Genomic DNA, 72089 nt, shown 5'->3' on the forward strand with positions numbered 1-72089 from the left:
TCCTCCCAGCCACCTGGGCCAATAGACCTAGATCAGGGAGGGCTGGCTGGACCCCACCCATGAACGAATTTTCTCCCTCTTTTACTAGATCAATTCCTTCAGTTTAAGATGCCACTAAGTAAATATTGATATCTTTTTTAAAGCCTACAAAGACTTCTATAAGGCTTAAAAACAGTGATATGCAGATATGAACATCTGATGAATATTTAAGTGAACTTGATATCACCTTGGTTTTATAACCAGTCTCAATATATCTCATCATTTTTGGATAAAGTTGTGAACAGTATAGGGATGAAGAAAGTTCATATTTTTTTGTTTGGTTTTGTTTTAATACATTTTTTATTGATATGTAGAGAGAGGGGAAGGGAGAGGGATAGAGAGATAGAAACATTGATGAAAGAGAAACATCAATCAGCTTCTTTCTGCATACCCCTACTGGGGATCAAATCTGCAACCTGTGTATGTTCCCTGACTAGAAATAATCAGTAACCTCTTGCTTTCTGGGTTGACACTCATCCACTGAGCCATCCTGGCTCAGCAAAAGTTCATAGTTTTTGATGGTTAAAGATTGCTTCAGTATATATGAATAGCTTTGGGGAGAACTACCATAAGGAATATTTTCAAATCTCTAGCAATGCCACAAGTGAAATAATGTAGACTTCACTAAACTTCAAGGATCTTGAGGGTGAAGACAGATGCTTCTTAACCACTATATTCTATAACATATGTTTTTTTTATTTCTTTTATAACTGAAAGTTTATACCTCTTATTCTTTATCTTTTTTTACCCATTCCCAATCATCCCTCCTCTGTGGCAACCATCAGTTTGTTCTCTGTATCTATAAGTCTATTTTTGTATTGTATTGATCTAGATTCCACATATATAAGAGAAATAATATAGTATTTGTCTTTCTCTGTCTGACTTATTTCACTTAGCATAATATTCACTAAGTTTATCCATGTTGTCACAAATGGCAATATTTATTTATTTTCTATTGTTGACTAATATTCTGAATATATATACTGAGTTGTCAGATTATTATGATCTCTGAAAGCATAATAGTCTGGCCACTCAGTGTATATCCTATACAATAAAAGGCTAATATGCAAATTGTTCCCTTGACTAGGAGTTTGACCAGCAAGCAGGCTGGCCAACCACCCATGTCCCCCTTGCCAGACCCCTTGCCAGACTGGCTGGACCCCACCCATGCATGATGCATGAATTCATGAACCAGGCCTCTAATGTATATATATATATATATATATATATATATATATATATATATATATATATATACTGATATACTGAGTGGCCAGATTATTATGTGTTCAGAGACCATAATAATCTGGCCACTCAGTGTGTGTGTGTGTATATATATATATATCACATCTTCATTATCCACTCATCTATTGATGGGCACATGGGTTGCTTCTATATCTTAGCTATTGTAAACAATGCTACAATGAACTTAGGTATACATATATCTTTTCAAATTAGTGTTTTTCTTTTCTTCCAAAAAATCCACAGAAGAGTAATTGCTGGATCATATGGTAGTTCTATTTTTAATTCTTTAGGGGTCTCCATATTATTTTATGTTTTCCTTAGTGGCTGCACCAATTTATAATGCCACCAATAGTGCACAAGGGTTCTATTTCTCCACATCTTTGCCAACACTTGTTATTTGTGAATTTACTGATGATAGCCTTTCTGATAGGTATGAGATGCTATCTCATTGGGTTTGATTTGCATTTCCCTGATCCCTCCCCATCTTGATTTCTTATCTTTTAGTCAAAATTTTATTTCCCCCATAAAATTTTCTTCTGAAAGCTGAGTCCACTTAGTACTTTTTGTTCCTGCACATTGCTAGACAAAATATTGAATTTAAATAGCTAAGTATATAATCGTGTAACATTTCTTATTGAAAATTCTATAGGTCTTGTTTTCCAGTGTGAATAGGAGTCAATTACTAGTTGCCAGTGGCCATAAATGCAAATATGTTAATAGTGTACTTTGGGTTTCTCCAGGATGCCTCTAAAAATTATTGCTCTGTGATGCCAAGTACCATGGATGAAGAACCTGAAGACCAGGGTATTAATCTGATGAGTAGTTTGGCCTTAGGGAAAATAATTTGATATCTTAGTGCCTCATCTCTAAAAGGAAGAAGTTAGATGAGGTGAATATTCAGATTCCTTTGCAGTTACAGTCAAACCTCAGTTTTTGAACTTTTCCCATTTCAAACAATTCATTTCTCAACCAATCTGTTCAGGGAAAGCATTTCTCATTTGTCTACCAAAATTCCATAGATGGACCAGGAGAATATTATGCTAAGTTAAATAAGCCAGTCATAGAAAGAAAAATATCACATGATCTTACATTTGTGGAATCCAATGAACAAAATAAACTGAGGAACACAATAGTCTAGGGAAGGGGCAAAGGGGTCAATGTGTTGTTTTGGATTTTAATATTGTACATATTTATTTTTTCTGTCTATTATCTTTTGCATCTGTGATAACATTACTTTTGAGTGTCAGGGTAACTCCTTTTTCCTGACCTCTTTGGGCACAACCAATGCATCTGGGTGGAGCTCATAAGTCCTCTCACTATTGTTGTTATAATGTTAATTGTTGATAGTTAACTATCCTGTAACCACCTATGAAAAGATGCAAGTGTTTATCATTTTACTTTGCATCCAATCCAAGAGGTTTCCCCTCTTTGTTTTCTAACACCTCCTTAATCCATAGTCAATGGATTTCATGTAACCAGTTGCTTCTTCTGTTTTAATTATAAAATAAAATAATTTGTAGACAATTTAAAATATTTTATTAAAAAAATGTGCCAAACTGCCAATCTCTGGAGCATTACCTTAATGCATTGAGATTTTTCTTACTGGAAATTGTGACAGTTAGGCTCACATAAACTCACAAAAATTCTTCATAGGTTTAAATGTTTCTTATGTTGACAAAGGTTATAGAAACAAAAACAAGAAGAATATGTGAGCCATATGTTACACAAAGTCTAAAATATTTAACATCTGGCCACTTACAGTAAAAGCTTACTCACCCCTGACATAAGGGACTACAGACCTGGTGCCTGAAATTCGTGCAAGGGGGGAGGTGGTGTCCTTCAGCCCAGCCTGCACCCTCTACAATCTGGGACCCCTTGAGGGATGTCCTACTACTCACAGGGATCAAGCCTAAATGGACAGTCGAACATCCCTCTCACAATCCAGGACTGCTGGCTCCCAACTATTCTCCTGCCTGCCTGCCTGCCTGATTGCCCCTAACCGCTTCTGCCTGCCATCCTGATTATCTCGTAACCACTACCCTGCCAGTCTGATTGATGCCTAACTGCTCCCCTGACAGCCTGTTTGCCCCTAATTGCTATCCTCTGCCAACCTGCTCACCCCCAACTGCTCTCCCCTGCAGGCCTGGATCCCTCTCAACTGCCCTCCCCTGCTGGCCATCTTGTGGTGGCCATCTTGTGTCCAAATGGGGTCAGGATCTTTGACCACATGGGGGCAGCCATCTTGTGTGTTAGAGTGATGGTCAATCTGTATATTACTTTTATTAGATAGGATAGAGGCCTGGTGCATGGGTGGGGACCAGCTGGTTTACCCTGAAGGATGTCCCAAATTAGGGTGGGGGACCCCTTGGGGCTTGGGGTGGCCTGGGAGAGGGGCCTGTGGCCTGTGGAGGTTTGCAGGCCAGCAACGCCCCGTGGCAACCCAAGCAGAGGCCCTGGTATCTGGGATTTATTTATCTTCTACAATTGAAACTTTGTAGCCTAGAGCAGAGCCAAACTTTCTGCTTGCTCTGTGGCAGAAGCCATTTCTGTTGGGACTTATGTATCTTCTATAATTGGAACTTTGTAGCCTTAAGCAGAGGACTGGGCCAACCAGGGTGTGCAGAAAGCTTGGCTTCCTCCAATGCCAGAAGAAACCCTAGCCTCCTGCTCTTTCCAGCTCCTTGGCTGTCACCATTTCTGGTTGGATTAATGTATCATTGAAACATTGTAGCTTGAGTGGAGTCCTAGGTTGGCAAGGGCAGGCCAAAAGCTTAGCTTTCTCCATTGTTGTGGAAACCAAAGTCTCTCTCCCTCTCTCTGTGGCCACAGCCATCTTGGTTGGGTTTATTTGCATATTTGCTCCTGATTGGCTGGTGGGAGTGGCTAGTAGACATGGTTTGTGAAAGTAGTGGAGTGATGGTTAATTAGCATATTACTCTTTTACCGTGTTTCCCTGGAAATAACACATCCTCTAAAAATAAGACCTACTTACAGGTTTCCTTCTGAGTGAAATATAAGGCATCCCCTCAAAAATAAGGTGCCCCCCCCAGGCTAAACATGAGAGATTTGGTCCACTGATTCTGAAAGAAATGGAGTCACAAGAAATTCACCAGGAAATTCAGAAATTGGTTGTTATGATGATGTTCCAGAAGATGATGATATGATTGTCATTGAATAAAAGTAAATTCTTGATACTGTAGGATTCACAGTTTGTCTGGTTTGTGTTGACAACTACCATACTACCATACTGTATACAGGTAATAAATTTCCTTTATTTTCATTTAACAATAAATGTGTATCGTATTCTTCTTCATGGAAAAATAAGACCTAGCACATCTTTGGGAGCAAAACTTAATATAAGACACTGTCTTATTTTCGGGGAAACAGGGTATTATATAGAATGTGAGCATGACCTCTGGTCTCAACTCTGTCCACTAATTGTATCACCAAAGCTATATTTTGTCATTTTCTGTGTTTCAGGATTTTATTTTTTTCTACAAAAATGAGGACGATACCAGTATTCATCAATATGGTTCTTGTGAAGTTTATCCTATATAATAAAAAGCTAATATGCAAATTGTTCCCTCAAGCGTTTTACTGACTATGAGTTCTATTGTTCACTATGATGTGTGCTCGGCGGTGTGGAATGATGGAAGCCCTGACTGGCAGCAGGCAGCCAGTTGAAGGAAGGCCCCAATTGACTCTGATCACCAGCCAGGCCAGGGACCCTACCCATGTACAAATTTTGTATACTAGGCCTTTAGTATTTTATAAAACCTATAAGTTAATATTTTTAAAAAAATTAGAAAGGTTCCTGCCACATAATTCTTACTTAATAAATATTAACTGATATATCATTTCTGTATTTCCTTGTAAGAGGTAATCACCCATTGAAAGGAAGAAATTATGGAGAGCAAATGAGAGTACCTTAAACCGTGACATTTCAGAATTGGAAAGGGATTTAAACACCATCTAATTAGCTTATGTTTATAGCTGTAACTAAGACTCAGGGAAATCCAGTGGTTAGTTCACAGCCACACAATTTGTTATAGGCTAAATCTGTACATTTTTCTTCCCCCCTCCCCTTTTTATTGTATTTGTTGGGGTGACATTGATGAATAAAATTATATAGTTTTCAGGTGTATAGTTCTATAACACAAAAGGACAACTTCAGGCAACAAATTAAATTTAAGAGACTATTTATAGTCAGTTTGCCTAATATCCTATTACTAAAAGCCTATGTGGTCATGAGTCCCTCACACCATAAGGAGCAATCACAAGGAGGCTGTGTGCACAGTAGGGGCACATGCGAGTGGGCTGGGCTACATGCAAGTGTGGGTGGGCAGAGGCTTGATGCTGTGTGCACAATGCAGGGGTGGGTCCCATGGCTCTGTGCATTGAGGTCAGGGGTCCTGTGGCTCCATGCAGTGTGGAGGCAAGTCTTGGGGCTCTGGCCTATGTCTTTGGGGCAATCCATTGAAGAGCCCTGGATGGGTGGGTAGGGCCTACTTCTTTGGGGTGGTAAATCACGGGGCTTCTGCACTGTAAGAAGGCACAGGCCAGTCTGGGGGATCCCAACTCCCAGTGTACGAATTTCATGCACCAGGCCTCTAGTTTGTATCATAAACTAAATCCCTTAACTCAGAAAAATGAAGCAAATTGTGAAAATAAACAAATAACCTTTTCTGTCAAAGAACATTTTAGATAGCCACCATTTTGGATTGCATTACTTGGCAGCCATCATTTTGGCTCACTTGATTTGGTAGCCACCATTTTGGCCACGCAACTTGCAGCTTCCTTGAGGTCCACCATCTTGAAATGGCAAAGGCCAACCCCTCCCTTTGAATTAGCCAGTCATGAAAGACTGTGTGCCTGAGCTCCAATCAAGAGTGAGGGACAGTTCACGTGCATCAGAATTAAAAGCTAAGCAGATCACTTGCTCAGTATGTGCATGCTTCATGTAGAAGTAAAGGTATTTGTCTTGCTGCATGGCTCCTGAGTATGCTTTGTGTTCTACTGGGTCCCCTGAATTTGGGGGCTTGCCTTATTTCTAACAAAAATGAAATCCATCTTTTTTGTCCCATACTAAAAAGGCATAAAATGATAGCAAGATATACACTAAACTCAGATGCATCTCAATAAACAAAGACTCCTTAATTTTTAAATAATTAGTTAATGATATAATCTATTTTGAACCCAGAGTTCCTGATTAAGGGTTCTTATTTGACTTCTCCCATTTAAATTGCATTTTCATTTAAATTTGTGTTAACTGAGTATTTTTTTAGGTGCTATAAATTCATGGAAGATGCTAAATTAATCAGTTGTGTCATAAATCAAGTGCTACTGGTTTGTAAAGGATATTTTTCCTATACATCTCCAAGGAGGAAATAATTTTACAGACAAAGAGGTGTGAAAAAAGAGAAAAAATAAATTCAAAAGACTTCAGTTAAAAAACCGTGGATATGTTTCATTCTTAAAACTCCTTTTCTGGGCTAAATGGTTATAGAAGAAGACTTGGTTGGTAAACAGTTTTCTTTGTTTTTAAAGAGTGACATAATGCTTCTTAATTTTAGGCCTTGGCTCATGAGCTCCTTTATTTCTAAATTTATATTCTGAAATAAATTTAGATTATAGAAAAGTTGCAAAAATAGTGCAAAGAATTTCTAGATACCCTTCACTCAGATCTCCCAAATGTTGACATTTTACTACAGTTGTTCTTTTTCTCTTTCTCTTTCTCTTTCTCCTCTTTTACTTTCTCTTCCTATAGATAGATATAAATAATTTTCTCTAAACTGTTTGAGAGTAATTTGCAAGTATGATTTATATTTACTCCTAAATCTTCAAAGTGTTTTCCATAAAGTCAAGAAAAAATTTTACATAACCACAGTACAATTGTCAAAGCAAACACTGAGACAATATTATTTGAACTACCAGAGGCATGGAATTCTTGCACTTTGAAGAGGGGGATCCCTCAGCCCTGCCCATGCCAGGAGCCCTGGGGGGATGTCCACAGGGAGCAGGTTTAAACTGTCAGTCGGATATCCTTAGAGCTGCCTTGGAGGCTAAAGAGGCTCCTGCCACCGCCATTGCACTTGACAGCAGTGAGCCTGGTTTCTGGCTGAGCTGTGCTCCCCCTGTGGAAGTGCACTGACCTCCAGGGAGCAGCTCCTGCATTAAGCATATGCCCCCTGGTGGTCAGTGTGCATCATAGTGACCAGTTTTTTGTTTTTTTTTCTGCTGTCAGGACGAAACCAACCAGCTCTCTGACATCCCCCGAGGGGTCCCAGATTATGAGAGGGTGCAGGTCAGGCCAAGGGTCCCCATCAGTGTGTGATCAGGGTCAGGAGGGACGCAGGAGGTTGGCCAGCCAGGGTGGGACTGTGGGAGGGCTCCAGGGCATGTCCAGCCTAACTTGCTCAGTCCTGATAGGCAGGATCCCAGCAGCAAGCTAACCTACCAGTTGGAGTATCTGACCCCTGTTGGTCAGTGCATGTCATACTGACTGGTCCACTGGTCCACTGCCTGCCCCCTGGTGGTTAGTGCATAGGAAGTGGTTGAGAGGCCTTATCATATCATCAGCATATTATGCTTTGAATGGTTGAATGGAGGACTGGATGACTGAACACTTAGCATATTAGTTTTTTATTATATAGGATAATCCCTATTCAAATGTTGATGATTTTCCAAATTCTTCTTTTTTAGTGAAAATATTTTTAAATATGTTTTTATTGATTTTTTTTTAGAGAGAGAGGGAGAGGAAGAGAGAGATAGAAACATTGAAGACAGAGAAAAATCATTGATCACCTGCCTCCTGCACACCCCCAATGGGGATCAAGCCTGAAATTCTGGCATGTGCCCACTGAGAATCAAACCTGCGACCTCTTGGTGCATGGGTCAATGCTCAACCACTGAGCCACATGGTCTGGGAATGGAAACATTTCTTGATTAGTCACTTGAAAGTACAAATTTATTTTTTTTCCTTAGGGATCTTTGAATAAATAAAAATATCCAGTACTTAACATTTTATGAATTCAAAATTTTAAAAGCTACGTTAGAATATCAGAAAATTCGTATAATGTATAAAAATAAGATAGTTCATTAGAAATACAAATTTAATTTTTAATAGGGAACTTGCCTCTAGTAGGTTTTGAAGTTTCCCTAATTAAATATGTTTTCAAAATTTCTCAACATGCTGATTCCATGCATTTCAAGGACAGAGCTGAATTTCCTTTGAATTTTCCTTTGTCTTCATTAATACAAAGTAGTCAGCAAGCTGCAAGTAACATTTCCTCACAGACTAAGGGAAGCCATTAGCATATGTGACATGTCCCTGGGCTTTAAGTGGCTCTGTACAGTGTGGTGCAACACTTAGATTAATGATTATTCATATTTAAACCTTAGAGTGAAAATGACGTAAGAATTTGGCACATTTTACCTCCTGTGAAAGCAGACAAATAAATCTCATAAAATTAAGGCTTTGATCAAACCTGTTCTATTTACTTAGCAAATGACAGAGATATCTCTGAGGTTGATGGAGGTGATATGTGGAAAAGAAAGGACCCCATTTTGGCATAATTTTTGGTTTATCTTGTTTGCCCATATACCATGTGAAAAAATTAAGTATATTTCTATTTATTCAGAAAGATGAGAAAAGTACAGCTAAGTCTCATTCTGACATGGCCATGAGGTTCCTTTCTGAAGGGTCAGATTATAATATAAGTATGTTCCTTTGATATATTTGTTGGATAAAAAACCTTGGATGAGGCTTCTCAATACTCTAGTATAATATTGAATTCAACTTCTCAAAGGACATCTTTATAGTGGTTTTGTCTTACAAATGCTGTTTGTTTTATAATTGATTTTTAAGGCAAAAGTAAGGCTAAGATATTACTGTTCAGGAATCTGTTTTATTCTGATTGAAGACTGAATTTCAGTACCAACCCCTCCCTATCTGTATACATTATTACTTGATAATTTATTGCTCAGCACCAAGTATTTTTTTTAACTTTGTTGTGTAATATAATACACAGAAAGAAGAGTGTACAAAACAAAACATAGAGCTTATGAATTTTCACAATGTAAACACATGTAATTACAACACAGCTCAGATGAAGAGAATGGAGGCCATCATACTCTACAGAAGTCACTCTGTGCCCTCTTCCAAGTATTAATCCTTAATTTCTCATTATAGATAATCATTATTATAACACTTATGGTCATTACCTCCTTAATTTTCTTTATAGTTTTACTACTTAAGTTTGTATTCCTAAGCTCCATAGCATTGCCTATTTTTTGAACTCTATGTAAATGGAATTATACAGTATATATTTTGTATCTGGCTTTTATTTTTTGTTCAGTATTTCTGAGGCTAATCCATGTTGTTGTATATTGATCTAGCTTGTTCTTTGTTGGTGGTTTTTGGTGAATATACCACATTCTGCTCCAGTAAATAGACATTGAATTCATTCCAGTTTTTAGCTATTATGACAAATGCAACTGTTGTATAAGCACATGCATTTCTATTGGATAAATACTTAATAGTGAGAACTGTGAGATCATGGATATGGAGACTATATACAATTCTGGTTTGCATAATCAGTTCTGGTTAACAGTATTTATTATCCTGTCATAATTATATATAGCACTCCATTTCACTCTCAAAATATCTTTGAATGATAAAATAAAAAAATTGTAATCATCGAATATATTTTAAGTTCATATTTAAGGTAATAGTGTTTTTTTTTAATATAGTGGTACCAATTTACATATATGACCAAGAATGTATGAGATTTTCTGTTGCTCTTAATATTCATCAATATTTATTATTTTCAGTCACTTAAGTATTAACTTTTCTGGTATGTGTCTAGTAGTGCTTCATTATAATTTAATTTTCTTTTTCTTAATGTATTTTATTGATTTTTTACAGAGAGGAAGAGAGAGAGATAGAGAGTTAGAAACATCGATGAGAGACAGTCATCGATCAGCTGCCTCTTGCACACCCCCTACTGGGGATATGCCTGCAACCAAGGTACATGCCCTTGACCGGAATCGAACCCGGGACCCTTCAGTCCCCAAGCCGACGCTCTATCCATTGAGCCAAACCGGTTTTGGTATTAATTTTCTTTTTCTTGATTACTATTGAGATGAGCACTTTTTCAAATATTTATTGGCCATTTGGATTTCCTCTTTGTGTTTATGCATATGTTAATAGCTCAAGTTCTGTGACTTTTGCTTTGTATATTAAAGACTGAATTAAGTTTAGACTGGATTTATCACTTATTGTTGCTACCTATAATGATGCTTTTTGCATAATCATCTATTGTGTCTGGTGTTGTTAAAACTACATCCACATCCTTATTTTTAAATACTATATCTTTTCCAATCATTTTACTTTCACACATTCTATATATATTTTTTGTGGTAGATATGTCTCTTCTACACAGCATCTTTTAAAAATATTGTGAGTCTGTTTCTTTTACTTAAAATGTTGACTTCATTAATTAGCAAGTCAGTGCAAAAATTTGTATATTTGGGTTTAAATTTATTACTTTACTGTGTGCTTTCAATTTGTTTTGTTGTTCTATTTTCAGTTTTCTTTTTAAAATGTACTTTTAGGTTGATTGATTTTTATTTCTATTTTCCCACTTGTATTTGTATAGTCTTTTGTTGTTCTATTGGTAATTAACCTAGAAATTATAACATTTATCCTTGACTTGTTTTATTTTATTGTAGTGATAACAATTAACATGAGATCTAGCCTCCTAAGAAATTTTAAGTGGATAATATATTACTGTTGACTATAAGTACAATTTTGTACAACAGATCTCTAGAGAATATTCATCTTGCTTGACTAAAATTTTATGCCCATTGATTAGTAAACTCCCTATTTATCCCTGCCTCTAGACTATGGCAATTATTCCACTCTTTCATTACATGAATTTGACTATTTTAGGCACTTGATATAAGTGGAATTGTGCAGTATTTGTCCTTTTGTGACTAGGTTGTTTTACTTAGATATGTGTTTAAGGTTCATCCATATTGTCATATATTGCAGAATTGCCTTTTTATTATAGCTAAATTGTAAATATACCACATTTCCTTTTTTTTTTTTTAACTCTCACCTGAGGATATTTTTTTCCATTGATTTTTAAGGAGAATGGAAGAGGGGGAGAGAGAGAGAGAGATAAACATTGATTGGTTGCCTCTTACATATGCCCCGATGCAGCTGGGGATTGACCCTGCAACCCAGGTACATGCCCTTGACCAGGAATTGACCCCACTACCCTTTGGTCCATGGCCTCATTCTCTAACCACTGAGAAGCACAGTCCAGGACCACATTTTCTTTATTCTTTCATCTGTCAAGGGACATAGAGGTTGTTCCCACATCTTGAATGTTGTAAACAGTGTTGTAATGAACAGAGTTCCAGTATCTCTTTGAGTTATAATTTTAATTGTAATTTAAATAATTTAATTAAATACCTAGATGTGATAGTGCTAGATTATATGGTAGTTCTATTTTTAATTTTCTGAGGAAACACCATACTGTTATCCATCATGGTTGCAACCTTTTGTATTCCCACCAACAATGTGCAAGGATTTCCATTTCACTACATTCTTGCCAATAATTGTTTGTTTACTTTTGATAATCTTATTGTTGTTTTGATTTGCATTTCCCTGGTGATTAGTAACATTTTTTTTTTTTTACATACCTGTTAACCCTTTTTATGTCTGCCTTAGAGAAATGTCTATTCAAAACCTTAGGCCACTTTTAATTGGGTTATTTGTTTGCTTTCTTTGCCTTCTTTTTTCTTTTTTTTTACTATTGAGTTGTAGGACTTTCTTATATATTTTAAAAATTAACCTGTCAGTCTTTCCTTGCTGATAGTGCTCTCACAACCATGGTGAATGTTCCTAAATCCTGCAGAACTGTCTGTAAGAAGTGTGCCAAGCATCAACTCAACAAAGAAATACAGTATAGGAAGGGCAAAGATTCTCTGTATGCGCAGGAAAATCAGCCTTATGACAGGGAGCAGAGTGGCTATGATGGGCAGACTAAGTCGATTTAAAAAAAAAAAAGGCTAAAACTACTACAAAGAAGATTATGCTGAGCCTTGAATGCGTTGAGCCTAATTGCAGATCTAAGAGAATGCTAGCTACTAAGAGATGCAAGCATTTTCAACTGGGAGGAGATAAGAAGAGAAAGGGTCAAGTGATCCAATTCTAAACATCATATTGTGTTTTATTATGACAATGAAATCTTGATATGTTCACTTCAAGAAAAACATTAATCTATCAGATCTCTATTTTGTAAATATTTTTTCCATTCCATAAGTTATCTTCTTAGTCTGTTGTTTTCTCTGTTTTGAAGCTTTTTAATTTGATGTACTGTTTTACTAGTTTATTTTTGCTGTTATTGCTTGTACATCTAGTGTTCTATCCAAAAATACAATTGTTAAGACCAGTATTAAGTAGTCTTTCCCTTTGACATCTTTTAGGAGTTTTACCATTTTAGGTCTTACATTTAAATCATTAATTTATTTCAAGTTAATTTTTATGAGTGGTGGGTGCAAGATATGGGTCCAATTTTTAAATTTTATTTGTGAATATTCAGCTATCAGAGTGCCATTTATTAAAGAGACTATCCTTTCTCTAGTCATCATTCTTGGCTCTCTTGTCAAAGATTAATTTACCTTATGAATATTTTCTGGGCCCTCTATTCTGTATTATTGGTCTATGTGTTTGTTTGTATGTTAGTACCATACTCTTTGTTACTAGGGTTGATGCCTCCAGATTTGTTCTTTTTTCTCAGGATTGTTTTGGCTATTTATGGTCTTGAGGGGTTCCATATAAATTTTAGAATTGTATTTTTTTATTTTTGTGAAAAATAACATTGAATTTTTTTATAGGGATTACATTGAATCTGTAGATGGCTGTAAATAGTATGGACATTTTAGCAATGTTAATTCTTTTGATCCATGAAAACAGAATATGTTTCTATTTATATGTATCTTTCATTTAGTGTCTTCTAGTTTTCGGTGTTTCTTTCACCTCCTTAGTTTACTTTATTCCTAATTGGTTTGTTGTTTTTATGCTATTTTCAATGAGTGTGGCTTCTATACTAGGTATACTAGTAAATAATTCAGATTATTTTCAATAGTTACACTTTAAATTTTTGAATTTCGTGCCAAAAACAGAGCATTTGTGGGAAGTTTTATTTTTTATTTTATTTTTAAGTTTTAATTCATTACTTTATTTTGAATAAAAGTGCTGCTGAGTACTTCAAGAAGCTTATGGTGAACATGCTCCATCTCAAGATATTTGTGAATGTATGTTTAAATGCTTTAAAAGTGATGGTTTTGATGTAAAAGACAAAGAATGTCCAGGTCAACTGAAAAAGTTTGAAGATCAACAATTACAAACATTTATTGGATGAAGATGCCTGTCAAACTCAAAAACAACTTGCAGAAAGTTAAACATCTCTCAGCAAACAATTTCCAATCATTTACAAGCAATGGGAAATATTTTAAAGGAATGGGAAAGAGAAATCCCATATAAATGAGAATGGGAGACAGCATGGAAAGTGAGCAGCTAAGGCAAAAAGGAGAAACTGCTGAAATGAATGAAGATAAATTGATACAGGGCATTTCACATTTCAGAAAGGACGTATAGCAATGGTAAGGTGAGCTTCTCAGAAAAGGAGTTTTTCTTAAAAGAGGATAATGACATGAAACTGGTGAAGGGAATTGCAAAGGAAGAAAGAGATAATATGGTATCAACAAAGCACTACGTTAAAACATAGGAAAACAAGAAAGGACAAACTGAGGAGCAAACTACCATCTGACACTGATGGGATCAGTCAGGGTCCCTCAAAAATTTTATTGCTGTGACCCTCAGAAGGAGGAGGAGTGACACTTCCATGACACAATCAGTGTCTTGTGGTGTCTCTGATTCTTTTTCATTACGTGGTTGTGACTAAAAACCTCTCTTCTAAGGATAGTTTGTAATTTATCAGAGATAACCAATACTAGGTAAATGACAGCTCCTATAAAGGTATGGTAGAATTTTGTTACATTTACTATATTAAGAGCAGATACAGTTTTCTAAAATGCTGATTATAGTTCTTGAACATGAAAGAGAATTCGAAGTTGCTGTGTGCCAATACAGCATTAAGTGAATTGAGTATTTAAGCTGTAAACTTCTGAGATTTGGAGGTTTCTGAGGAGATCATGGATACTGGAGGTGCATTGTTAACAAAAGGTATTTGGTAGTGGTGGCAGTTACAAGCCAGCTGGTTAATGAACACTATTTTCCCCAGCATGTTACTGCATATGTCCTATATCCAGAGACATGAACTTCTGCACCTCACTTTGATGTCCTTATCAATCAAGAGTCAGACAACAAGGTTTATGGGTCTCTTTAAAAAGAAAAATTGTATTAACCACCTACATTTTATAGGGCTTTATGTTTGGTCAACTACTTTCCTATGCCATAAGTCATTTGATACTCAGCATAATCCGGAGAAGTATGCTTGAAATATCCTATTTTTTGTTGGTTTGTTAGTTTTTTGCTCACAGATGAGGGAATGTAGGCTCAGAAAAAGGTTCAATGACTTATGCAAAGTTATATTAGTAGTGAGTGACAGCAATTGGACTGCACTCCATGCCACCTGTCATCTAGTCTTAAGCTTTTCCTGCTAAAACATGCTTTCCATTTTAAATTCCTGCTATCTTGATCTTTCATTTATTACATTCATTTCCTCTTATCCTCTTTCTCTTTTCTCTATTGCTAAGACAAAAAAAACAAAACAAAACAAAAAACAAAGCAAAACAAAAAAAAAACCCAACCAAAGCCATGTTAGATTCTTTTCGCTTTAAAGAGCATGGGAGGTTATTACAGTTTAAAATTGATGTTATGACTAAGGGCTAAATAAAATAGATAAATTATAGTATTCATATGCATTCTTATCCATACTTATGTTCTTCGGATCTCTTGGACACCCTTTTCCATCTCATCTCCTTGTTGTGGTGTGTGTATATGTGTGCATAAAAGAGAAAAGGCAAATAATGACTGACTTATCATCTTAGGTAATTAAAAGATCTTGGGTTCCATCTCTATATGAATTATCTGTATTCAAAGACTGTCAAGACTTTATATGTAAAGAACAGTATGATATCCTAGTTGCAAGGGCCAGTTTTCATCCTATTCTAATCTATAGGTACTTCTCTTAAAAAGAGACTATACTCTTTTTATTCATAATGTCTGTGTGAGGTACATTTTTAACAACTTGTCAATCTGGTATTCTTTTTCAGTTATATTTTCTTCTTTGCTTATTGTCTGAAAGTACTACTATGCAGAGGACTGGCCCTGAGTAGGTCAGAACACACTCCTTGAAGCTGATTGTGGTTTTATTTCCAACTGCAGGAGAAAATATTTTATGTAGTTACCAAAGACATGGAACTTCATTCTGTCACCCACCTCCCTTAAGTAAATAATGCCAAACTGGATGGCAGATCTGGGTGGCATTCTCCCTTGGAAAGTCAGGATTAGCATGCAGACCCTGAGTATTTGACAGATCTGGATATAACACAGACTAGCACTAAAAATGAGATAGGAATGGAGGGAAAACACATTTTGATTCCATACAATTTTCAGAAAGTCAGCCTTAACTAGAGAAATTGTACAACCTCAATTATAATATAAAAGGTATAAAGGCAATTGACAAATTTAGAAGAGCTAGAATTTCTTCCCTTGACACACAAAATATAGAATTTCTTCCCTTGACCCATCAAAATAGTTGTAATCTATTTATTCAGATTCCCAGTCAGGACACATGCCTGGGTTGCAGGCTCTATTTGAGTAGGGGCCATGCAAGAGTGCAGGCAACCAATCAATGTTATTCCTCTCTCATCGATGTTTCTATCTTTCTATCCCTCTCTCTTCCTCTGTTTCTAAAAATCAATTAAAATAGCCCAAGTGCCCATAAGTAGGAAAGTAGATAAAAAGCTGTGGTACATTTACACATGGAATACTATGCAGCTGTAAAAAAGAAAGGTCTCTTATTTTTTGAGATAGTATGAATAGATCTGGAGAGCATTATGCTAAGTGAAATATGCCAGACAGAGAAAGATAAGTATCACCTGATCTCACTCATATTTGGAATCTAATAAACAAAATAAACTGATGAACAAAATAGATCCAGAGACATAGAAACATGGAACTGATTGATGAATGTCTGAGGGAAGGCTGGGGGGGACTGGTGGGAAGTGATTCACCAGGAAATTTATTTGCGTAGCCCATGGACACAGAAAATAGTATGCTGAAGGACTTGGTGCAGGATAGAGGGGGTCAACTGGAAAAAAATAAGGGGCATCTGTAATACTTTCAACAACAAAGATAAATGTAAAATAGTAAAGAAAAAAATCAATTAAAACATAAAAATACTAAGACATTTGATTAAAACGAAGATTCCAGGGACTCCACTGAGTCAAAAAGTGGGCATGAGGCTCAAGCACCTGCTTTTACTACAAACTCTGCATGTGGATACAGCCTGAATATATACCTCAAGTATTTCTGATGAGAAAACAATTGAAGAGGTTCATAGGACAGGAAGGGTGAAATAGAACCACTTAAAAAGATGCACACTAATGAAAATTATAGAAAATATTGCTGTGAGAGCATTAATTAACAAAACAAAAAATTTGAAAAAATTGTCTTCAATATGGGAACTTGAACAACAACAACAAGAAAAAACTTGCTTTAACAACAAGTAAAATAATAACAGAAACTTACTATGATCCATAAAAAGGTTTTGGGTATTTTCATTGATGGTGCTGAACATCATTGGGTTATGAAGGCCTTTCAATATCTATTGAAATATATTTTCTCCCCCTAAAAAACTGCACTTATGCAAATAAGCCAATATTTCACATGTATCTATGAAGGGATTCATGTTCCTACCATTGATCAAATAAACCCAGTTTGAGAATCCCTGACCCCCCCCCAAAAAAAATTCACTACTTGGATCAGTAATTACTGTGACAGCAATAAAGATGAACTAAAATCCAAAATGTTATATCACTTTTATTGAACACAATGGGAAGATTTCACCTTCATTCAATGCTTCTGTGATATGACCTTTCAAGCTGTTCCTTGTGCTGTGGCTTCTTTAAATGCAGCTTCTCTAAATGACACATGTCCCATACTCCAGGACCTATGCAGAAGTGATCCACATTGGTTTGAAACTGCTCAGAGAAGTCGTGATGAATGAACCAATCCTATCAGGAGAAGCTGTGATATTGATAGGAGTTCCTTTTGAAGCCAGCTCTTTCAGTTCTTTCATAAGTCTTTCCTCAATCCCAGGTAAGAGAGTGTTGCCTCCAGCCAGCACAATTTCTGCAAAGAGATTCTTCTGTCAGACTTCATGATGCTGCTGGAACATCATTGTTGGGAGTCCCAGACTGTGGATGTCTAGCTGCTGAGGTGTGAACAGAATCTCTGGCACCTGGTATCAGGGTTCCCCAATGTAGATGACATTCCCATCTGGCAGTAGGTATTTTTTCAGGACTTTCTTTGGACTCTTATGTGGTTCTTTCTCTGGATTCAAGGCCACATAGCACAGTTTCTCTTTGATGTCGTCCACTAAGTCCTTGTTGAGTATGTAAGGGAAGGCACTCCCACTAGTGAGGAGCAGCTGGGCAAGGTGCTCTGTGACATCCTTCCCTGCCACATCAAGCTTGGTGATAGTATGAGGCAGGGAGAAACCTTCAAAGATGGGAACCAGGCAAGTGACTCCTTCCCCACTGTCCACCACAAGGCCTGTGACTGAGGCAGAGGCATAGAGTGCTGCTGCTTCATGGTTGGACAGGTAGAAGGCAGGCACCTTGAAGGTCCCAAACATTTTTTCTCCCATCTTCTCTCGAGTCTCCATTGAGTTCAAGAAGGTCTCAGTCATGGGTACAGGCTGTTGAGGGGATTTTATTCCCAGTTCCCACTCAAAAAGATATTCCCAGAGTTTCTTCATGTCATCCCACCCTGATACCAGGCCATGCTCAATGGGATAGTGTAACTGGAAGGCCTCATACTTGTACTGGGCAGTTTCCCCCACAATGTAGCCTTTCTGATAGGGTTCTGATAATGGCATGTTAAACTGAGAATGCCCTAAGACAGAACTGATGACACCATGGGGTGTCGTCTCTCCAGACAGGCCTGCTTTGCAGATTCCTGTATGGGAGGGGGGGGAGCAATGTTAAAATATGTACACAGATAATAATTTAATTAAAAAATGTAAAGAAAAAAACAAAAACCTACAGCTGGGATTTCTAATATGTATGGTTTAAAATACCTGCAGAAATTTTACTGAACTTCACCAAAATATAGCACATGTGACCATGGGGTGAAATAGTAGGCTCCTCTGGAAATTCTAAAGCTACAGGATACCCAAGTTATCAGGGTGTCACTCAGTTGAAGCTATCAGGCTGTACCCAGTTACCCAGAGCACCCCATCCTGAACCCATGAATTTTCTTTTCCTTATGGCAGCCTAGGGCCTGGTGATGCTGTTTCAGTGATGATTACTGCTATGTGACCATGTCATCATGGTAACAATTGTCTCCAGAGAGCATTAGAGGGATTTTAAGGTGTCAGGTCTCTGAGATACCAGTACTGCTAGGGTGAAATAGAGGAAGGTAAACCATATCTATGAATAGCTTTGATAACTCTGTGAACCTGAAAAAAAGTTCTAGCCCTAGAACCAAGTGAGTAAGCCCAGCTGTGGGCTTATCTACCCCCAAAAATAAATGGTTTCTATAATCAGGTGAACTACTTTTTGTGGAATAGCAAAGGGAAGGAACTAAGCATGAAACACGTGTTCAAATTGGAGTAAGGATGACCATAATGCAGTCACAGAGGTGCTTATATTTGTTTTCTTGTCTTTTACAGTTTTATTGAGATAAAGTTCACATACAATGCATTCATTCATTTATAGTGTATATTAGAGGCCTGGTACATGAAATTCATTCATGAATTGGGGGGGGGGGTGTCCCTCTGCCCAGCCTGCTTCCTCTCCAATCTGGGACCCCTCGAGAAATGTCTGACTGCCAGTTTAAACGGGCACAATCTAGGACTGCTAGCCCCCAGTGGCTCGCTTGCCTGCCTTCCTGAGTGCCCCTAACCACTTCTGCCTGCCAGCCTGATCACCCCCTAACCACTACCCTGCCAGGCTGATTGATGCCTAGCTGCTCCCCTGCCAGCCTGTTTGCCCCTAACTGCCCTTCCCTGCAGGCCTGGTCACCCCCAACTGCCCTCCCCTGCAGTCTTGAGCCCCCCCCCCCCCAACTGCTCTCCACTGCAGGCCTGGGTACCCCCCAACTGCCTTCCCCTGCTGGCCATCTTGTGGTAGCCATCTTGTGTCCACATGGGGGGAGGATCTTTGACCGCATGGGGGCAGCCATTTTATGTGTTGGAGTGATGGTCAATCTGCATATTACTCTTTCATTAGATAAGATAGAGGCCTGGTGCGTGGGTGGGTGCAAGTTGGTTTGCTCTGAAGGGTGTCCCAGATAAGTGTGGGGGTTCCCTTGGGGCGTGGGGCAGCTTGGGTGAGGGGCCTGTGGTGGTTTGCAGGCCAGCCCTACCCCCTGGTGACCCAAGCGGAGGTCCTGTTATCTGGGATTTATTTATCTTTTACATTTGAAACTTTGTAGCCTAGAGTGGAGTCCTGGGCCTGCCAGGGCTTCAAGAAGCTTGACTTATGCCATAGCCCAGGGCAACCTTAGCCTCCTGCTTTTTCTAGCTCTGTGGCTACCACCATTTCTGTTTGGATTTATGTATCTTCTATTATTGAAACTTTGTACCCTTGAGTGGAGGCCTAGGCTGGCAAGGGCAGGAGGAAAGCTTGGCTTCTTCCATTGCCTGGGAAACCCAAGCCTCCCTCCTGTTCTCTGTGGCTGCAGCCATCTTGGTTAGGTTTATTTGCATGTTCGCTCCTGATTCACTGGTGGGCATGGCTTTTGGGCATGGCTTGTGGGCATAGCAGAGGTATGGTCAATTTGCATATTACTCTTTTATTAGATAGGATTTCCATGACTTAGTATATTCCCTGATATGGGCAAACATCACAAATCAAGTTTAGAACATTTTTTTTCACCTCAAAGGAAACCTTGCTCTCTTTAGCTGTAACCATTTTCAGATCATCCTCCTGTGTATGTTTGTTCCTATATATTCATCTTCTCTACCTTTTTAATATAAATGGGATCATAATATGTGGCCATTATGACTGCCTTTATTTATTTAGCATACTGGTTTTAAGAGTTTTCCAGTGTTTGGATATAACACATTTTATTTGCCTATTCTACAACATATCATTGTTCACAGTATTTATTTATAATCTTTATTTCTGTAAAATTATAGTAATATTCTCTCCTGGTGCATGGGTGGAACTTTTTAAAAGAATCAGCTTTTGGTTTCATTGATTTCTTTATTATTTTTATATTCTCCATTTCAATGATATCTACAATATTCATTTTCATTTTATTCCTTCTGGGGTTTTAGTTTGTTTTGGTTTGTTTTTTTCTTTCCAATGTGATAAGTTGAAAAGTTAGGATATAAATTATATCTTCCTCTTTTGTAATGTTTTTATTGAGAGAAATGGAGAGGAAGGGGAAGATAGAAACATAATGATGAGAGAGAATCATTTATTCACTACCTCCTACATGCCCCACACTGGGAATTGAGCCTGGAACCTTGAGCATGTGCCCTGTCTGGGAATTGAACTGTGACCTCCTGTTTCCTAGGTCAATTTTCAACCACTGAGCCATGCCAGCTGCACTCTTTCTTTAAGATTTATATTAAAAAAAAAAAAAACATAATGAAGCTGGAATAATCCATTGAATGGTATTTCTATTTCCATGAATCATTTGTAGTCCTAACTCTTGTTATAATGAGGCCACAAGAGCCTCATTAGTTGGTCTGATTAATCTAAATAAATGCCACTTGTGAATAAAAAAATATACTATCTTGTGATATGCATATAAAATGGCCCAGAAATCTCTTCATTAAGCACAATTTTAAAACAGCATTTTGAATGGCATCACTAGAATGAGTTATAGCCTCCCAATCTGACCACTTCTAAAGGGATACCATTCCTGTTTGGAATGCTTCCCTTCAAATGCTTACATTGAAAATTGTTTTTATAATCTTAATTGACTTTAGCCCATTTGTCAATTATTTCATATGAATAAGCATGGAATTTTAGCTATGAATTTTCCCAAGTAAAACTTAACTGAAAGAATAATCAAATTAATATATTTTAATTTGCAATTAAGCCAGTTCCAGAGTATGACAGTATTTTCCATACATTGGTCTTGAATCCCCATATTTGCCAATGTATTCCAGGTAAGTATTATTTTGTTAAAGGCAATAACAACTAGCATCTGTTTCCTTACCTATTTAACAAAAACATCATTTTAAAACCTTTACCCCTAATTTAGATCAGTTTGAGAGACATGTAGCATACACTGAATGAGCATGTAGGAGGATAAGAAAATAATCAGATTGGCATGCTCAAGTTCTAGTAGCAATGTTAGTAATCATTCAGCTCAAACACTGTACATTTCCCACATGGTCATTACCATTTTACTGTTTTAATAATTTTTATTCTTAATCATATATTCACAGAAATTTATATACTTAATAAAATGTTACTTTAAGCCAGGAAGCATCAGTAACACTAATGTTAGAAATTTAAACATCAATAACTTGAATGAATAAATAACAATACTGCATATACCTTAAGATGCATTTTTACTAGAGTCATAAATTTCTCTAATTTGATCAAATTCTTGTTAAGTCTACTAAACATTTTTTGGAATGTCAGATTAATGTTTCAAAGAAGAAATAGCATATTAATTGTAGCCATTTTTGCTCTTTTTAAATTAAGAATGAAGATTATAAGCACATTAAATTATGTGGGAGAGAAAATATGGTGAATAAAATGCCAATACCTTGTTTCTTATGTTGTTATTTAGAAAAGGAGCATCCATATATAAAAAAACAAGTTCTTTCTTTAAATATCAATTGCAAGAACTCAAATAAATCAGTTGTTGCCTATTTTTGATACTATAACATTTAATACTATTTAAACTTTCCTTTGCATAAATATTTGGTTATTTGGTTCCCAAACAAAAAGTAGTATGTTATTTAGGAATTTATATGTTATATAATATTATGCTAATATTACATAAAGACAATTATCATTTCTTATGAATATAATTACACATTATGTTAGAACTATATTTCATGTTAAAATGTGTACTAATATAATGATCAATATAGGGCTTTTTGTGTTTTTTATTCTTACCTAGAATATTCACCTTATTATTTCACAGGAACAACAAAAATATTTTTGAGTATTTCCTTAGGTCAAAAAGGTTGGAAATAATTTCCTAGAAGAAAGTGTATAAAAATTGGTCTAATTGTGTTTTATTTATTTATGTATTTGATGGCTAGAATCTTTTCTGTAACTGAAATATTTGTTCTGAGATCAATAAGAACTTATTTTCTAAATTTGAATTTTATATCAATGAATCAACATCAGGATTATTTCCCTGCTTCCAAAATGAGATGAAGTGGGCCTGGGTAACAAACTCTCTGGACAGAATGTATAGATAAGACCTTTTCACTCAGAAGGGGAGAGTTGTGGGGCCATAGGATTGATACCTACAGAACCATGAAATAGTTGGAAAGGGGACCCAGCAATGTTTTGACTTCCAAAATATTAGACTTTAGGGCCCCCCTTTTTTTTGTCTGCATAAAGCTTTATTGATTCATTTGCTCCAATGCATGGGAGAGGGCTTCAAGGTGGTTAAAAGAATGTCTAGTAGTTTCAAGAAGAGGCTCAGGTAAAAGCCAAACACTAGGGCACATGTGTCAAACACAAGGCCCGCGGGCCAAATCCGTCCCGCCAGGCCTTGCAATGTGGCCCGCACTGCGCTGTCATCACTGCACTCCGCTGCGTTTCCATCACAATGACAGTGTATGACTGTTCAGTAAACCATTCGGCCTGCGATTTAGGCTGGATTTTAGATTTTGGTCCCTTCTCTGATTGAGTTCGACACCCCTACTAGGGGAATGCAGAGGGACCTCTCGTGTTTGAGGGTGAGATTTAGAAGAGATACTCATCCAGCCCAGCCTGGGGCTGGCCAGCCTGCAGAGGTGAGTCAGGTGTAGCCCATCTTCTTGATGAGTTTCACCTCCTCGCCCTGGAAATGATTCTGCAGGAAGTCACAGAGCTGATGGTCTGTAAAGGTAGAACCCAGGGCCTGCAGCTCCACAAGAGCCTGGTTCAAGTTCCTCTCCAAGGCTGGGGTGGCTTCATGGCATCTTGAGTTTTGCCCCACTCATCTGGGGAAGGCTTCAGAGTGACCAAAAGAGAATGGGGCCATCCCACTTGTTTTGCATGTTTAGGAGATGCTCAGCAGCCTCCTGCTTCAAGGAAGAAGTGGCCCTGCCCTCTAGAGCTACATTGTTGCAGTGGAAATAGAAGCCCAGAGAGAGGTAGGTGTAGGGGGTCTGCAGATGCAGGTTGGCCAGGCGGTTGACCGCAGCCTCCACCTTGGTGGAATAATTCTGATGAGTCGAATCTGGGAACTCATGGTTGCTTGGCAATAAGAAGTTAAGGACAGATATGTAATACCTTAATCAATAAAGAGAAAAAAGGAAGTTAAGCTAGAAAAAAATGGTGTGTTGGCTGGCTGGTCCCAAAAATGGTTCTGAAAGTGGTGACTGGATAAGATGCAGGAGAGTGGCTAGAGGTTGGGAGAAGGGGCATCCCTAGGTCGGTTCTGTCCAAACACTGTTGAAGCAAGAGACAGATCTGGGACCTCTGAGGGCCCTGCCTCAGTGGGCTCTTTTTGACTCTCCAAAGGCAGTAGGATAAATGGAAGGCAAAGTTTTTTCACAACGTAGGGGGCAAACTTGTAGAACCCATTACCCCATAGGTGAGTAAATCAGGAAACATAATCTCAGAAGATACTTAGATAAACATCTCAAAGATAGAGTAAATAAATGAGAAAAACAAGAATATTTGTCACCACTAATTTTTATTAATTCATAATTTTTTGTTATTCCATTGTGTATTAAGTCATTTGCATTTATTGTGATCACTGATCAATTTAGATAAATTTCTTTTTTAAAATTTTCATTTATCTACATTCTCTATGCTTTTTATTTTCATATACTTTTATTTGGCTTCTTAAAGGATTGACTGAGGTTTTTTTAAAAAAATCCATTTTGTCCTTTCTACAATACTTGTTTGATAATTATATACACTACTTCTTCTGTATTAGTGAGTTCCTTAATTTTTTCAGTCATATTAATCAAATTCTAAACATAATTAGTTGATATTAATTCTCTAGTCCAGATTTCCATTAACATTCTGGCAATATTCACAACTGGTTGACTTTCTTCCATGTCCACCCTATCCTGTTTCCAAAGCACTAGGACAAACACTTTAGAATTATCTAGCTCCCTGTAATGCAGAAGATATATTAGAATTACACATTTGCCTTTTAAATTTCTACTAGCATAATCTCATAGGTTGTGTGAAACCAGTTTAATGCAAATTTGAAGTGTGACAAAATATAGTCTGTGGGCCTTTCAAAGGAAGAAGGGTTTGATGTGCTGAAATAGCAAAAGGGACAGGGGAAGTCTGGGTTTATTTCCCACCCTCAGAACATTCAGCCTGGAGTTTGAAAATGTTAAGAATGATGAATGAGCTGTAAATAGAAGATTTCTCTGACTGTGAGCCATAAACAGCCATAAATGGATTAGACTGAACAGCTGGGAGCAAAATTGTGAGCATTATGCAGGCACACAGGACCGGCTGTGGTCTGTAACTAGCATCCCACCCTATTGATTAGCAGTTCCACAGACCATAATAAAACCATCATAGTTAATTGCTAGAAAGAGGCACACACCAATAAAGGTGTTAGTCCTCCAGTTTCTTGCTCAAAAGCAGCATAATTTGTGTTTTAATACAACATGTTCACTATAGGTTCTATAGGGCTCAATCAAATACAACTCCCTTCCCAAAATACTCCTCCCCCACACATACACTTTTTGGGCATAGGAACATTTGTGTTGCCTTCTAGTTATAAATCAGTGACTTTTATAGCCAGTCCTATTGTGATTTGTAAGCATTCCAAACAAATAGCGCAACTTTTTATAATGCAGTGCAGCCTGGATAATATTTAAGGGTGTTTTTCAATATTGGGCCACCAATTTTCTCCACTAATGTGGGCTCCTTTAATTTTTTACACATTTTTACTTATACAGAAATCATAAGAGGATCAATTCTATAAACTATACAGATATATAGGGGAAATTAGCTCGTCTTATTGTTATTTACACCCAAGAGAAAGTGATGAGTGTTTGATAAGGGACTCTGTGGTGTTTCTTCTCCATTTAAGACTCCCAGAATATAAGATAGAGAATGTTTAGGGTTATGTAATATAATGTTATAGAAAGGGCTAATGGGTTATCTAGTTTAGGGTTCTATCACTGCCATCCTGTTTGAAAAGGTAATACATCTCTGGAGACTTCATTATGATAGGAAATATGCAGACTATTGGCTATTTCCCTTTAATACCTTTACCCTAGAGTGAAGTGCATGTGTATGTGCTGGGATCCTAGGTCATGCATGTCATGGGCACTGGAGGAAATGGGTGTGCCTTGGCCATATGGAAAATTATGTAAAGTGAACTTATTTCCAAGTACCATGCATGACTATACCTGGATTCCTGCCACATGCTGAAATAATACTTTTCCTTCTGCTATATTCCTGAGTTTTACACACTTGGCAGCCAAAGGTACCATTCATTTTATTTGCTTGCATGTAGTCATTGATACCCTTGATTGTTGTTTGTTTATTTTTATTTATTTATTTAGGCACTAGATGCCGGCCAGCCATGGGCCCTGCTTCTTGCTAAGCAGTGCTCCCCCTGTAGGATCAGACCAAAACTGACTCTCTAACATACCCTGAGGGGTCCCGGATTGCAAGAGGGTGCAGACCAGGCTGAGGGACCCCACCTGTGCACAATGAGGGCCAGGGAAGGACTGTGGGAGAGCTCCAGGGTGTGTCCAGCCGGTCTTGCTCAGTGCTGATCAGTAGGATGTCGGACACCAGCAACGAGCTAATCTACCAGAGCGTTTGCCCCCTGGTGGTCAGTGCATGTCATAGTAACTGGTTGACCAGTGAACTGTCTGCCCCCTGGTAGTCAGTGGATGACAAGTGTTTGAGCAGCCTTAGAATATCATTAACATATTACACTATTACACTTTGATTGGTTGAATGGCTGACTGGAAAACTGGACACTTAGTATATTAGGCTTTTATTATATAGGATAGGAGAGAAGTTGTTTGCTAGTGAGTACAACCAGCACTGGCTATTTGATTTACAACTCTGGCTTCTTGGTACCCTATTCTCATAACTAAATCATGAATGTGGGCTTAAATAGAGTAATATGTGTTTTAATTAGTTAATATATATTTATTGAACATCTACTATGTGCCAGGCAGCTTGGTACTTATAGACAATAGACACTATTGGATTTCTTATCTGAACTAAAACTTTTAGTTTTATTTAAAGTTCTGTCATGACCACACATTTCTTTCTTTTCAGAGTACTATGGTGTGATCCCATCCCTTTTTCATGCAGAATTACTCCTGCTTCTTTGCCCTTCTTGCCCAAGTGAATATAAGAGAAGGTGGGAATAATTAGCTCAGAATAGTTTTCAAAACATGCCTTTGGGCAGTATGCTGAGCACCATGATCTATTATGAATCCCTTTCACAACTATGATACTCTAATGCTATGCTTTCATTATCTCCAACGTCCAAACCAAGCATAGTTTCCTGAAGCAAGAGGAATTCTAAAGAGCATTTCTGACTGAGACAAATAGATTAGAAATAAAGTTAGATAAATGTGGTTCTAGAACTGTTGGAATAGGAGACCTTAGTGTTTGTAAGGCTGACACTTTGGAGGCAGTCTGAAGACATGCCTCTTTTCTCTCTCTTACTAGCAAGACCAACAGTGTTAAATCATACAATAGGTAGTACCACTGTGAACAGGGCAAAGGCAATAATATTTGGCCAGAAGGCTCATGAGAAACAAACTGGTTCATTTACAGCTGAGAGCCCTGGTGTAGTTGAATTTTCTTGCTCTCAATTTCTCAGCCAGTAACTGCTACAACTGAGTAGATGTTCCTCAGGTTTTTTTGTTTGTTTGTTTTTTTGTGTTTTTTGTTTGTTTGTTTGTATTTGTCTTTTGTTTTTTTAATTTCCTAGAATTGGAGGTATAAACATTTGCTTCTCTTCAGGAACAAATTTAAGAGAATGGTTTCCATATGCCTTTTGAGTTGCTGATAATTATTAATAATTGGATCTCTATCATTTTCCTTGGCTGACCTAAAGAGCAAAAGAATAAAAGTCTTAAGGAAGTGGAATTAATAACTCCATTGCAATGCATCATAGAGATAAGCCAGTAATTGCAAGGTCAGATGGGCACGCACAGATAGATTGTTAGCTGCTAATACTATAATGAAAGAGCAGATCTTTTACATAAGTTTATGAATAATGTTTCTCATAAGGCAGGCGATTTATTATTTCAGAAAAACTTTCCTCTGAACCTGAGACCATCAGCAATCACAATAATGAAATATTAATAACAAATTTGAGAATCTATCAGAAGAAAATTTCATAATCCACTACAATGAGTTTCTTGTTTCTAATTTTGGAACTGAAATAAATGAAATATTACTGTAGGCACTCACAGAAGAATGTTTTGCATCAGAGGCCAAATCAAGATTGTTTTTTCACAAAGGGTATATCTGAAGAGATGCAGGGTATGAAAGAACAATAGAAAGTTCAGATGATTCTCCTATTATGTTAACTACTATTTTCCTGCATAATTTTATTTATTTCCAATATAGAAATGATTGCATTAATCTAATTTTAGAAAAAATGTTCACATGCCCCCCCCCTAAGCAAGTGTATAATTATACCTTTATATTATAAGAGATTGAAGAATTATGTTTGTTGGTTCCCTAGCAACCATAGGAACTCTGGATTTTTTTAGCTGGAGACCAAAAGTAGAATTCTTTACATAGAAGTAAAATACCATGCTTATTACTAAAAATAGTGCATGTGGTATTTTTGAGAGAAAACCAGAAAAAAATGATTCCATCAATATATATTTATTTTCCTGATCAATACAAAACTGTGTGGGTGGCACCTAACATGGGTCCAATTTTCAGCTGCTATATATAGCACCCACATTCAGCTTATCTTCTTTGTGGTTTTAATTGCTCACATTGAGATATCTGAATATATCAGTACAATATAACTACACTTTTTCAGATATAAAATATAATTTAATACATTTGACTTTAATACAAATCAAAAGAATATAATTTAGAACTAGTGTATCTGTTGCTTTCATATATGTTGATATTCATGATCTTTCATACTTTAAGTTGTGTCTCCTACAGTGGGGCTAGGCTTGAATTTGTATACTTTCATTTACAATTCCATTTGTGATAAAAACTTCATCAAAAAGCATTTGGCCTGCCCAACATGGCTCAGTAGTTGAGCATCGACATATAAACCAGAAGGTCATAGTTTAATTTCTGGTCAGGGCACATGCCCAGGTTGCAGGCTTGATTCCCAGTAGGTGTATGCATCAGGCAGCTGATCAATGATTTTCTCTCATCATATTTCTATCTCTCCATCTCCCTTCCTCTCTGAAATAAAAAAAAATATATATTTAAAAAACACATTAAAAAGTTAGTAAAAAATTTCTGTAAAAGATTCAAAAAGAACTGAAAGTAGGAATGGACAACCCCAGAGACATACAGAAGAGAAAACTGCTGAGCAAATTTTGTGTGAAGATCTTTAGCCAATCTATCTTTGAGGTCTGAACAAGTTTTGTTTTATTTATTTATTTATTTATTTATTTATTTATTTATTTATTTGCCAGGAATAACTGAGCCTGATCTTGGTAATTCCTATACCTGGAGCTAGTATGAGCATTAAAGAGCTGTATAGAATGTGATCAGAAAGGCTGTGAAAAGACCTTTCTGAGAAAGTCTATCCTCCACATAAGTCCTGGTTAAGAGACTGGCCAGCTAGACAAGTGCTTCATTCAAAAGGTAGTTCACAGTAGGGGTGACTCATGGTGTGTGTTTGTCACAGTTTTCCTGTCTATATTAACAGCAACACCATTTTAAGAAAAATTCTGCACCTCAATATATAAAGTAAATAAAACTGGAGATTTTCTTTCAGTTGACACAGGGAAGTGCTGAGCCCACCTAGTGTCCTGAAGTACTTTGTGAAATCAGAGTTCTGAGGAAAACAGATTACAGTATTACCAGATACCTACAAAGCTCTCTGGGAGGGAACATGATCTTGATAGGAAGGGGAAGTTTTGGAAATTTGGTCTTTTGGAATAGAGTCAATGATGGGTGACCGTCAACGGGAACCCTGAGAAATCAGAGGCAATATGAAGCTATAAGGACCTACAAGAGTGGATAGGAGAGGAGGTGACTATTGATTAGTATATGGATAGGTGCTGAAAGGAGTGAGGGGCCACCATGTGTCCTGATATACTTTTCCCCAATCCAAGAAGCTCCTGTGCTGCCCTCTTCACACTATCTCCTGCCTGTCCCCTAACGCCCCACCAACTAACTTTTTCCCCCCTGCTGAGTTGAATTTTGCCTCTTTACCCAACATTAAAATATCTAGAACTTCTTTGACAACTGGAAGCCTGACTGCTTCCTGCAAATTCAGTTTAATACCCTTCCTTCTTTACCTCGGGTTGTATCATTATTACTACTTCTAAATCCTCAATTATACTTCCTCATAAGGTTGCCTTCTTGTTTCCCTCATTACATAGACATCTCTGTTTCTGGGCCCTATTTAGAACAGATCTTTGAGTGAATTAAAACAGTTTATCTGTCCCTTGGTTTTCATTTTTCTGCATGACTCACCTGCCTTCTTCAAAACCTTATTTCATGCTATCTCTTTGATTAGCATTTAGAACTTACTTAGCAGAGGACATTTGGGAGGAGGACTAGTTAAGATGCATTTATCTGGCAACTTGTTTTTCTTGCTCTCTCTACACAAAATGCTTCAGGCCTGGCCTTAATTTGGGCTGACAGGTTCCACTGAGATTCTCTTCTCCCACTTCTGCAGCTCAGCAAGGATTTGCACATCTCCGCAGGGGCTGCTGTCTTGCCCTTGAAACTTCCCATGCTATGGATAAAGGGGATTTGGCCCTGGGTCAGAATCCTCCCTCTGCAGTAATGTATACTATTAAGGAAATGGCACTGAGCAATGTTCTCTCCCCAAGTCAAAATGCTCCCATTTAGGTAAAATTTGAGCCTGCTGCTGGCAATTTGGAGCCAGACTAGCAAAAGAAAATACAATGTAAAAGCAATATGAGTTTGAATGAAATTATGATAAGTGTCAGATGGCACCATTACTTGCATCCCCATAGGCAGGCATTAGGGAAGCTCTGTAATGCAATGCTGGAACAGAATTCCAATAGTGGAAGGAAGTGTGGCATTCCAAATTGGAGAGTGAAACAAACACGTTAACTCTTTGATGCCTTCTGGGAGCCACAATGTAGAATGAGTGACCATAATTTGTATGTTGGTTGAATGAATGAATAAAGCTCTAGAATATTATATATTTCTGTAATATTAATATTATATTAGTTGTTATATAATGTTATATATAGTATATGTGTGTTTTTCTGTTTAAATCTTAATAAAGAAAAGCATATTTAATGACACATTTCTTTTTTTAAAATATATTTTTATTGATTTCAGAGAGGAAGTGAGAGGGAGGGAGAGATAGAAATATCAATGATGAGAGAATCATTGATTGGCTGCCTCTTGCATGCCCCCTACTGGGTACTAAGCCCACAACCCAGGCATATGCCCTTGACTAGAATTGAACCCGGACCCTTCAGTCCTCAGGTCAACACTCTTCTTAACTGATCCAAACTGGCTAGAGCTAATTTCAATAATTAGAGACAGTTGTTACACACAAATGAATCCCCAAATTACTGAAAGTTACTCATTTGAAATGTGAAGTTAGTTTTAGCTTGACTATTTTCGGAAGATAATTTTCCCAATTAAGAAATTAGCTTAGCTTGGGGAAGTGATTCCATGAGGAAATGTACTCTGTAGCCACTTGTGGATGGTGTCTGAGTGCAGAGATCACCATGAACCGGCTCCAAGATGACTATGACCCCTACACAGTTGAAGACCCTAGCGATGATGAGCTGGCTTTGAGCAGTTCTGAAGATGAAGTGGATGTGCTTTTACATTGAACTCCTGAACATAAATGAAAACTCATCAGAGAATGTCTTACTAGAGAAAGTGAATCTAATGAAGATAAAATTGAAAAATAAGTGGAAGTTGAATTAAATTCCACCATAAAAACAATGGAGGTCATATTATCTTTCCTGGAAACAGAGTCTTCTTCAGGAAGTGGGAAAGTAGTAATAGCTTCCACAAAGTACTATGACGATATATATTTTGATTCTGATTCTGAGGATGAAGACCAAAGAGCACAGGTGACCAAGAGAAAAAAGTAGAAATGACACAGGATTCTAACAAATGATGAATTACCATGTGATCCTGAAAAAGATAACAGAGATCAGGCCTGGGTTGACACACAGAGAAGAAGATACCATAGTTTTGGAATACAGAGGCCATGTTAATAATAACAGTCGGTTCCAAATAGTGATGCTGTCTTGAATTGCCCTGCCTGCATGATCACACTGTGTCTTGATTATCAAAGGCATGAATCATACAAAACTCAGCGCAGAGCAATGTTTGTGATGAATTGTTCTGTCAACAAAGAGGAGGTTCTAAGATACAAAACCCCAGAAAACAGGAAGAAAAAGCGATGCCATTAGAAGATGAGGGCTAACCATGAAGATGCTACAGAGCAGGCAGAGATAGAAGTGGAAGCAATCTATCACCCAGTTGTGTGCACTGAATGTTCCGCTGAAGTGGAAGTCTATGACAAGGATGAAGTCTTTCATCTTTTCAATGTTTTGGCAAGCCATTCATAAATCGCTAAGTTGGCCTTTAATTGCCCAATACTGCATATAAGGCAAATATGACAATTATTTTCCTCCTGCCTATTTACAATATATCAACTGACATTCTGAGTGGTTATTTGAGGAAGTAGTATTTTATTTTGAAAGAGAATGGTTACCAACTTCACCTTTACCCTTCTTTAAAAACAATTTTCCCCAGCTCTGTTGAGACTGATTATTTATCTGCTTTTTGATGGGTTTTGAAAACTTGGGGCTTTTTATTTATTAAAGCTCTTTAGAATTAAAGTGTTCTGGAATTAGAAGCAAAAAAGGGGGGGCGAAGAAATTAGCTTAGTGTGATTCTACCTAATTAAACTGAATATACCAAATATATATATTTTTTTCTTGATGACTCAGTTTACTATTATAATCACTAATTATAGTACTCTTTTTTGGGGGAAAGGTTTCATGAATAAATAACACTTTTATCTGTTATCTGGGATTTTAATGATGGCTGATAATTTGCTACACATGAAAGGGGATAGGGAAAAAGTCCTGGAAGATAGGGACTGGCAGGAAGGTAGGGAAGGAGAGAGTATGAGAGAGTGAGGGAGTGATAGAGGAGTATGTGGATATATATGGTGTATCTGTGTGTGAGCTAGGGACAGTTAGATCCTGCAGGTCTTCCAAGGGGCTGCCAAACTTGGCAGTCTTAGACAACAGAGCCCTGCTGCCACTGTAGACAGGTCAGAGGCAGCCAGCACGGGCACAGAGACCATGCCATCTTGAAAATCAGAGCTGCTTAAGACAAGGATCCTGGCATCAGCACCACCCAGTCTGGTCTCAGGTGCAAACCAGGACCCTGTAGCCACTGGGGACAGAGACCTAAGACCACAGCTGCATACCCACAGACACCAATAATCCAGACATCCTGCTGCAGATTTCTGTGAGTCACAGAGCCCATGTCCCTCCCCACAGCCTTCTGGCAGCACCATAGGAACTGCTAGTCCTTCCCCTCGCACAGGGCCACAGTGCTACTACAGGAATTTGAGACTGGGAGTGCACAAACACTGGGAATCTGTTCCCTCCAATGCAATCAGATGACTAAACCCCATGCCCATGCAGGGTAGCAGTGCCACCGGACTTTTTGATTCTGGCCAAGTGTACACAGAAGTCTGTTTTATGCAGTGCAGGAGTAGATCTCCTATCAACATAGTGCTATTGTGCAACCCAGTCCCCCAAGCAGATCAGGGACCCTGATTCTCTGGGTGAGAGGCAGCACTGAGCACCAATGACTTGACTCTGTTTTTCATTGTATGTGCCTGGGATCCCTGATTCCAAGTGCATTGACACTAAGAGCCAGTAACTCCAATTCTTGGTGCATGCACACACAGAAACCCTGATTCTCAGCACAAGGCACACCAAACAATAGAGATTCTGATCCTTGATTCTTGGTGCAGGCACAGGGGAATTCTGACTCCTGGCACATGCTAGGGGACTCTGATTTTTGGCACGTGCCAGCGGGGTCTCTGTTTCAGCATGGCATAGGCAGGTCCCTGATTCAAGGTGCATGCACAAGGCCACACTGAGCACCAGTGACTGATCCTGGGTGAGCATGGCTCCTACCAACCCATGGCAGCCATACATCTTGGTGTTGGAGTTCATCAGTGACACTCGGATGGTGTGAAGCTCCCACTGCACATGGTCCAGGCCCATACAACTCAATGTGTGAACCTTCTGGCGAAAGTCAGAATGGAAAGACGACAAAATCCCCAGAGCAAAGGAAGTGAAGAGTCACCAAGAAAAGACATTAGTGAAACAGAAGCATGCAACATGACAGAAAAAGAATTCCTAGTACTGGTCATACAATTCATACACAGAGTGGATGAGAAAATCAATAGCCTATGCTAAAATTAGGAAGAAATCAAAAGTGATATAGCTACAATAAAAAACACCATGGAAGGTTTCAGTAGTATACTAGAAGAAGTAGAGGACTAAATAAGTGAGTTAGAAGATAAGGTAGATAAACCAGTTTAATCTGAACAACAACTAGAGAAAAAAATTAAAAAGCAGGAGGAGAACCTAAGGGAGCTTTGGGACAACAGGAAATGAAGTGACATATGTATAATAGGGCTGCCAGAAGGAAAAGAAGAGCAGCAAGAATTAGAAAATCTATTTGAAGAAATAATGACAGAAAACTTCCTGGATGTGGGGAAGAAAAATGTTACACAAGTACAGAGAGTCCCAAGCAAGATGAATCCCAAAAGACCCACACCAAGACATGTCATAATTACAATGGCAAATGTTAATGACAAAGGGAGAATTTTAATGGTTGCAAGAGAGAGACAGAGAATTACCTATAAAGGATGCCCCAACTTATTATCAAATAATTTCTCAAAAGAAACACATCAAGCTAGAAGGGAATGGAAGGAAGTATACAAAGTGATGCAAAGCAAAGGACTGAATCCAAGAACACTCTATCCAGCAAGACTTTCAATCAAAATTGAAGGGGGAAATCAGGAGATTCACAGACAAAAAAAGGCTAAGGGAGTTTATCACTACCAAGCTAGCAATGCAAGAAATGCTAAAGGAAGGCTGTGAAAAGAAGAAATAGAAAGGGAGGAAGGAACACAGGTACAAAAATAGAAATGACTACAAACAAGTACCTTTCAGTAATAGCATTAAACATAAATGGACTAAATGCTCCAATCAAAAGACATAGAGTGACTGAATGGATAAGAAAAAAATGATCCATATGTATGCTGTCTACAAGAGACCCACCTCAGTACAAGGACTTACATAGACTGAAAGTGAAGGGATGGAAAAATATTTATCAGGCAAATGAAAATGAAAAAAAAAAAAGTTAGGGAGAAGATGGTAGCTGGCAGGATCGAGATGAGGAAGAGGAAGTGAATGAATGAGGGTATGAAAGGAGAGTGTATGGATGTGCGTGGTGTGTGTGTGAGTGAGTGAAGGAAAGTTAAATCTTGCAGGAGCAGCAGGAGATGCCAACAGGCTCTCCTTGACAAGGAGAGACTACCACCATTGTGGGCACTTGCCAGACAGTGGGACTCCAGCACGGAGACCACACCATCTTGAAGGGGAACATGACTTTTTTAGGAACTCATCAAAACCACAAACAAGACAGGCCTTGGAAATGCCCTGCGACCCAGCAGCAACTCCAGCCAAAATCTTGCTACCCCAGCTACAGACCCATGGGCCCTGGGACCTCCACCTCCAAAGGTATATCATTTGGCTGCAGTAAGTGCAACCTCTGCCTCCCCAGTGGCAGAACTCCAAATTAACAAATTTCCAGCCAGATTTGTGCATTTCCAGCCACAGAGGTAGCCAGGATACTCCATTCTTAGGCAGCACTTGAGAGCCACTGAGAGCCCCCAAAGGGTTGCATGTTTCCAGCCAGATTAGCGTGTTTCCTGCTGGATCTGTGCATTTCCAGCCATGCAAGAAGCCTGGACACTCCACTCCTTAGGCAACACTTGGAAGCCGCTGAGAGCCCCCGAGGGTGTAATTCTGTACAAACAAGGGCCTGCAGCCCCACAGTAGGAATTCTGAATTCCTTCTTCTTGGATAATAGCCCACATTCACCTAGCTCAACCACAGTGCCAGGACCTCTCAGGGTGCTTCAGAACTCTGCTCCCAGAAAGTGAACATCCACAGAGATGAAGTTCCAATAGTCAGGCACTCTGAGCACATCTACCCACAGGCTGCTGGTGGGAGCCACTGTGAGCTCTCCTTGGGTATTATCTTGAACAAGCTGGGGGGCACACTCCCCTCCAGCAGTAGACATTTTGAATTCACTTAGCCTGGATACTGGCCCACAGACACCTCAATTGTGCGGCTACCCTGCCAGGGCCCTTCAGAGTCTTTCAGGGTGCCTTTCTGTCAGACGTACCAAGGGTACTCTTGTGAGCCACCACTGGTAGTAAGTAACTATCCACCAGAGGTGCAACATCAAAAGCTGTGTCTGACCACCCCAAAACTGCAGAACTCTGGACACCACAGTCACGCCTTTCCAAAGAGCAGGTCCCCTGAGCCCCATCACCCCAACAGAGGTTCCTGTGGGCCACTGTGAGTCCCTGAAGGGCACACGTGATTACATTTAAGGGTGAAACACAACAAAAATTGGGACACTCCCCTCCACAGTGGCTGACTTCTAGACACCGCAGTTGTACATCTCAAGCTTGCAGGCCTACATCAAAAGAACCCAGATAGCTCAAGTAGGGAGCTGCCCCAGTAGTACCATCCCCAAAAGAACCTGGGTAGCAAAGCAATTGGATCTTCAATTAAAACATTACAGGAAAACATGGGAAGACTTAAAGCAATACCCAAAGGGGGAAAAAAGAAAAAGAAGAAGAAGAAGAAGAAGAAGAAGAAGAAGAAGAAGAAGAAGAAGAAGAAGAAGAAGAAGGAGGAGGAGGAGGAGGAGGAGGAGGAGGAGGAGGAGGAGGAGGAGGAGGAGGAGGAGAAGAAGAAGAAGAAGAGGAGTCACTAAAAAAAGAGTTAAATTAACTTGAAGCTAGAAATTTATCTGAGATAGAATTCAGAGTAATGGTTATAAGATTGTTTAAATGGCTGGATGAGAAATATACACAACTCTATGAGAACTATAAGGAGCTGAATGAGAATGTCACCAACATGAAAAGAAACCAAGAGGAGATGAAGAACACCATAGCTGCAATAAAGAACACAATGGAAGGCTTAAACAGTAGACTAGAAGAGACTGAGGACTGCATCAGCGAATTAGAGGACAAGGTAGGAAAAAACACACAAAAAGAGCAGCAACTGGAAAGAAGACTTAAAAAGCAAGAGGAACCAAAACCATTTTGGCTCAGTGGATAGAGCATCGGCCTACGGACTGTAATGTCTCAGGTTTGATTCTGGTCAAGGACACGTACCTTGGTTGTGGGCACATCCCCAGTAGGGGGTGTGCAGGAGGCAGCTGATCAATGATTCTCTCTCATTGATGTTTCTAACTCTCTATCCCTCTCTTTTTTTCTCTATAAAATGTCAATAAAAATATATATTTTTTTAAAAAAAGCAAGAAGAGAGCCTAAGGGAGCTTTGGGACAACACAAAACAGAACAATATTCGCTTGATAGGGATGCCAGAATGAGAGGAAGAGAAGCAAGGAATAGAAAACCTATTTGATGAAATAATTACAAAAAACTTTTCTGATGTTGACATGAATAAAACAAAAAAACAAACAAACAAAAAAAACTATGCAAGTCCAAGAAGTACATAGAGTCCCAAACAAGTTGAACTCCAAAAGACCGACACCAAGATACTTCATAATTAAATCGGTGAACACCAACAACAAAGTAAGAATGTTAAAGGCTGTCAGAGAAAAACAGTCCAGAGATGGAAGACGCTGACTATGTCTTGCCATACTACCAGTCAGCAGCTGTGCGTCACTACAGGTTGCCCAGGACCAAAATAGAGAGGGTTAGAACTGCATTACCACCATTTATCCACCATCAAGAACTAAAATATCATTGCTGACAAGTACACAAAAGGAACTGTTTGACATTGAAATTGGGACTCAAAAGAACTGTTGGCCCAGAAAGAAACTACAAACTGATTCATTTGCCTCTCAGCATAACCATTATTGCTTGTCTCATTTTCGGTTCTTATAAGTGCATTTCTAGTATCACATGATCTCAGTCATCTAGGGGAAATAATGAACAACATAAACTGATGAACCAAAACAGACCCAGAGACAGGGAAGCATCGATAAGACTGTCAAACCTCAGAGGGAAAGTAGGGGAAGGTGGGAGAAAGGAGGAGAGATCAACCAAAGGACTTGCATTCATGCATATAAGCCTAACCAGTGGTCATGGACAACAGGGGGGTGGGGAAATACACGGGGAAGGAATTGGGATGAGGATGGGGGTATGAGGACAAATATGTGATACCTTAATCAATAAAGAAATTTACAAAAAACAGATTTTAAAACACAAACAAGCCCTAGCTGGTTTGTCTCAGTGGGTAGAGTGTTGGCCTGTGGACCGGGAGGTCCTGGGTTTGATTTCAGTCAAGGGAAGTTACCTTGGTTGCAGGCTCCTCCCAGCTCAGACCCTAGCATGTGCAGGAGGCAGCCAATCAATGTGTTTCTCTTGCATCATTATTTCTCTCTGTCTTTCCCTCTCTCCTCCACTCTCTCTAAAAATTAATGAAAAAAATATCCTTGGGTGAGGATTTAAAAACAAACAAAAAAACCACACATATATGCTTATAAGTAAAATATATGACACAGTTTTAGTGAGAACATATGAATCTTACTTTCCCAGAAAATATAATTGTTTAATTTATTTCATAAATAGACAAATCACATTGTATGCCTATAATCTCATTGCCAGCATGAAAGAAAAATATCCATACAGGCTGCAATATGGAAGACTAGGCAAGGTGGGTGTTGGAGAGAGCTCTGAATAAGAAGCTGGTAGATCTGATTTATGTAAAGCTCTTTTTTATTTTAATAAATGTTATTACTTGAAATGTAGTAATTTAGATTGAACTAATTGTGTATCGTCTGTTAGGTGTCCTGACTACTTAAGCATCAGTCATCTATTGCTTACAGAGTAATGTTATTAACAATTTTATTTTTATTTTTAAATGTATTTTTATTGATTTTGGAGAGAGGGGGTAAGGAGAGAGAGATAGGAAGATCAATGATGGGGGGGGGGCATTATTGATTGGCTGTCTCCTGCATGCCCCCTACTTGGAATGGAGTCTGCACCCAGAGCGTATGCCCTGACCCAGAGTTGAACCATCACCTTCTCATTTATAGGTTGATGCTAAACACTGAGCAATACTGGATGGGCTTAGCTATTTATTTTTTAAATGGAAGCTTCTGATAAACTTCAGGAAAAAAAATCATATAACTTTATTTCACATATTTTAATCTCCTCTGAATGTATTTTTTTAATTTTTAAAATCCATTTATAAATTTTTTCTAAAACAAACAAAAAAATGAAAAAATAAAAAGCTGGGATAGCAATACTTATATCTGACAAAATAGACCTCAAAGTGAAGACCATAACAAGACACAATAAAGGCCACTCATAATTCTAAAGGGATTGATACAACAAGAGGATATAACTCTGGTAAACAATTATGCACCCAATGCAGGAGCACCCAAATACATAAAAAATAACTTCTTGAAGATATCAGGGGAGAGACTGACAGCAACATATCATAGTAGGAGATTTTAATATTCCATTAGGATCACTGGGAAAATTCTCTAGACAAAAAACCAGCAAATAAACAGCAATCTTAAATGACTCACTAGATCAGATGGACTTAATTGACATATTTTAAACATTCCAACCCAAAACTACAGAATATACAGTCTTCTAAACACACATGAGATATTTTCAAAGATAGACCACATATTGGGACACAGGCAAAGTCTCTCCAAATTCCTCTTTGAAATCAATAAAAATATATTTAAAAAATAAATAGCAGCTAATGTTAGCATTGAACTTTGATAGGATTGATAATAAATTGATGGTAATTAATGTCTTTCAATGTCTGCTAAAACCAATCTTTTATTTTCTGTTTTAATTATTTAAAATATATTTTTATTAATTTTAGAGAGGAATGGAAAGGGAGAGAGAAATAGAAACATCTATAATGAGAGAGAATCATTGATCAACTGCTTCCTGCATGCCCCCACTGGGGATCGAGCCTACAAATCGGGCCTATGCCCTGACTGGGAATCAAACCATGACCTCTTGGTTCCTAGGTTGATGCTCAACTACTGGGCCATACCGGTTGTGCTAAATCCTTTTAATAATGCACTAAGGATAATTAAAATGGACCATTGTAGTTAACTTCATTGAGGATAATCTAGAATTCTATTGATTTTGCAGTAGATTCCAGGGATCATGGCGTTGGTTAAAATTCATTCTTTTGATAAAAAAATAGTTATAGTAGGTTATACAGGGATGGTTTGTAGCAAAGAAAGAAAAATAGTAGGTCCGAAAACTTGGGTTCAAATCCCTACTTTGTACTTTATTAAATATTGTGATTTGGGGAAAATAAAACTTTCTGAGCCTCCATTTCTACATTAATAAAATAAGGTTAATCTTATCTAATAAAAGAATACTATGTAAATTGACCATACTTCTGCTACCCTCACAAGCCACACCCACCAGCCAATTACAGCGAGTATGAAAATTAACCCAACCAAGATGGCTGCGGTCACGGAGATGGGGGAGGGGGAACGCTTGGGTTTTCCAGGCAATAGAAGAAGCAAAGCTTTCTGCCTGCCCTAGCTGGCTTAAGCTTCCACTCAAGACTACAAAGTTTCAATAATAGAAGGTAAACAAATTCCAACAGAAATGGCTGCAGCCACTGATCAAACAGAAGGCTTGGTTCTGCTCCAGGCTACAAAGTTTCAGCTGTAGATGGTAAATAAATTCCAGACACCAGGGCCTCCACTTGGGTCACTGGGGGCATGGCTGGCCTGCAAACCACCATTGGCCCCTCGCCCATGCCATCCCATGCCCCAAGGGAACCCCTACCCTGATCCAGGACACCCTTCAAGGCAAACAGCTGGCTCCCACCCGTGCACCAGGCCTCTATCCTATTTAATAAAAGAGTAATATGCAGATTGATCATCACTCCAACACACAAGATCAAGATAGCTTCCCCAATGTGGTCAAAGATCCTATCCCCATGTGGACACAAGATGGCCACCACAAGATGGCCAGCAGGGGAGGGCAGGTGAGAGGAACCAGGCCTGCAAGGGAGAGCAGTTAGGAGGCTCCAGGCCTGCAAGGGAGAGCGGTTGGGGGTGATCAACTCTGCAAGGGAGGGAAGTTGGGGGCAAACAGGCTGGCAGGGGAGCAGTTAGACATCAATCAGGCATGCATGGGAGTGGTTAGGGGGTGATCAGACTGGCAGGCAGAAGCGGTGAGGAGCAATCAGGAAGGCAGGCAGGTGAGCAGTTGGGAGCCAGTAGTCCTGGATTGTGAGGGGGATCACAGATTGGAGAGGGTACAGGCTGGGCTGAGGGACACCACCACCCCCTCTCCCCATGCATGAGTTTTGTGCACTGGGCCTCTAGTAATATATACATCAATAGGTTTGTTATGAAAATTAAATGAGATAATATATGTGGGTGTTCTTTGTGAATTATAGTGTACTATACAAATATTGTTTAGGGGTTTTGTTATTATTTGTCATTTTAGATAAGATTAAAAATGTTAAGTAACAGCCACAATACCAAGAAAACATAACTTTAATCAGAAAGGTTTTTCTTGGAAGACAACCCGCCAACATTACACTGTATCCTGACAAAGAAAAATTTGGAAATAACTAATGACTCGTTGTTACCTGAATTACCAAAGAAAATGTTTCCACAAGGCAGGTATCTCTGTTTAAGTTCTCAGTTCAGGGTATTGTTTGAAATGGCTATGCAGTGACTTGATGGAATGTGGATTTGTGGGAAGATGACCCATTTCCCACTTTCTGAAATATGAGCATTTTACTCAAATATGAGTTTTTTATTCAAAATACTGATCAGGAGATTGGCTGTAATTGACTGTGTAATTGACATGTGTGAAAATCCACAGCAGTCAGGTCCAAGGGTTAGGAGAAGAGTATTGGTTGTTTTGCATTTCTTAGCTGTGCCAGATAATTCAAATCCAACCCCTCAGAAAACAAACACATCTTCTTTCCCCCCAAAACAGCTTTTCTTCTTGATTTTCTTATTACTGTATTCAGCAGTTTTTTAAGTGCATTTTGAATCTTTCTTTCTCTTCCTCCTTAGTCACCAAGTTTGTTGACTATTATTTAACAATGCCTTGTAGGTATATTTCCTCCTGTCAAAAGTCATCACTTTATACTCTCATTATCTTTTTTAAAAAATTATCTTTATTGCCCTAGCCAGTTTCAGAGATTCTCTCTCATAATTTATGCTTTTCTCTCTCTCTCCCTCTTTCTTCCTCTCTGAAATCAATTTATATATTAATATATATATATATATATATATATATATATATATTAAACTTTATCTTTATTGTTGAAAGTATTATAGATGTCCTTTTATCTCTTTATATGCTTTAAAGTCTACTAACTTATCTCTCAGCCTACAATCTGTCACTCCATTGCATCCTGATACCTCTCCAAATGAATTGACCACTTCAGCACTACTTCGAAGCCTCAGTGGCTCCCAGTTGCCAACTGACTATATACTCACATTCAAGATCTACCAATTTCTGTCTCAGAACTTATTTGTCCCAATGATTTTCTTTGGGCTTTAGTAAAAAAATTTTTTTTTTTTACACAGTCCAGCAGGCATGGCTCAATGGTTGAACAGCAACCTATGAACTATGTGGTCACAGTTCGATTCCCAGTCAGGGCACATGCCTTGGTCGCAGGCTCGATCCCGAGTGTGGGGTGTGAGGAGACAGCCAATTGATAATTATCTCTCATCATGGATGCTTCTATATCTCTCTCCTCCCTTTCTCTCTGAAATCAGTAAATAATATATTTAAATTTTTCTACATTTTTTAGAAAACATATTGCTTTATCCACTCTCTGTGGTTTTATTCTCAATTTTTCTTGCTTATGGAAGCATCTTCATGATACCCACCCAAAAATAACATTCCCATTCTTTAGGGAAGCTCTAATGGTATCTCCTCATATATGAGCTTTGGAGTAATATAGGCTAGGCTCAAATTATGTCTTTACTACTCCAGGATGAATTAAATCTTTTGTAACCTTGGGCAAGTTACCTAACCTCTTGGAGCCTCTGTTTCCTAACCTGAAAAATGGTAACAGCCATTTGAAATAGGTACTATTATAACTGTGAGGAGGAAATACATCATAATGCATGAGGGACTTACCACATGTCATATATTTATGGTAATCATTCAATAAAAGGTAGCTGTTTTCTTTGAGGTTACCAGAAACTGGGAAAATGTATAATAACTTCCCTCTGAATTTTGAAATAAGTTTTTACCACTTTTAGAGGATTTGCATCATATTGGTTTGAAATGATTATTTTTATGTTTTCCCTCCTTAGAGATTACAAGCTTCTTAAGGTTACGGAACATATTTGATATTTCTATGTGAAGTGCTTGCATAGTACGTACTCAATAAATATTTAATTAATAAATGAAAGATACTCCAATGTGGGAAGAGACTAAACATAAACTGTGCATCTATGGATGAGGACAATGGGGGGTGGGGAAAGGGCAGAAGGTGGGGTGGGAACCTGGTGGAGGAGAGCAATGGAGGTGGTGGGGGAAGGAACATTTGTAATAATATGAACAATAAAAATTTATTTTTAAAAAATAAATAAAAGCAAAAAGAAAGAAAGAAAGAAAGAAAGATACTCCAAAGAAGGGGACTATCACCCTTCCTTCTCCATATAATTTTTGAAGGTCAGTATTTGTAATAATGATATTATAAGAAATTTACTTTAGAATCTGAAGTTTAGAGATCTGAGGTGGTCCAGGAGACTGCACAAAGGTGAGAAATGAATATACATATATTCACAGTATTCTTGTAAAAAAATGGGAAAGCCCTGGCCAGTGTAGCTCAGTTGGTTGAGCAGTATTCCAAGAACCCAAAGGTCACTGGTTTGGTTCCCCATCACGGCACACATCTAGGTTGTGGGTTCATTTTCCGTCCAGGTGTTTAAGTCCAGCAACCAATCAATATCTCTCTTTCACATCAATCAATGGTTATGTCTCTCACTCTTCCTTCCTCTCTCTCTAAAATCAATAAAAAATGAAAAACACTATCACTTTTTGTATAAGTATCTATATAGAGGAAATATGCAAATTAAGCTGGGACTCCTTAAGGCACATGTGTCAAACACAAGGCCCACGGCCAAATCCGTCCCGCCAGGCCTTGCAATGTGGCCAGCACCGCGCTGTCATCACTGCACTCCGCTGCGTTTCCATCACAATGACAGTTTATGACTGTTCAGTAAACCATTCGGCCCGCGATTTAGGCTGGATTTTAGATTTTGGCCCCTTCTCTGATTGAGTTCGACACCCCTACAGGGGTCACGACCAGACAGGAGGAGGTTGCAAGCTCAGGTGAGGCCTGGAGTGGAGAAGGAGATAGAGACCGGAGGCCAGCTAGTTGTTGCTGTGCCTGTCTCTGGCTGGCCTCCTGGAGCTGGAACTGACACGGACAGGGACTGCGGGCTGGCCTGCAGCCTCTGGAACTAAACGCAGGCCTGGAAAAGAATAGGGCAGGTCCACCATCCATGGAAGCAGTGTGGGTTCCTCCCTCCTCCTGTGGAATCTTCGCAGTTCCCTCCTGGTTCCCTTAAAGCAGCACAGCTCCCCTCAGGGGCACACTGTGGTTCCCGCCAGCTCCTGTGTAAGCAGCAAGTGGCCTACTGTGTGTGATATTATGCGATGGGCTACTGGTGAGGAAATGAATCAATAAATCATAAGGGAATTCAAACAACACTGTAATACTTCTCACTGAGTTAGTAGTGGTTGAGAATCTGGTCCACAGGGTAGTTAATATCTTGATATCACTATTGTACTCTTAACTGTATACTCGCTTTTTTAAAAAATTGATTTTTAGAGAGTGGAAAGGGGGGAGAGAGAGAGAGAGAGAGAGAGAGAGAGAGAGAGAGAGAGAGAGAGAGAGAGAGAAGAGAAACATCTATTGGTTGCCTTCTGAATGTGCCCTGAGTGGGATCAAACTCACAACCTGTTTATTTGCCCTGATCAAGAATTAAACCCGCCATCTTTTGCTGTACAGGACTATGCTCCAATCAATTAAGTCACAATGGTCAAGGGGGCACTTGTTTTCGTGTTAACATGTTTCATATTTCATAGAAACCTCTTCATTCATGTCATATTTGCTCACACAAAAGAAATAATTAACATAGAATAGAAAATACTTACATATTTAGTTGAATATTTTTAGAGAAACTTAGATACCTATATTTTTTTTCTTCAGTCTGAACTGCCTTAGACAACTCTCCAGAAAACTGTGCAAATCCTGTCCTGTTACCATAGCATTCTATGAAATTATAAAATGGCTTAAATAGAGAGAATTGATGTTAAAAATAAGTGCTCTCTCCCTTGTCCTTGCCCAAGCTGTGGATAATGGGTAAGGGGTGGAGATCATCCCATGACATGATTGGAAAGCATTCTAACTCTCCAGGCTCAGACAGTGTTGGTAATGGTGATTCTTGGAGACCACGAAGGTGGAATTATGTGAGAAGTGGGTAGAAAAGCTAGGAGGCAGGTGAATCCCAATGAGATTGACCTTGATGCCTTGCAAAAATAATTGAACTATCTTTCTAATCCCTTTAAAAAAATAAATATTGTTGATTTTTTTACAGAAAGGAAAGGAGAGAGATAGAGAATTAGAAACATTGATGAGATTGAAACATTGATCAGCTGCCTCCTGCACACCCCCCACTGAGGATGTGCCTACAACCAAGGTACATGCTCTTGACCGGAATTGAACCCAGGACCCTTCAGTCCACAAGCTGATGCTCTACCCACTGAGCCAAACCGGTTTCGCTTTAATCCCTTCTTATTTCTCAGGGCCCACATTCCATTCAGAGCCAGATGCAGGCACTCTTATCTGTCTGCGTGTGAAAGAGTCACACCCATCTTATTAGAGTACTGTTATTTCTGATGTGGAGGCAGTAATGATGTTCAAGCAGGCTTGGGAAACTCAGGAGAGGGATTGAGTTGAAGGAATACAATAGATTAGAAGAAAAAGAGGATGACTTACATCAGGTGGCCTGCTTTTACCCATGTAGAGTTTGAGTCCTTTGTCAGGGTCAATGACCATACCCCTCACAAGTGGGCCTCTCTGTATTATTCTTTAGGCCTAATGCTCTGCACACAATGGGTGCTCCATATGGGTTGCTGTCTCCATAGTCAGATTCACCAGAAGCCAGTTCTGTGATCTGAGCTACTATTATAATAGCTACAATGGGTTTGATTCTCCCTCTGGGATAGTGAGTGATCTCATTCAATGTGTAAACTGATGGTATACTTTCCTCCTGAGATAGAATTGATGACAACCATGCAGTGTTCCAGGAAAAACAATGCCATCCTCCCCTAGCTCACTAAACTATGGCATATTTGCCCTCAGTGCTTCTTTACACATGAATAAACCAGGAAAAATTGCACCTGAAAAGAAAGTCATTTGTTGGTGCACAGTTATAAGCACTACACCATGTACCTGTTTCAATTCCTTTTTATTTTTGTTAAAAAGAATAGAATCCTGACAAATGAGAGAGAATGCAGTTGGCATTGTCCCAATTTTAGTCATAGTGTCAAATTAGGTTTTGAGTATTTTCAGAGCAATAGCTCAGATTGATGGATGGAAATCTGATAATCCACAAACGTGCCCCAGCACAATATTGTCCTAATTTTCTCTGAGGATTAATTCAACTATTTTCTGCTTTCATGGCAGTGAATATACAGTGTGGCACAAATAATGGCCTGTAAACGAATTCTGAGCTTTCTTAATCTTTACAAATATCTTAAGTTGACCTTTTCTCTGAGTGTCCTTTAGTAGGTTCTAGGATAGAGACCAAAAATATGTGTGAAAAACCATGCAAGAAAGAAGACTCCAATCACTGAGAACAATGGCTCATTGGTCCCACTGTTCATTCCAGGAGTTTGAATTTTCTATGATATTTTAAGTACAAATTTGGTGGTTTGTTTACAGTTTTTTGGTTTAGGTATATATATTTTTTATTGATTTCAGAAAGTAAGGGAGAGGGAGACAGAAAGGTGGAAATATCAATTAGGAGAATCATTGATCAGCTGTCTCCTGCAGACTCCCTACTGGGGATTGAACCAGCAACCTGGGCATGTGCATTTGACTGCAATTGAACCTGGGACTCTTCAGTCTGCAGGCTGATGCTCTATCCACTGAGCCAAACTAGCTAGGATTATAGCATTTTGTTTTTATTTTTTTAATTGAAAATATTACAGATATCTCCTACTCCCCCTCCCTTTCTTCCTTCCTCCCAGCTTGTCTCCCCGCAACCCCAATGTCTTCACTACCCTATTGCCAGTGTCCAGGGACTATGCATATAAGTATATACATTCTTTGGTTTATTTCTTCTCATCCCCCCCCCAATCCCACATCGAGGTACTTCAATATGTTCCATTTCTCCATGTTTCAGGTCTTATTTTGTTGGTCAATTCATTTTTTTTAAATATATTTTATTGATTTTTTACAGAGAGGAAGGGAGAGAGATAGAGAGTTAGAAACATCGATGAGAGAGAGTCATCGATCAGCTGCCTCTTGCACACCCCCTACTGGGGATATGCCCGCAACCAAGGTACATGCCCTTGTCCGGAATCGAACCCGGGACCCTTCAGTCCCCAAGCCGATGCTCTATCCATTGAACCAAACCGGTCCCGGCCATTTTGTTTTTTTTTATTTTTTATATTGAACAAATAGGAGAGATCATTTGTTGATAGTTTTTTTTTTTCTAGTTGCCACAATGACTGAAATACCAGAAGTGAAATTTCACTGTAATAAAACATGCAAAAATTTTCCATGTTTAATTGTAACTCTAAAATGTCATTCTAGCAAATGTAAGTAGTAATGATGTCAACAGAAAAAAATGGAATTGCTAGTTTGGCTGTTATTTCAAATATCATCTAGAAAATGTTCTCACTAGGCTTACAACCTTCTCAGAGCAATGGTTTATGGCAGAGCCACATTGAAAAGCTAAGAAAAGCCAGCCCTGAATTTTCTCCCTACACACAGACATGTAGCATTTTGCACAGAAATTCTTTGAAAGGCTAACATGGACCAAAGGTCCATGTGAAACAATCTTTCATATAGAGAAAGTCAGAAGAGAGTAGTGGCAACTTTATTATAACCAAAGAGGTTTGAAAACATTTAAAAGGATTTCCTAAGTAGAGCTGATAATATCTGAGATAATGCAGTGAGAGGAGCAGGCACCATATAAGAATTTATTCCTTCCCCTCTACCCCAGCCTCATGTTTCTTAGTTTAGCAGCCAATGCTCTATTTGAATATTTTAAGGCTTTCCTGTTTTATGAGCATCCTGTTAATTAGCCATGTGGTTTCCATAAAACCATTCCCATAGCATTTGGTGGTAGCTATTTGTGGCTGCCAGAAAACCCTGACTTTTGTGAAATATTCTTAGACCAAAAAGGGCAACATAATAAGCAATAGATAATGCGTGGATATGAGGAAACTGACACTGACAATAGGCGCTCATAGAAAGGGGTTTGAGATCCGAATTCTAATTTAGCACAGAGGGACTGAATAATTGTGACATGTTCTAAAAAACAACATGTTGTGTAGTGGTATCATAATTTAGAGCTCTGTCTTGTTAGACAAGGGATTGAGTTCCTAGAAGGATTCTGAACCACAGTAGGTATGATTTTATGAAGACCTGGGCCTATTTTTTCCTTCTTTTGGCTTTAGTGAAACCCTTTTATCTGTATTGCATAAATATAAAAGGTGAATGTAGATTCCAATGTAAAAGAGAAATAAAATGTTCATAAATAAAAGAAGAAAGGTTACCTTAGAATCAGAAGTTTAGATATTTGAAGTTGTCCGGGAGAATGCTGATAGGTGAGAAATGAAGGGCTATATCCAACACGGTCAGAAGGCAGGCTTGAAACAAAGGCTGAGCTGGGTCATGGAAGACTAGATTTTGGGACCTCTAACCATGGATGCTGCCCTGAATCTACTCAGCCATCTTTCATATGTTCCTAGACCACCTTCCCTGAACTTCTAGACCAAATGTACTCCTGTCTTCTCTGAATCAAAGCAGATTCTCCCGCTCTGAAGCAGAACAGCATAACAGTTTAAAGTATGGGGTTTTGGATCAGGCTGTGTTCAGTTCCCAGTTCCATCATTTACTGAGTGAACTCGATCTTTATTCAATTACTCCGTGTATCAGTTTGTTTTCATGTAAAATGGGGATAATAGATATATTGGTGTGCTAGAGTTATTGAGATTAAATGAGCTAATAACTATAAATCACTTAAACTCAACATATGATATATTAAGTACCCAATAAAATGTTAGTGACAGTTTACTATAACTCCATTAGCCCTTTGTTTTTAATCAATATGATGGGTTCTAATGACTCACCTAAGAGATCCTTTGCTCATTTACAACAGGGGCTATGAGTTATTAATGTTTATAATCATTGTGACACTTAGCACAGTGTCTAGAAGAGAGTAGGTAGAAATATACAGAAAACTGAAAAATTAAATATTTTTGTTTTGTTTTGTTAATCCTTACCTGAGGATATTTTTCCATTGATTTTTAGAGAGAGTCAAAGGGAGGGATTGGCAGGGGGAAAAGGAAGAGGGAGAGAGAGAGAGAGAGAGAGATAGATTGGGTGTTTCCTGCATCCATGCCCTGACTGTAACTAGGACCGAAATTGCAACCCAGGTATGTGTCCTTGACCGAGAATCAATCCCACAACCATTTGGTGTGTGGGCTGGTGCTATAACCACTGAGCAACACTAGCCAGGGTCACAAATGAATTTTTGAAAGATTTTTCAGCCTCAAAGGTTTCAGGTTTAAATGTCATTTATTCAGCCCATTTAATTAGACTGAACCGCCATCCCTTATGTATTAACACATGTTTTATGATGATAAAGCATCTCATGTTAAATAGCAGAACTGTTCCATGTATATCAAACGTCTTGTGAGTAGGAGCTCTAAATTTTCAATTGCCTATGTGCAGACTTGGAAGCTAAGAGTGATATCCCTGCCCCCCTAACAGTTCTTTTTACATTTCATGGTTCAGGTTTTGAAGCTGAGGGCACACCTTCTGCATTTTTCCTGGTCACTTCAAATTCCATCAATACCTTTCTGTCTGGCAGAGGTCTGTGGTGGTTTGGGCCAGGGAAAAAAATCTATTTATCTTCTTTTCCTGTCCAGGAAATTATTGACCTTCTTTCAATCCTTCTCTTTGATGGTATTTAACCTTGTCCTCCACATAGTTCGCTGGCTGATTTCTGATTTTTTAACAGGCACTTAGTACTGCTGCTTCTCAACAACACTTTTGGCACTTCAGAGACTGCCAAGTTAGCTCAGTTTTTTCCTAATTTGTTTTTTTTAAAAACCCTTCTTCTTAGACTCTAGCTCTTCACACAATTTTAGTAAAATAATTCAACAAACTAATATTAAGTGAAACTAATATTAAATTTGTGCAAGTAAGTATAAATTTTTTTTCTTTCTTTTTGTTAGGTCAACGACCAAGTAGCCAATTAGACTGAGTTTTGAGCCAGGTAATTTTTTGAGCAGGGGTTGGGTGAGTCAAGTGGTATGTTATGCTCAATGACAGAGAGAGCCCTGTGAATGCTTACATACATGAAGGAAATACTTTCAGATAACTTTAGGGTCTTACTCAAACTTACATTGTTTGGACAATTATTTTTAATAAGTTTGTCTCTCTTAATTCCATACTTTTTCCATGAGTAAATGAAATTACTTGACTCCTTAAAGATATGGTATTAATGGTGTCTTAGGCTGGACAAATAATCTTTTTACTGAGATTTATAATCAGAGTTCACCACCATATTTAAATTTATTATTTACAATATTAGCCATCTATATATTCAGTATTTATGATGTACTAGATACTGCACTAGATGCTTCATGTGCACTGTCTTATTTAATCCTTAAAACAATTCTAGAAACTAGGCATAGTTATTATCCCTATTTTACAGATAAAGAAGCTGAATGGTTAAATTACTTTCCCAATGCCATAAAGCTATAAATTGTCATAATTAGTAAGAAAGATAGATATGCATATTGCCATTTATTTAATTGGCCTTCCACATTGTGAACATTAGCCAAAGCATGTGCTTGGAAAAATAGCACTTATCTAATTCTATTGTTTTGTAATTTATAAAATGATCATATATACATACACAAGTGAATAGGCAGCTGTGCCTCATGGACATGTCTTGCCTCCCTCATTTTAGCTCTTGTGTCTTGTTCTTTTTAAACCTATTGGCTTTGACATTGGAATGACCCACAGTTTGATTCTAGCTCTTGCACAGCATGCACTTTGGGATTTAATATTTTAAAGGTATCTCTCTGACTCTGGCCATAATCTACTCCTACTCCAAAAATATGTCCTATTAGACTGTACATCTTCTTTTGACTTTTCAGCCATTGGTCAGCAACTACTTTGGTTTTTGTTCCCCCACATAATGCTTGATCCAGTCCTAAGTCATTATGTACTAGAGAAAGGATGTTCAGAAGCTCAGCCTCTTGCTTTAGCCAATACAGAGGAAACAAATATTCTTTAACTGGCACACCTCAAGTAGAATGGGGAAGTGATAATGTCCTCTGAGGATCTTTCTCTTCTGGGCAATTGTCATTACTCTAGGGCACCGGTTGCCAGCCTTTTGGACCTCACAGACCACCAGTGGTCTGCAGGCCACCGGTTTGGTGACTAGTGCTTTTGGGTACATCCTCTCCTCTTTACAAGACTGTCTTGAAATAATCATGTGAGCTGAGGTTAACCATATATTTATATAGGCAGAATGTACAGAAAAATGCTGTAATTGTATGATCACTTACATGCTATATTTTTTCATGAAATCTGAAGTTTAGGTTTAATGCATGAACATTCCACGGTGGTTCATAAAGAGAGCTATGCCTTTTAGGTACTCTGCCACCTGAAAAAAAAAATTGATCACACTAGTCTTACAAGAAGAACCTTAGCAGAAAGTTGGGTCAGAGATAATGTGACACAAGACAAAAATTTTGATGGATCTAAAGGGAAGTCTAGACTCTAGACATTAGGATAGTGAACAAATCTAAGTGGGGGACAGCATAGTGTGGGGCTTTAAGTACCTGAAACACAAAGCCACTAAGTATCTGAAGTTAGAGTAGAAGTTCAGTGAGCCCTAAAGCTTTATCAACCTCTAATTTAGTCTCGGTATACCAGCTTCAAGATAATGTTTCAGGGGTGAGGCAACCAGGCAGCAAATACGTGCAGACACAGAATGAACAGTTTCTGCTTTTTTCAGATAGATCACATACCTCTTTTTCTTTAAAAGTGGAACTTAAGCGAACAAACAAAATAAACCAAAAACTCAACTCATAGGTACAAAAAACAGATCAGTGGTTACCAGAGGGGAAGGGGGTTGGAGGTGAGCAATTGTATGATGATGAATAGTAACTCGATATTTGGGGGTGATCATTTTGTTATGTATATAAATTTTAAATTATAATGTATAACTAAGTATATATATATTGAGATATATATATATTAAAAGGAACTTAAGCACAGTACTTTTCATTAAGTGGGTACATTATCCTAGCCTGTGCCACTGCGGCCACCATTTCCCCTTTAGAAGGTAGTGACTTTATTAATGCAGATCCTTTATGAAAACTTAATGAGGCTATCTATCAAGAGTGATGTATGGGCCCAAGAATTAGTATGGGCCCTCTGTATTATTTATTAATATGATTTTGTTATGGCCCTTCCTTTAAAAGCATGTGAGCTAGAGATTGGACAGAATGACCCTAAGGACGGAATGGCCATACAACAAACAAAGTCAATGCCTTTGGAATTTTTAAAGGCGTCATCTTAAACCTCATAATTGTTAGTTCTGGAGGAGAACTTAAGGGGAACAGAAAACATGCTGGTAAAAAGGGAAAGAAAGGCACACAAACAGGTCATAGACATAGACCCCCAAGTAGAACCACAGATAAATCCTGCCACAGACTCATGCTCTGTAACCTGATTATGACAGACTAAAAATTTATCCCCTTACCAGGGATAGGAATGGTCTTCTGTTAAATTGTGAGGAGGCAGTATTTTTTTCCCTAGGCAACCCACAAAGATCTCCTTGGGCCCCTAACTCAGGGGACACCCCTTTAAAAAAATTAAATATATATATATATATATATATATATATATATATATATATATATATATGCTGTTATTGATTTCAGAGAGGAAGGGAGAGGGAGAGAGAGATAGAAATACCAATGATGAGCGAGAATAATTGATCAGATGCCTCCTGCACGCCCCCTACTAGGGATTGGGCCTGCAACCTGGGCATGTACCCTTGATTGGAATCGAACCCAGAACCTTTCAGTCCACAGGTCTATGCTCTACCCACTGAACCAAGCCAGCTAGGGCAGGAAACATTCTTTTTAATTTTGTTTCAGAAGCTGCCTGTGGCTTCCTATGATTCATGCTTTTCTAACACTGTCTTCCTATACAGTGTCTCTGATTTGCCTCTCTCATTTTTTTTTTTTCCTGCTTTCTCATGTAACAGAATCTCCATGTCTCTGGAGGTTCTCTGCTTTCAGGGCCCAGGCTTTAGGGAAATGCATCTGTGTTGAGAGTCTTCAGGAAATATAGACTCAATGTACAGCTCTTTCCCTTTTAATATCCTTATTTTAAAGGAGGGTTTCTGGCCCTGGCTGGTTTTGGCTCAGTGGATAGAGCATTGGCCTGCAGACTGAAAGGTCCTGGGTTAGATTCTGATTAGGGGCACATGTTTGGTTTGTTGACTTGATCCACAGTAGGAAATGTGCAAGAGGCAGCCAATCAATGATTCTGTCATCATTGTTGTTTCTCTTGATGAAATCAATATATATATATATATATATATATATATATATATATTCAAAAGAGGTTTTCTGAAAATCCAATGATTTACCCAAAGATTTGGATCTTATTTGTATTGGATGCAATATTCTGGAGCCAAAGTATTGTAGCTCAAATGAGCAAGCCTGTCTGAAAACCATGTTGAGATTTTAGTTGCATGATAAGCTGGAGGAAGAAAAGGAAGCTAGCATTAAGTTAAGACTCATCTAAGGAGCAGCATCTAAATGAGGGATGAAGGGAAGCTGATAGGTAAAGAACAGCAAGAATCTCAAAGACGTGATCATAGCCCAGACCAGAGGTCTGCAACCTTTAAGAAATAAAGAGCCACTTTGGACCCGTTTCCAAAGGAAAAAAAAAAAATCTGGGAGCCGCAAAACCATTGCGACATTTAAAACAAATATAACACTGCATATATTGTTTCTTGTCTTAATGCTATATACCTGATCGTGCAGTTAGCTGTCACTCTGAAGAAAAAAAGGACTTTTTCACTTAACAATGTAAAATATATTTTTGCAAATTAATAGCTAATTAAAATATTTAATTTACCTGGTTAATGGGATTTTTGCTCCTGAACCTCAGTGCACAGTGTCAGCACATCAGGGCTGTAAGATGGTACCTTCATTTTCACACAGGCTTGCCAGTTGTCGAAGCTGCAGTAAAGCTTCAAAAGAGCCGCATGCGGCTCTGGAGCCGTAGGTTGCAGACACCTGGCCCAGACAAAAATTTATGTTAGGAACTACCCTGGCCAGTGACTGGAGCCAAGGGAGAAGGGGGTCTCTCCTTCATGGCAAGAGGTAGAAGTCTATCCGGGCCTCAGGTAAATGGGCATACGTTTAGGAAAGAGTACAGTCCCAAAGGAGAGATGCAAATTACATAAACCAGCACAAGAATAGTTTTATAATTGTGCTCAAATGATCAGGATATGACTACAACACACTGCAAGCACCCCAGATACCAAGTTTGTTTGTTTATTTATTTATTTATTTGTTTGTTTGTTTGTTTGTTATTAAGGTAGGGGGATTTAAAAATATTTTTATTGATTTCAGTGAGGAAGGGGGAGAGATAGAAACATCAATGATGAGAGAGAATCATTGATTGGCTGCCTCTTGTACACTACACACTGGAGATCAAGCCCACAACTGGGGCATGTGCCCTGATTGGGAATGGAAACATGACCTCCTGGTTCATAGGTCAACGCTCAACCCTGGTTGGGCTAACTTTAAATCCTAGTTCCTAATAAGGTAAGTACTCCTAATGTGCTACCACCTTCTGCTGGATTGTCTTCAAGAATTAGGCAGGTTGAATTACAGGTGTGGAGAAAGAAAGAACTGCAACTTGGAGATTTTTAACAAAGCCCCCAAACACCATAAGTACATCTTATTTCATTCAACTATTCCATTAACATTTATCAGGCACCTGAAATGTATGAAAGACTGTGTTAGGTATCAAAATCCTGTCTGTTTGGCCTATAACAAGGATTGGTCTGATTTAAATGAATCTTACTGATTTACTGCAGGGATAACTTTACTCCTTTTTCTATATATACCATGAGGCTGATTCAGTAGAAGAAGTACCAGACAGAGTGCAGGGGATCTTGGCTCTAGTTCTATCTCTACCCCATACTGCCTATCATCTTGAGTAAATCATATCTCTTATTAGGGTTTTATCTTCCTTCCTGACACATTAGGAGTTTGGGCCAGGTAATCATTAATTTTTTTTTTCTAGCTTGATGGATCTTTGATTACATGATTGTAACTATCATTCATTCATTTATTCATTCATTCACCAAACATCAAATTTGAAAGGGGAAGGAAGGTGAAGATACCATGATGATCATGAGCAAAAGTGGTTCTTGTTATGACTTGCATTTTCTAAGTATTCTTTGAAGGTTTAAGTATAAAAAATGTGATGTTCAGGAATGAGAAACACAGGAAGCCCTGAATTAAAGCCACAAAACCAGAGACTTAGTAAAGCAATTGGAGGAAAACCATGTGAAAATTCATTGTTTTTTTACCTACAAAATAGTTGTTACCTCCAACAAGTTATGTCTTAATGAATGCAGTGGGCACCCACCAAACAGGATGCTAATCAAATGTCCTCTAGAGAACTGAATACATAGTAGGCAACTATCTGGACAATAAAGACTAATATTCACAACCAACACAGAGTTGTCTTTATAGCCAGGAAAGCACAATGGGGAGTGAGGTGGAAGGCAAACTGAAGAAACACTGTGCTGGTCAGTGAGGGTTATACCTGGCTGAAAAAAAAAAAGGGAGAAAGAATAGAAATAGGCATACCTAGATCCTGGGAAAACTTCATGATTTCAGATTCATTTTCTGAGCTCCCCTTGTCTCCTCCCTATGTGCTGCTGGATAAAGAAGGAAGATATTTGCTTATTTAAATGTTGGAAGTCCCATCCTCAGAGAAGCAAGTATAATTTATCTTTGCTGTCTTCTAACAGCTGGCTCTCCAGTTCACTGGTTATTAGGCAGAGGCAATTTTGCTCCCCAGGAGACATTTGACAATATCTGGAGACATTTTTGGTTGTCACACTGGGAGGGAGTAGTGTTACTGATCTAGTGGGGAGTGGTAAGTATTGCTACTAAACATCCTACAATGCACAGAATCTATCTATGTTCCATAACAAAAAAATTATCCAGCCCCAAATGTTAATAGTACTTTGTTCAGGAAGGACTTCAGAGGGAAGTGGTTTGGGTATCAATTTTGGTGCCAACTTACTTGGCAGTTAAATAATTAAAATCTAACCAGTGTTTTTTCAAGTTTTCAACTGTGACCCACAGTTAGAAATGTATTTTATATTGTGATATAATAAATTGTGATCGTGCCGGGACCGGTTTGGCTCAGTGGATAGAGCCTCGGCCTGTGGACTAAAAGGTCCCAGGTTCGATTCCGGTCAAGGGCATGTACCTTGGTTGAGGGCACATCCCCAGTAGGGGGTGTGCAAGAGGCAGCTGATCAATGATTCTCTCTCATCGATGTTTCTAACTCTCTGTCCCTCTCAATTCCTCTCTGTGTAAAATCAATAAAATATAATAAAAAAAATAAATTGTGATCGTATTACAGTCCTGTGAAACTGAAGGCGAATTTTAGACCTTTTGAGGTTAGAAGAGGGGCAGGAAGAATGGTGTGTGATTGACCCTGATCTGTCTATTACCCTTCTCCTTCCACTTCATTCTGTGCCCTGACACACTGTTCTTCTAAGAAAGATAAACTCATGTTGGTTCTGCTAAGGTTGCTGAAGGCCTGTTCTTGATAGGAACCAAAGAGCCAGGAGGAGGAATCCATTCTCCTTGATTTACTTCAAGGTCATATGCCACTATGTCCAAACAGTGCACCCTTCCCTTGTTCTCTGCTGGAACACTAAACTACCTACTGTTTCACATTTGTATATGTTTTCTGACACAGGTCTATTTCTCATTTATTTCTTTCTTTTTTTTTCCTGGCACATAGTGATGTATATTTTGCTTCTTTTTGCCAATTCTACCATTGGTTGCTATTGTTCACAAGGGAGACCTTTCCTTTTTGGTAATCTTTATTTTATTTCACGCATAGTTCTTCAATGCTTGATGACAGATTGCTGGCTTCATTAGGCTGCCTGTTAGATGTTATATGGTTCCATAGCCCAGCCAACTTTCATTAACCCCATTTTCAAGGGGCAGGAGTTTTATCTTAACAACCTAAGATGCTGCATTTTTAATATTTGTTTTGCATAATTTTCTCAGTGTCAGATACTATTCTAGTGCTTTGCATGCATGTCACTTAATCCTCACAACAGCTCATGAGATTATTTCTATTATTAATATCCTATTTTAAATTTGAGAGAACTCAGGGGTTAAGAAAAATGCCCAAATCATGCAAGAAAATTTGACTTCTGAATACAGTATGACTGAACTTATGTAGGATCAGATATAAGGAATGATTGGACTTACTCACTGAAATAGTGATTTGAAATGGGTATATTTCCTGCCCAGGTTTTATACATTTATGTGTAGGCCCTCAGAGAGCATGTAGGTAGTGGTGGCATAAGAGCATATTGAATTGTTTTGCTTATGGGTTGTATCCTTACCTTCTGATTTACAAAAAGCACACTAGAAAACTAAATTACTGGTAACAGGATGCGGTGCTGTTCGCAGTCAGGCTAGGACTTGAAGTAATATTTTGCCCAATGACCAGTGATGGACTGCTCTGGACTATTTGCAAACTCTCATTGCTCCCTCTGCTGGCAGTTTTCCAAGCCTTCCTCAGCTGTTGTCTTCAATGTAATGATGGCCTGGCTGTTTCTGATACAATCCAGACCAATATACTACAATTTACTGTGTATGTGCTGTGCCTTATTCACATGCCCACTGACCTCAGCTGCCTCTTCCCCACACCAGGCTGAGCACATGATTCCTGACTAGTGCCCTAGCTCCTCTGCTAGTGAAATTGGACAACCAATGGATCTGTGCAGCCTGTCACTACTTGAGCCAATTCAGCAGTGACAGGGTTGAACCATATAGGAGTGTTTATTCCAATAATACCAGCAGTATGGGAAAGCAGCAGGTCATCCACAAAAATCTGCTCTGCAGCTCCCCTCCCTCCCTCCCTACACACACACACAAGCCAGCTGCTTATATAGGGTAGGACAAAGATTATGGGAAAGTAGGCAATATGGATTGGGGTGGGAGTCCATTGTTTGGGCAACAAGGTTGTTAATCTTTCCATGATAATAGGCAGTTCTTGTATGAGTATGGAGCACATTCCAAGGTTGACTCTCAGGTGCCAGGGCTTACACCTACCAGCCAGGTTACAAGGTCCTTTCTTTAACCAGAACAAGGCAATCACAGTTAAGAGAGCATGATTAATATTTCCCATAACCATAGCTAGTCCCCAATATTCTATTTTTGCCCCTAACACTAGGACTTTCATTCCCTAAATTCATCTCATTTCATGACCCTTACCTCCTACCTAGCCTAGGTGTTAACCCTTCCCCTTGGGAGCTAAAATCTGTCACTGAATCCCTGTTTTTTTTAAAGTTTCTTCAGATTGCCTGGGGTCATGGTTCCTGGTGCTGTGTGCTTGCTTTTGGGGATTACATTGTCTGGAGATCTCAGATGTCATGCCCCGTTTTGTAGACTTCACCTCCCATCCTTTCCAAGGTGGCAACTCCGGTCCAAATTAAACTGAAGTTTGAAAATTTATTGGACTAGTGAATACCCTCCTACTCCACAACCACATTTTATAGGCCAAGCCACATAACCATATCATTGCCTTTGTCTCCAAATTTCCCTCGTTTCAGCCTTTTCTACTTTCTCATTGAGATCCTGGTATGCCTAGTGGCAAGTTTTCTGAAATGGACACTGTTGGTTGAACTCAAATGCTCACTTCTTTAGTGCTGTGCTATGAACAAGGTACTTAAAGGGCAGGGAGGCTCCCCTGCATCAACAAAACTCTAACGTTGTGAAACAAAACAATTTATCTCCTAAAGCCCAGCTGCCCAGTTTCCTTTGCAAATGCAGAAAAGGGTACAGAAATAACCTAGCTTTCTCTGTTTCCTCTGACTTTCAAGTAGCACATTAATGTGGCTTGTTAGTGCTTTCCAGTTTATGCCATCAACATTGTAAATTCAGTAGCTTAAGTCTCACAGTGATTTGGGTAGAGCCTTTAATCTTAGTAATGATTCCTTGATCAGCTTTGTCCCTTTCAATTCAGAGGTCATTAGAGGTCCCCGTTGAGAACTCCCCAGCTGTTTCAGTTCAGTTCATGTATATTTATTTACATGGCTTTTGATCCACATTTGGGTATGCAGGGGCACAGCTTCTTTTAGAGGTTGGTGTTCCAGGTTGTTCCCAGAAAGTGCAGCTGATGAGCTGGGGGTAAAATGGCAGTATTTGAGATGCTACTGGCATCCTGCTTTTAACTACTCCTGGGTTAATGACAGGCCTTCTAAAGCCTCTTCTTAGCCTTCAAAAAAGCCAATTGAAAACAAAAAGCCGTTTTCCAGGTAGGATATCATTTAGTTGTCAAAGACAAGAAGATTAAAACGATCCACTGAAAAGTGAAAAATTCAGTCTAACTGTTCATCTGACCATACTGAGATTAGAATGACATGTACTAGCTTGAAAAAATGAGGCTAAAGGGGTTGCCTGTGTAGACACGAACCAAAAGACCTCATAGTGACCAGTTTTATGCCATTGCTGATGAGTGCAGAACAATACCCATTTTACAATAGAAAAACCTCTGAAAAACTTGTAGCATGAAATGGCACCAAGGTGGATATTAAGGATTATCATGTTTCTCTTAGGAATTTAAAATTATATAGCCATGAATTTACAGAGGTAAAAGGGACATTAGAGATTTTTCTGGATCAATCTCCTAAATTTAGAGATGACAGAACAGAGAGAATTAGAGAAGGCAAACTGCTTGCTGAAATTCACACAGCAAGTTAGTGGCAGAATGAAGATGAAACTCCAGGCAGTGATTAGAATATCAGGATGTAACCAGACAATCTATGGGTCTCGGTTGTCAGTCACTACTTGAACCAATTCAGCAGATTGAATCATATATGAACATTTATTGCAATAATGCTGGCTGTATGAGAGAGCAGGAAGTCATCCACAAAAATCTGCTCAGCCTTCCACCATAAGCCACCTGCTTATATTGGGTAGAAGGATGAAGATTACTTGGGGAAGTAGACAAAAGGGCCAAATGGGCAGTTTACAGGTAATTCAGCTGGGGGTTTGCAATGGCCTGTGGAATGCAAAGGGCTGGCACCTCTGGTTTCTGCAATGAGATCATAAATCTTTCCATGATAATAGGCAACTCCAGGATATGAATGATAGGTCATTTCCAGGTGATCTCCCAGATCCCTAGTGCAACCCCCAGCTAGATTGGAATGTGCTTTCTTGAATCAAAACAAAGCAATCATGGTTAACAGACCATGGTTAATATTTCTTATAATTATAGCTGGTCCCCAATATTCTTTTTTTGCCCCTATCAAGGACACCCTTCCTTTATTTAAAAATTATGGATAGATTGGTGGAAAATTTTATACTACTGCCCCAAATTCGGGAGGCAGACAAGTAATTGAAAGAGCACAATCTGACTGTGGCTTTTACCAAAGTTTACCAAAAGGGTTGTTATGATCTGGTGACTAATTTCATGGAGACTAACATGGGAATCATTGCTGGGGTGGCTTTTGGAATTGCATTCTCCCAGCTGATTGGCATGCTGCTGGCTTGCTGTCTTTCCCGGTTCATCACGGCCAACCAGTATGAGATGGTGTAAGGAGAAGTCTTTCAAGAATGACGGAATAAGAGACCCGGTTTAATAAAGGAACTGCAAGAATCCTTGAAAGACTTCTAAAAAATGTTAGAGCACAGTACATATTACACTTCATATCCCGTGTGCAACTGATACTCCCACACAGTCTCTACCTTGCCTTTCAACCTAAACCATGTATAGTGTTCCATTTTGTGAAGCCCTGTTGTGCCAGAGTATAGCAAGATTCCTTGCATCTAGTCCTAGTGGAGCCAACCCAAGGCTCCTCCATCTGTACTTGGTCTAACTACAACTCATCATAGATGACTGGTTATCACTCCATCACTGGCCACCTGGGCCCTGCATGTTTTTGGGAGGCTCCTATTAACTCTTCATTAAGATTTGTAAATGTCACTCCCCTTGATATAGATCAACAGCTATCTGTTCTTTTGGCTTAACTTCCTATAGTTTGGTTATCCCTTTACTAAGGCTTTTTCTTACTTTCTCCAGTTTTCCTAGAACATATAAAGAGATATATCAGTAATTGTTTATAATGAGGAAAAGGCATGAAGGAAATTGTTGAACTTTAGGTGGTCTCCTTGCTCATTATTATTACATGCCTGGGTATGTATAGACAGTTTAGTGTAGCTATACCTCTCACTTGAAACCTGAATTAAAAAGCTGAATTGTTGCTTCACATGAAGAAAATATTACTTCTGTTTTTCTCCAATTAATTGCTATTGTGTTATTTAACTTTTTTCTGTACTTTTCCTTTGCATTGATATTACAGACATTGAGGACATCATCAAATCAATTAAAAAATGAGTGTGAAGGGGGAACAAATGTCAAAATATTTTTAAAAGATCTTTAAAAATAATGCCTTTAGCATGCCAAGAAAAATGCATTGATATTGCCGAAACCGGTTTGGCTCAGTGGTAGAGCGTTGGTCTGCGGACTGAAAGGCCCCGGGTTCGATTCTGGTCAGGAGCATGTACATTGATTGCAGGCACATCCCCAGTAGGGGGTGTGCAAGAGGCAGCTGGTCGATGTTTCTCTCTCATCGACATTTCTAGCTCTCTGTCTCTCTCCCTTCCTCTCTGTAAAAATCAATAAAATATATTTTTTAAACAAGAGAATGCATTGATATTATGAACATTTGTGATACATGTATTAATAAATAGAGTCACTACAAAAAGAAAAAAAGAAAGAAAGAGCAAAGATTTGAAGTTATACATGTATGGGTTAAAAGCTCCACTCTACTTCTAAGTAGCTATGTGAACTTGGTTAAATTGCTTAATCTCTCTGATACTCAGTTTCTGCTCTTATGAAAATAAGGATAAGAATATCTTATCTAGGAAAGTACTTCTGGGGTTAAATGTGATAGTACATGTAAACTGCCCAGTGTGATGCATAGGCAGTAACTACCAAATAATAGTTGCAGCTGTTGATATTGTTGTTATTTTATTTCAGCAATGAAATCCTCTGGAATAGCAGGTTCCTTTGTGTTAGAAGCCATTTTTATATCATTAAATACTGGGCTGGGGGTCAGAAGCAGGCAAAAATTTCACGCCTTTATCAGCTGAGCCCAAATAATGAAAAAGCTGCTCTGTGATTGTATTGTGTCACGGGGAAGAAATATAATTTGATTTTTAAAAATTCAATTTAGGGAACTCTTCTGGAACCTACTTTCATAAAGCAAGGCCCATCTGCACAGCAGTAACAACACACAGAAGCACTTCTGTTGAAAAAGTATCTTTTCGTAAAGTGGAAAGAATGTACACAGTCTTAGTCTCCAGCTGAGTAGCAAATTTCAGAATATTTTCTGAACAAAGGCTAGTAAGCATGAGGTGTGTCATGTTTGATCATTAGGTAGTTCAGCTGGAAAAAAAAATAGCATACACCAAGACAGCAAGAAAGAACTGTCAGATACTTTGGTGATTGCAGAATTGGGGTCCTATTATTTGCTTTTTCAGATTCTCACTTGAACTTCCTTTAGTTATTCACAGAATGACCTCAGGGATGCCCAGCTGGATTGTATCTCATCTCTTTCCATTAGCTCCTCCACCCTGCCACCAGCTTTTCTTTGCCTTAGTGATCAATAGTGAAATCTCTTTCTATGAAAAATAACAAAGCCCTGAGCATTGCCATTCTTCTAGAGACTGTGGCTGGCTCAGACCCAGGCCAGGAAGTCAGAGTTGTGGCTATTGATTTGATTACAGCTCTGGGAAGGAAAGGGGGAAGGAAACCTTCTTTTATTGCTGTTAGATTAGGAACTAGTTGCCATGACTAATCTGGAGCCTGAGTACAAACCTGAATAATTAATAGAGAAGGCAGGAATTGAGATTCTTATGGGGGAAACAAAGGCCTGATTCATGTGTTGTATCCAATGACTTCTAGGTAGTAACTAAGCAGCTTATTAGGGTTTGACTTTTGAACTATGCCATGATTATTCTTTGGAAATAAAAGTAAAACTGTATTTTTTTTAATGTCCTCTTGAGACCAGTAGTCTAGCCAGTAGAAAATGTGTAGACAGAGAGCCCACTGTGTGTTGTTTGGAGCACCAGTGTGCTGGATCTAGGCAGAGGAGATGTGTTCTGTTCCCTTAAATTTCTGATGGTCATACAGGGAGAGCTATAGGCAGGGTAAGTCAGCTCCCCATATACCTCCAATAAACCACCCCCCAAATACAGCCAAAATGGCATCTAAACAGAGGCAAACCCAGAGGAAAACAGGAAATAAATAAAGCCTGTGTCCAAGTGCTAAGGAAATTCAGGTGAGAGCAATCTCCAAAGTTGTAACTGAAGATACAATGGGTCCAGGCTTTCTGTCACTACCTGAGCCAATTCAACAAAGACAGAGTTGAATCATATATCAGCTTTTATTCCAGTAATGCCCACAGTACTGGAGAGCAGCAGGTCATCCACAAAAATCTGCTCTGCAATCCGCCATAAGCCAGCTGCTTATATTGGGTAGAAGGATGAAGATTACATGGGGAAGTAGGCAAAAGGGCTAAAAATGGATATGCCAAATGGGCATTTTATAGGTAATGCAGGCTAGGGGTTTGCAAAGGCCTGAGGCTATGAAAAGGCTGGGGGTTTTCCAAGACCTAGCTCCTCAGATTTCTGCCACAAGGTTGTTTATCTTTTCATATTAATAACAACTCCCTGATGTGGAGGATGGGCCACATTTCCATATGAGCTCCCAGTCCCTGCTTGCAACTCCCAGCCAGCTTGGAATGTGCCTTCTTTAATTAGAACAAAACAATCAGTTAACAGAACCTGATTATTATTTCTTACAGATATAGATGGTCCTAATATTCTATTTTTGTCCCTATCAGTTTCATAGAGTTCTCAGTCTAGTGTATCTGACTGACCAAGCCATTAGATCCTCTCATCATTTCTGGTGCTAGGGTCCTCATTGGATACAAAATGATAATGAGATAGACATGAACCATCCTGAACATTATCCTTATCTGGATCTCTTATGTCCAAAGGAACTGGCATACTCATTAACAGCTATTACACTGTTTCTGGGTTACTTGAGATTCTGGTTTACTTGATCAAACATTCTCAGCTAACAGAGAACAGAGTTCCATTAGAAAAAGACTAGGAGCCCAAAGACTTAAATTAGGAGACAAGGTGATCAAGTTTGGTTTGAGGTTAGTAGTAGAATGCCCTGAGCAGTTGGGACAAGGTTAAGTTTGAATACATTAGGAAAGTATATAAATAAGCTTAAGGTATTTGCTATAACCAAAAATCCCCACATTTTGTTGACATAGTATGTTCAAAGTATATGTCTTTTCAAAATAAGTTTTAAATTTTTTTTTATTGATTTAAGAGAGGAAGAGAGAAGGAGAGTGAGATAGAAACATCAATAATGAAAGAATTATTGATATGCTGCCACCTGCACATCCCACACTGGGGTCTGATCCCATAACCCAGGTATGTGCCCTGACTGGGAATCAAACCCTGACCTCCTGGTTCATAGGTTGACACTCAACCACTGAGCAATACCAGCCTGGAAAATATATGTCTTTTTCATGTTACTCTCCAGTGCAGGACTGCAGGACGGCTGTGCTCCACTCAGTCATCAGGGTCCCAGCCTCTTTCCATCTAGGACTACCCATAATAACCATTTTATACTAGAGGCCTGGTGCACAAAATTTGTACATGGGGGCCGGGTGTCCCTCAACCCAGCCTGTACCCTCTCCAATCTGGGACCCCTCAAGGGATGTCTGATGGCCTGTTTAGGCCCAATCCCATCCCTTTCACAATCCAGGACTGCTGGCTCCCAACTGCTCACCTGCCTCCCTTCCTGATTGCCCCTAAACGCTTCTGCCTGCCAGCCTGATCACCCCCCTAACCACTCCCATGCCAGCCTGATTGATGTCTAACTGCTCCCCTACCAACTTGTTTGCCCCCAATTTCCCTCCTCTGCCAGCCTAGTCACCCCTAACTGCCCTGCAGGGTAGATCGCCCCCAACTACCCTCCCTTTCAAGCCTGGTCCCTCTCAACTGCCCTCCCTTGCAGGCCTGGTTCCTCCCACCTGCCCTCCCCTGCTGGCCATCTTGTGTTAGCCATCTTGTGTCCACATGGGGGCAGGATCTTTGGCCACATGGAGACAGCCATCTTGTGTGTTGGAGTGATGGTCAATCTGCAGATTACTCTTTTATTAGATAAAATAGAGGCCTGGTGCACAGGTGGGGGCAAGATGGTTTGCCCTGAAGGGTGTTCGGATCAGGTTAGGGGTTCCCTTGGGGCTTGGGGTGGCCTGGGCAAGGTACCTGTGGTGGTTTGCAGGCCAGCCATGCCCCCTGGCAACCAAGCAGAGGCCCTGGTATCTGGAATTTATTTATCTTCTAAAATTGAAATTTTGTAGCCTTGAGCAGAGCCAAGCCTCCTGTTAGCTCTGTGGCAGCAGCCATTTCTATTGGAATTTATGTATCTTCTATAATTGAAACTTTATATCCTGGAGTGAAGGCCTGATCCAGCTAGGGCTGCAGAAGCTTGGCTTCCTCCATTGCCAGGGAAACCCAAGCCTCCCTCCTGTTCTCTGTGGCCACAGCCATCTTGGTTGGGGTTAATTTGCATACTCTGATTGGCTGGTGGGCATTGCTTGTGGGTGTAGCAGGGTGATGGTTAATTTGCATATTACTCTTTTATTAGATAGGATGATTGCCTTTTGTTTTTAGACCAAGGTCTGGGAGGACATGTACATTTGTAGGGCTTTAGTGTTATCCAACTTTCATCTGTCCTCAGTATCTTCTGGCATAATTCTGACATCTAAAGTAAGGGGACACAGAAGATGCATTTTAGCCTTAATCACTTTGCCTTACAGGTGATCTAAATTACTTCTGCCCATTGATCAGAATTAGTTACATGGTCCCATGTAGATGAAAGGGGCTTAGAAAATATATTTTAGTAGTGTACTGAGGAAGAAGAGAAGAACATGGATTTTGGTCAGCACATATCATCTTTGGCACAGAGGAAAACAGGTGGTAGGGAGAAAGCAGTAAAAAGAAGGTGACAAAGAACAGCTCACAGTAACCATGACATAATTCCTTTTGGTTTCCAGATCAAAGTCTGGGTGGGTAGGTGCAATTGCTGGGCTTCAGTGTTGCACAACTCCAGGCAGCATCATTCACACTGTAGTCTATATTGGTGACATCTTCTAGAATGCAAACATATATCTTTGTCCTTAAAAAATTATTGGGGTTGTATGGAATTCTTGGGAAATACAGATACTCAAAGCACAACTGTTGAACTTCTTCAAAGATTAAAGCAGAAAACAGAATACAAAGAGGCACAGAGCATTAGTGCTAGAGTGACACCATATGATTTAAGACCAGTGAGACAGATGGTCCTGTGTTTTCTTAGAATCAAACAAGGAAAGAACAGATTTGCAAACAAATTTTAACTGCCTTCATTTTTCTTATGGCCCTCGTGTGCAATACAAACCACTGTAAAGCATAATGCTTCCTCAAGGTGGCTGTCCCTGCAATGTTTTCCTTCCCACCTATTCAGGAGGAAAGACCTGCAACGATGTTAATGAACTAATTCCACGCCTAATATTATTAAAGCTCTGACTTTTACTCTGGTCTGAGAGCAACTGAAATTGATCATGACTCTAACAAAAGAGCATGAGAAGAGCATAGGAAAATGTGTAAATCAGTTGATTTACTTGCTGGGGATGATGAGAATCATTTCTGGCCTGAATCCTCACTCTGAAATGCAAGGATGGGCACTATCAAATATGAATGTAAATTATAGAAACACTTTTGCCCTTAAATGGCTTGAATCCCATTGGAATATTTTAGTGAAATAAATCTTCACGTTAGGACAACAAGAAAATACAAATGCAAAACTCACAAATAACTTTCTTTTACTTGATTGGCCTCTTCTGGGGGAATCATCTAAAGCCTGCCACAGACTTCACACAGCTGGTGTTTGTATGTCTGTGAAGTTGAGAAACCACAGTCTTACTTTAGCTCATGGTGATTGTAGATTTACAGTCATTGTCTTCCTGGGATTCTTTTTAAAAATATATATTTTATTTATTTTAATGAGAAAGGGAGAGGGAGAAAGAGATAGAAACATCAATGATGAGAGAGAATCATTGAGCACTGCCTTCTGCACGCCCCGCACTGGGGATCAAGCTCACAACTCCTGATTCATACGTCAATGCTCAACCACTGAGCTATAGAGGCCAGGATTCAGGGGATTATTTTGATGAACACACTGGCTATAATAGTGGGGAAGTCTATTTTTTTCACATATATTTAAGTTTGGAACTTCAATGATTGATTCATTGAACTTGCCTCCTGTTCACCTTGCAGGATCTTTAGGATGGAAACAGCTCTTGGTGGAGGAAGACAAAGGTCAGTGAGGTGCTCTGTGGGTACTTGCAGAAATACCCCAAAGATAGATTTTACTTAGCACAACTCTGCACAGATAGTATCATTTTATGCTCCATTATAAAAACTTTCCAAATAGTATTTTTGCCGTTTAGCCTCTGTTTTTCAATCTAGTATTCTATACAATAATGCCAGATGACCTTTATTAAAGTAAAGTTCTACTTCTGCCATTTCTCTGATAAAAAATTTTAAATTAATCAACATTTCCAAAGTAAATTCAAATTCTTTAGCCATGAACTTAAGGCTCTCCATGTTAGGGTCTATAAATGCCATTTCAGGCTTCTCTTCCTACCACTCCTAATAACAAACTGAAGGCTCATCAAAATATGCCTGGAAATTTCTTACCTACAGGCCTTTGCTCTTACTGTTCATTCTACAATAGAATACTCTTCTCTCTTCCCCTCTTCCTCAAAATTGACTCTGACATCTACCCATTCTTGAAGTCTTAGCTCAAATTTTATCAGAATTTTGAAGCTTTCCTGTTTTGCTAGTACTATTTTTAAAAAATATATTTTATTGATTTCAAAGAATAAGGGAAGAGGGAGAGTGAGAAACATCAATGATGAGATAGAATCATTGACCAGCTACCTTCTGCACCACCCCCACTGGGGATCTATCCCATAACCTGGGCATGTGCCCTGACTAGGGACTGAACCATAACCTCCTGGTTTATAGGTCAATGCTCAACTACTGAGCCATGCCATCCAGGTGCTAGTAGTCTTATTTGACATTGATGTTACTCTGCTACTAGTTTTAGTTTCTTATTTACAAGACTGTCATCACTAGTTTGTGAGAGACTCTCAAAGACTGTATCTTTTTCACTTCTGTATCTTCCATAGCATATGGCACAGTGACAAGTAGATAGGAATTATGTGATGAGTGATTGCTGGCTACATTGATAGAGTTGTGTCAGTTTTCCTTTGTGATACAAGTATTGATATCTTGATTCTTCTGGGCACCAGCCACATTTCTGCCAGTGAAGTCAGAGGTGCAAGGTCAAGCTACTCCCTTCTTGTGTTGAAACCTGTTTTCCTGGCTGAAAAACCCAGGCTGTTGAATTCTTGAACTTTTTCCATGAAGCAATCAGACAACATTTATTATAGTTATTATAAGAACAGCTTAGTGAATTGAAAAGGGAAGTTGGGTATAAACTTGAATCAAAGTATAAATCCATCACTGCTAGCAGGAGAGGCTCAGGACAGGCAGTTGGAGGCTGCATGTAGAGCCAATGAGGTTTTTGTGATTTAAATTTATCTTGGCATCTGCCAAGCTTCATTTGTTTCTGTCTTCATTGCTACCTTCCTCAGGATCAAACATATCCTCCATGCTTTCTGTCTGTACAATATTTAAGATATAATTGGTACTATTACTTATATCTAGTTGAGGAGACAGACTGCTGAATATCTCAGAATGCAGGGGAGGGTGGGTGGATGGGAAGAGATCAACCAAAGAACATGTATGTATACTATCTGTACTGGTTAATAATGTGGATTTTATAACCAAAGAAAACACCATAATTTCAAGAGAAACATCAAGTGCTTTATTCAAGGTAATATCAATTGTTACCTACACATTTTCCCATCTTTCAGGTAATTTGTGGATACAATCCCAATAGAAATTTGCTTGTTTTGAAGCAAATCATTCAGAGACCCAATTTTCTACTTCTTCGTATACTTTGAAGTGCGCCTCAGAGAGTTCAGATGCCATTGATCAGAACAAGTGATAAACTGAAGGAACAAGATCTGGTGAATACAGTGGGTGGGTTAGTATTTCCTAGACAAGATCTTCAAATGTGTCTTTAACTGTTTTTGAAGTGTATGATTGTGAGTCATCATGATGCAAAATTACTTTGCTGTGTCTTCTGAAACATTCTGGTCGTTTCACTATAAAAGCATGACTCAAATTGCTTACTTGTTGTCAGTAATGATAAGTATTAATGGTTTCACCTGGTTTTAGAAGCTCATAATACACCACATCTTCCTGATCCCGCCAAAACAGAGCATTATCTACTTTCCAAAGTCATTTGGCCTTGCAGTCAATGTTGATGGTTGACCTGGATCAACCCATGATTTTGTGCATTTGGGATTCTCAAAATAAAGCCACTTTTCATTGCCAATCACAATTCAATGCAAAAAAGATTCTTTCCTGCCATTGAAGCAACATTTTACTGATGACTTTTTGGTTTTCCATTTGTCTTTTGTTCAGTTGATGGGGGACCCATTTTCCTTCCTATAAAATTATTCTCATTGCTTGTAAATGATTGGAAATTGCTGAGCAATGTTTAATCTTTCTGCAAGTTGTTTTTGATTTTGACAGGCATCTTCATCCAATAATGCTTGTAATTGTTGGTCTTCAAACTTTTTCAGTTGACCTGGAAGTTCTTTGTCTTTCACATCAAAACCATCACTTTTAAAGCGTTTAAACCAGCATTCACAAGTATCTTTAGATGGAACATACTCACCGTAAGCTTCTCAAAGTATTCAGCAGCACTTTTTTTTCAAAATAAAGTAATAAATTATAACTTCCTGCAAATGTTCTTTTTTTGCACGAAATTCGACATTTTTAAGCATAAAAATATCTATGATATTAACACCTTCAGAAAATTTGACATATGAAGTTTTAAAGCTTGTTGTAAATACAACAAAATAGCATACATAGCAAATCACATATATATCAATATATGTGTAACTTCATCTATTGAAAAAAATCCACATTATTAACTGCTACACCTAATATATGCATAACCCATGGACACAGACAATAGGGTGGTGAAGACCTGGGATAGTGTGGGGGCGGGCTAGAAAGGGTCACAGGGGGGAAAATGGTGACATATGTAATACTCTCAACAATAGAAATTAACCATTTGCCTGCCATAAGTGTCTATAGACCAACTTTAAAATCATTTTGAATGAGGCTTTTCAACTAAAAATATTCAAGAACACCCCAATTGTGAATAATATAGTTATTTTTATAATTTTCATTGCAAATTAATTTTTTAAATTAAATTCAAAATATCATAACGTGTGGGGATGGTTTCCATTTTTGATACCATCTGGCAGTTTACTGGTTAAAAAAAAGAAAAAAAAGAGAAGTTGGGTAAAATCTTCCCTTAGAAACAGGATATATACCTAAGAATATAGATACTACTGTGTATAGCATAAGAATTAAGAATAAGGCTCTGGATCCAGACTGGCTGGTTGTGAATCATGACTATATCTTACTAGCTGGGTGATCTTGAAAATACTATTTTACTTTTCTGGGGTTCAGATTAGTCCTATGTAAAAAGTGTAATAATAGTGATTAACTGAAAAAGGTTGTAATGAGTGATTTCATACAGAGAAATTAATAAGTACTTATAATATCAGTTATTTTTATCATCATATAAGAGCACAATAGACAATGATTTAACCCAATGTGAGAACAAAGCTAGAAAGTCAGAAGACCCAGATTCTAGTGCCATAAACTCACATTGGCCAATGTTTATCTATCCCTTCTGATTCTTTGTTTTCTAACTCTGAAATTAAGTGTATCCCTAACCGGTTTTGCTCAGTGGATAGAGCATCAGCCTGCAGACTGAAGGGTCCCAGGTTCAATTCTGGTCAAGGGCATGTACCTTAGTTGTTGGCACATTCCCAGTAGGAGGTGTGCAGGAGGTGTCTGATCAATGTTTCTCTCTCATCAATGTTTCTGACTCTCTGTCCCTTTCCCTTCTTCTCTGTAAAAAAAATCAATAAAATATATATTAAAAAAAAGAAATGAAGTGTAAAACTAAATAATGTCTAAAGTTCCTTCCAGCTTTAAAACACTAGTTTCAATATTGAATACAAGATCCTTCCCCAGTAGAAGATGGTTTATTAAAAAAGAAAAAAAAATAGTAAGGAATGTAATTTATATCTGCCAAGAGAGATTC

The 72089-nt window shown here is 38.7% G+C and overlaps 1 protein-coding gene and 2 pseudogenes across 1 annotated transcript; 2 read left to right on the plus strand and 1 right to left on the minus strand.

Moving 5' to 3' along the window:
- The first annotated feature begins 12183 nt into the window (after positions 1-12183).
- Positions 12184-12561, plus strand: LOC118722192 (annotated as a pseudogene).
- A 4934-nt stretch (positions 12562-17495) lies between these two features.
- On the minus strand, positions 17496-18666 carry LOC118721953 (actin-related protein T1-like). Its single transcript, XM_036443215.1, is given in 2 exon segments — positions 17496-18505; positions 18627-18666. Coding segments are annotated over 2 exon segments (1050 nt in total).
- Positions 18667-31495: 12829 nt separating this feature from the next.
- LOC118722190 lies at positions 31496-32656 on the plus strand (annotated as a pseudogene).
- The last annotated feature ends 39433 nt before the right edge of the window (positions 32657-72089 follow it).

The sequence above is a fragment of the Pipistrellus kuhlii genome, unplaced genomic scaffold (assembly GCF_014108245.1).
Source record: "Pipistrellus kuhlii isolate mPipKuh1 unplaced genomic scaffold, mPipKuh1.p scaffold_m20_p_19, whole genome shotgun sequence".
NCBI lineage: Eukaryota > Metazoa > Chordata > Mammalia > Chiroptera > Vespertilionidae > Pipistrellus > Pipistrellus kuhlii.